Below are 72,089 nucleotides of genomic sequence, written 5' to 3'. Positions count from 1 at the left end.
GGATGATGCGCATGGTCTGCATGGACTGATAACGATTATGGTTATGCCTGTGTGTTTTTTAAATTGTATTTAGGAAAGCGTAAAGTAATCTGTGTACCACCGGTATGCGTGTTATGGAAACGGCTAGGGCAAGCTATAAACAAGAAGAAAGACTGGAAGCGAGAACAAACACACAGGCCTTGTTGTCAATATCTGACCAGTTATGGGTTAAATGTGTATGTGCTAAATATGGGCAATTCCATGGTAACAGTGACAGTGACATTGAGACTCTGTCAAACAAAACCATTTTTGTCAAACAAAACCAATGATTGCAAAGTTAAACAAACCATACCATATGCACAAGGACTAATTTGAACAATTTCCATGAAAATGTTTACAAAAGCACATTTACTTGAAGAATGGTGCAGATGCAAAGTTTGTTAATGGCACAAACAGCACAAACCATCATTATGTTACCAAATTTAGCATCTGCACTATTCTTCACTGTGGAATTGCCCATCCCTCCATATGTCTTTGGACAGTGATGCTCACCTTTTTTATTTGGCTCTATACTCCAGCATTCTGAATATGAGATCAAATGTTTCATATGAGGACAGTATAGAATGTCACCTTTTGTTTTAAGGTATTTGCATACATATCTGTTTTACCATTTAGAAAGGAAAGCACTTTATGTATCAAGTCCCCCCCATGTCAAGAAGTATTTGAACAACTTCACTTATTGTGTATAAAAGTAGTCAGAAGTTTAGTATTTGGTCCCATATTCCTTGCACGCCATGACTACATCAAGGTCATTGGATGCATTTGCAGTTTGTTTCTGTTGTTTTCGGTTAATGCTTTGTCCGATAGTACTGTAACTGAATGGTGATGTCACGGACGTGATGAGAGACGGACCAAGGCGCAGCGTGATTGGAGTTCCACATCTTTTATTACTGTGAAACTTAAACAAACCAAGAAACAAACAACAAGACGTACCGTAGTGCTACATGCACTTACTCAAAACAATATTCCACAAAACACAGGTGGGGAAAAAAGGCTACCTAAATATGACCCCCAATTAGAGGCAACGATTACCAGCTGCCTCTAACTGGGAACCATACAACTCACCAACATAGAAATACAATGACTAGAACACCCCCCTAGTCGCACTCTGACCTAAACACCATAGAGAACCAAGGGCTCTCTATGGTCAGGGCGTGACAGGTGATGACTGGAGTCATTTTCTTTCTAAGTGAGTAGATGTTTCTGAACACTTTGAAATGAATCCTGATAATGTCATGATTAAGGAAAATCATGAATGAATCAGGAATAATGATGGATGAGATGCCATTCAGAGGCTACAAAAAAACATGGTAACTTCTCACCATTACAGGGGAGGTTAGTATTTTTTAGGGGTTGTGACCTTTGTGCCTCTGTAACCTTCTCACTCATCGTTATTCACAATTCATTCATGATTATCCATACTCATGGTAGAATCCACATCAGGAATATTTGTCAATACACTTATGACTTCTTCAAATGGGTGAACTAGATACATAAAGTGCTTTCCTTTCTAAACATTAAAACTGATTTGTATGACAATCCCCTTAAATAAATGCTGACATTCTGTACTGTCGCCTAAAATGAGACATTCTATTGAAAATCTAAAACGCTAAAGTTTAGAGCCAAATTAAAAAATGCAGCGTCACTGTCCAAATACATATGGAGGGGAGTGTATCTGCCAAAAGGTTGAATGCCTATATCTGACCACATACAATTGTCATCATTACATAAATTGATGGAAAACATGCAGAGTTAATGCATAAACATACTTTGGTCCTCAATTTTTTGGGTTTCTAAAACCTGACAGGTGCTAAATTCAAATTCACTGATAGATACAAGTAGGTGTATTTGGAACCCATATAGGGCGCAAAGACGTGTCATCCTCAGATTTCAATTAGCTGGTTGTCTAAAGGTCTATTTTTGAGCATAGAGAAAATATATGCATTGTCACGTCCTGGCCAGTATAAGGGTGAATTGTCATTGTAGTTTGGTCAGGACGTGGCAGAGGGTATTCGTTTTATGTGGTTCGGGGTGGTGTGTTTGTTGAAGGGGCATTTGATTTAAGTATTCCGGGGGTTTTTGGGCACTGTTTGATTTTCATGTATTCTATGTTTAGTCTAGTGTGTCTATTTCTATGTTTGGTTAATTGGGGTTGGGACTCTCAGTTGAAGGCAGGTGTTGTCTATTTGCCTTTGATTGAGAGTCCCATATATTAGGGTGTGTTTGTCATTTGTGGGAGATTGTTCTGTGTTTAGCCTTGTGCCTTGCCAGACTGTTTTGTTGATCGTTAGTTCTTTTGGTGTTCAATTTGAATTCATTAAACGTCAAGATGAGCATACACATACCTGCTGCGTTTTGGTCTCATCACTACGACAACCGTGACATGCATAGCCTATATTAATGTCAATTGAGCTAATTTAGGTGACCTACCCATTAATAACCCTATATTATCATATCACACACATCTTGCAAGTTGCTTAGCAACACATGGACGCCTGTTTTGTGCTGCTACCATGCTGTGCTGCTGCCATGTGTTGCTACCATGTTGTGTTGCTACAGTAGCATGCTGTGTTGTCATGTGTTACTGCCATGCTATGTTGTTGTCTTGGGTCTCTCTTTTTGTAGTGTTGTGGTGTCTCTCTTGTCGCGATGTGTGTTTTGTCCTATAATCATTTATCTTTAATCTCAAAAAGAGTCCTTTTGCCTTTTTGGTAGGCCGTCACTGTAAATAAGAATATGCTTAGTTAAATATAAAATAATAATAATAAAAGAACAGGTGCTGGCACCGGTATGGAACCTGTCTGAATTTGATGTGTTGACATTCACGGTGGCTTTAGTCACAGGAGGACTTTAAAATGGCTAAACCTGAACAATATAACACGATTGCCATCCTTCCAAATTGTTCCTACAGCCACAGCTTGAAATTGGCAGTGTATTCCAAAGCTGGCATTTGCCATGCTGTGCCAATCGGAGTTTGAAATTATATCTCGAATGGGAAATGAAAATGCAGCAGCCATTTCAATCAAGAACCATGAGATTGCTAGTGCCACATAAAGGCATCTTTACAATGTAATTACATTACAATGACTGCATATCACATGTTCCATACAATTTGGATGAATGCAAATCATACTAACAGGCCTATTGTGTCTGCTATCATTGACTCAAATTGGTTCCGCAAACACAATGGGATATGTCCCAAATGGCACCGTATATTCTGTAGTGCACTTCTTTTGACCAGGACCCATAGTAAACTGCACCTTGACTCGATGTGTCAATCATTGACATACACATGGATACACGTGAATATGATCTAGGCTACATTCATCCCCCTTTATTATAACACTATAATAAAACCCAACCATGCAGTCTACCATATGTGACTAGTTTCAGGAAACTAGGCCTATGTCACTACTTCACAGGAGAGCAATTTGAACGTAAACTTGATTAAAAAAAAAACATTTGTTTTTTTGGCAGAAATGCCTTCTGGAATATGTCAACTTTTATGTGCCGTAATAACAACCTTGTATGCCATCTGTAAATACTAATACAATTGTTAAATTAGGAGCCTAGTTTGTTTAGCCACAGAAAAAGACAGCAACATTCCCGCTAGCCTTGATTGTCTGAGATAATGAGTGGGCTGGACATGCTGTGAGATGAGTTCGGATTGGTCTGTCAGGTAGCACGCTTCTGTCTATTTGAGGTGGTCAGTATGTGTAGGTAATCCTGTCTAATGTGGTAGAACTGCATAAGTGCTGCTCTCCCCTTTCTGGAAGACCGAGTTTTGAAATCAGTTGAATTAGAGTATGATAGCTAAGGAGATGGAAAAAACACCTCCGGATTACATCTTAAAGCTAATTAAGGGCAACCATGACATCCGTGATAGGGAGAAGCGTAAGATAGTCTAGCTAGCTACATTTTCAGATATTACACATTTCTAATTTTGAGAGAAATTCGTTTTCATTTCGAGTTCAAGTGCTAATGTTAGCTAGCTGGTTCGCTAACGTTACGTCTATGATCTGTGTAGTAATATTATTCGTATTTCAGAGCCATTTACTTTGCTAGTTATAGCCTAATGTTAACATTGAACCTGGTTGGTTAGCTACCTGCATATTCCTACATGAGTTGGGATTATGGTTAATTGTTTAGCTAGCAAGCTAGCTATGTGTCTTAAAAAAAGACTCCGCTATGCAAGTAACCATTTCAGTAGGATGTCACTGCTTCAACTGATGATAGATGTAGCTGATACATTTTCTCTGACTATCTCCTACTCTTGTCTGAGTGTGCCAGAGCGCAGAATAAGTGACGAATTTACGAACGCTCAACACCCATTGAATATGGCCGGTGTCAGTAAACGTTGGTAAAAAAAACCCACAAATTGTTGCCAGCAGCACAGTTGCAGTCACCAACGCTCTGGATAACATAAAAACAGCCTAACCAGCTCTGCTTGGGTGAGTAAAATGGTCAGTGAGCTGTTCTCTCATTTGTGTCTGGAAGTAGCTAGCAAGCTAGCCAATGTTAGCCAGTTAGCTTGGGTGCTTGAACGATGCTGAATGGGTGTTGACAAAGAATAGCTCTCCAGTAGGTACCAAAACATTCAAAGGCCATTTTCTCAAAAGTGAGGATACAAGTTGATCAACTTTCAAAGTATAATTACATTCCCATTGTTCTTCAACTGTACTGTAGGATTTACCAGTCTCTACTTTTATCCAATGTAAAAAACACAATTTCAAATTTTGCTACATAAGACTGAATTGAGCCGGTCAGTCACATATATAGCCTACCCTTGAAATATATATATATATATTTTATATGACCCTGCTTAGCTTCATAGGTAAACCAGCAGTGGGGTGAATGGTGCAATGTTGCTGGAATGAATGTGCCAAAACTTGCAAATGGAAAAAAGGCAGCGAAAGCAAAGGTCAGGGTAACATAACCAAAGACACGGAAAATTGCAGGAAAGAGGGAGTGTTTTTTTATGTATATTTTTTATGTATGTTTTTTATGTTAAAAAATACAATCTACCTGCAGTGAAGCCGCTCAACATTTCCATTCCATTCAGTCATCTAGCAGACTCCCATCCAGAGCGACCCACAGGAGCAACCAGCAACCAAGGGCACGTTGACAGAGCTCCCAACATGTCAAATCGGAGACCCGAACCAGTGACCTATTGGCCACTGACACAAAGCTCCCAACTGCCAGGCCACCAACCATCCAAGATCCAAGGTTGGATGGGGAGTGTTGCTGCACAGCTACTTTGAGGTCTCTTCAGAGATGTTCGATTGGGTTCAAGCCCGTGCTCTGGCTGGGCCACTCAAGGACATTCAGAGACTTGTCCCGAAGCCACTCCTGTGTTGTCTTGGCTGTGTGCTTTGAGTCGTTGTCCTGTTGGATGGTGAACCTTTGCCCCAATCTGAGGTCCAGAACGCTCTGGAGCAGGTTTTCATCAAGGATCTCTCTGTACGTTGCTCCATTCATCTGTCCCTCGATTCTGACTAGTCTCCCAGTCCCTGCTGCTGAAAAACTTCCCCGCAGAATGATACAGCACCATGCTTCCCCATAGGGATGGTGCTAGGTTTCCTCCAGACGTGCCGCTTGGCATTCAGGCCAAAGAGTTGAAACTTGGTTTTATCAGACCAGAGAATCTTGTTTCTCATGGTCTGAGAGTCTTTAGGTGCCTGTTTTTCGCTTTGTCATTATGAAGTATTGTTTATAGATTGATGAGGATTTTTTTTATTTAATCAATTTTAGAAATATGCTGTAATGTAACAAAATGTGGAAAAAGTCAAGGTGTCTGAATACTTTCCAAAGGCACTGTATTTACATGTGTGCATGTGTGTGTATGTCTGTGTCTGTGCACATGTATGAGTTTGAATGCGAGTGAGTGTGTGTATGTACGTGTGTACAAGAAGCTGCGAGGCCTCAGCCTCAGGCATACAGGCATTGGATTTAACAGCGTTGTCCCTCAGTGTCATTCAAACATACTTTTTTATTTTTACTTCATTTTTTACTTTTATCTTTGACCGGAGGCATTTTACTTAATCAACTTATCATTAAAAAAAATTCTCACCTTTCAAAATTATTTCCTTGTAATATTTAGTTTTGCTATCAGTACTTTTGGGTTTATGTTTGCTTTCAATATCACTATTTTTGTTTGCAAAATTAAGAATTTTGTTCCCGACATAAGTTGTGCTTGATATTAATGGCACAAAAGTAACTCACTCACTAGGGGATTGCACCATATAATATCACTAGCACTCAATTACACTATTACTCCCCACCACAATTTCAGTAAAAAGCTGAGCGATGAGGCTGGAGAAATGCAACCACTCTCAAATCCATAGACTATGCTATGGATGCAAGGACTGAACATCCATGATATAAAAATGATAGTTTTAACCATGTTTTTAGGTAGTGGTTGTTTACATTTATTTTGTTTACAAACATTGGAGTAAAACAAGCCTCTATTTTGGGGTATGACAGTTGATCTAAGGTCATGAGGTGTTACATTCCCCAGTTTCTGTGTTGTTTTGGGTTTGGATGTGTTTGGATGTGTATGTGTTTCAGGACGGCTTCCTGGATTCCAAGCAGCTGATTGGTCGGCCCCATTGCAGATTGGAGCTCTGACCCCGCCCTCTCGTCAGGAGATACAGCTGTCTGCAATTACATGTGCTGTAAAGTATTTTGTAGCCGGTCCTGCAAAAGTATGTGTATGTCAAAAGGACTGTGTTTTTGATTATTGAAATTGTTCACTTTACGTTAGTAATTATTCAGTTTTTGTTCCCAGGGGGGAAGGCACCTTGGGAGTGTTTAGGCAAAAGGCCTTGCGGGCATACATAACCTGTAGTATTTACTGTCTATGCACACTAGGTAAGACCTGGTGGACAATCCCCTGTATTTTGGTTAGCGCGCCAGGTGGGGTTAAGAATAGGTAAGTAGTGAGTAGGCAGGTAAGGTAGGAGAGGGGACTCTTTAACTTTTACTTTCTTTGCTTTGGTTCCGTCCAGCCCCTTTTCCCCACATCTCTGCCTCTGTGATCCTTACCCGCACCTACAATCACATACCTCTTTCACTCCAAGGGGAGTTGAGTGTAGCAGGGTGTTGCGTTCCCTCCTCCAAGAGGTGTATGTAATGAGGCATTTATATGTTATATTCTTCAAGAGTCAATGGGTTCATATTATTAATTTATATGGCCAAAAATGTATGTATCAACTAAGGTTTGCCCCTTTAACAAGCAGTGACTTTCATTCAAGCATTTCGCTTCACCCGCAGCATCTGCTAAATATGTGTATGTAACCAATAAAATGTGATTTGATACAGCAGAACTATGTTGTCATTTGAAATGTTTTATTCTGTCCACTGTTCTGTGAATGTCCCACAAGATCATTACCTTGTCCCGCATTTAGGCTTCTTAAATGTGTTCACCTTAATTCCACTGGTGGAAACATTGTTACTGCAACATGTTAACACCATGTTTTCACAGGAGAAAAACATGATTTCCTCCCAACATTTGAATTCGTTTTACATGTGAAACAGGAAATGTGATTTTTACATGTGAACGTTTTCCACACGTGAAAATTCAATTCCACATTGCAACGTGTAAAACTGCATTTCCGATTTTCATAGAAGTTTTTAACATGTGAAACTGCAATTCACATGTGAGATGAAAACATGTTATTCTCCTCACGTGAAAAGGTGGTGTTAACATGTGAACTCTAAATTGAATACATGTGAAAGTATGGATTCACGTGTGAAATTTTTATCATCTCAAAGTGTGAAAATGTGTTTCTTTCTCACCTAATGAATTGCCTGTCATACAATAGAAAAAGTGGGGCAGAATCTCTCCTCTGCCGACAACTTTTTGCTGAATCGTCCATTTCCCTTGGTGATCCGCCTGGCGATTGGCACTTTCCATAATGAACCTGAGACTCCGGAATGTGTGATGCGCTGTTCTAAATATTAATACATCAGATGGGGTAGTGTGTGAGTGTGTGTGTGTGTGTGTTTTTAACAACATGATTGGTCCACCATGGGGAACCCATTTCTTTGTTATTATCAATAATGACAGAGCATTGACGTGATCCTATCATACAAGAGCAACTTTAGTCTTACACATCCTTTAAAATCCAAAGCCTGGTGAATCAATAACTATTATCGGTTTATTATGATATTCATGAAAAACGTATCTAAAAAAAGCTCTGTTCGGCTGCTATTTGCAATCATTTGGCACGTCCATGGTCGTCTGAAGTATTTGATGAGGCTTCATTTGCACACTGCTGTAAGAGATTTGGTCACAGTTGTTCTCTCTCTCTCTCTCTCTCTCTCTCTCTCTCTCTCTCTCAGAATCTTCGTTTACCACGTGTCAGCTCCTAGCTGCGCTCGGAGGGGTGGAAGAGCGGCAAGTTACATTCAAGTGCAGTCTGTTGAATTTGAAGACAGTTACAGGGCCCTGGAATAAGCAGATAATTACAAAAAAAGCCTTGCACAGAAAAGAAGATATGCCTCGCACAGAAATGTGATTACGCTGCGAGTTCAAGCCAACATATTAGGTCAGTCATTGGTGAATTAGTTAAAAGGGATATCGGGCCAAGACACAGCGAAGTAGCAGAGACAAATGTAGCAGAGACAAACTGTTCAACTTCCACAACCTTAGGAGGCAAGGAAAACAATGGAGACAAAGGTTTATTTTGGTTTATTATTTTCTCTCTCAAAATTATACATTTCAAATTAACCATCCGGCTGTGCTTAACTTTAGTAGATAGTTGCTAAGGTAACACTTTTGTCTCCGTAAGAATGGAATTCAAGATAATTGGGTTTGGTCATTAATGTTGTCATGCTCTAGTCTTGCTTATTTGCAACTGTCCTGTGAAAGGAGTAGCATTACCTATTACCTCGTTCAGATTTTCAGATGGGAAATATACGGTCTTCACCGTACCCGTCCCTCTCTGTGTGTCGTATTCCCCGCCTCTCCATCCCTCTCTTTAGAAATCAGGAGGCGAGGGAGAGAGGAGGAACAGTTAATAGCAACTCATTGTCTCCCAGCTCAGCATGGCGGCTCTCGGTGAATGGCAGGCAGTGGCCGGGGCTGGGACAAGCTGTTGGTGGTGGGGGCCATTTCTTATTTGTCAGGGGGGAGAAGCCAGGGCTTTGTGGGATTATGAGGCACTCAGAGTGGAGTAACTGGGGCTCCAGTCTCCACCCTCCGCCTAGCTCATCTGTCCCCACCCAGTCCCAGAGCCCCTCTCCCAGCCTTAGCCATCTGCTGCCCCTGCTTCATCTGGAGCAAAGCTGTTCTGCACTGGGAATAGAGCTGTTTCCATCTGTGGATAGATATAACTATATGCTGTATTTGTGCATCATTTTAGCTACACACAGATCCAAGCAAGAGGCATTACTTGATGATGAGCTACTAACATCATTATTTTGTATACAACATTTAAAATAAGTCATTTGTCAAATAGTGCTAAGACAAACAAGACCACATTTAAATCCACCAAACTCTTGTAGCTCCACCACCATCCTTGTTAGAGAAGAATGTCTCACTGGCACCCCTATGGTGGAACAAGCTCCCTCACGACGCCAGGACAGCGGAGTCAATCACCACCTTCCTGAGACACCTGAAACCCCACCTCTTTAAGGAATACCTAGGATAGGATAAAGTAATCCTTCTAACCCCCCCCCTAAAAGATTTAGATGCACTATTGTAAAGTGGTTGTTCCACTGGATATCATAAGGTGAATGCACCAATTTGTAAGTCGCTCTGGATAAGAGCATCTGCTAAATGACTTAAATGTAAATGTAAATGGTCCCCAAAAGGAAAAAGGCTATTTTAGGTTTAGGGGTTAGGTTTAGGGTTAGGGTTAGAATTAGGATTATGGGTAGAATTAGGGTTAAGGATTAGGAGTTAGGGTTAGGTTTAGTTTTAGGGATAGGGGTTTGGTGTCAAGGTTAGGGTGAAGGACTAAGTTAAGGGTTAGGGTTACGGTTTAGGGAAAATATGATTTTGATTTTTTCGTCCCCACTTGGATAGTAAAACCAATGTGTGTGTGTGACCAGGCTTGTCCACAGCAGGCGAGACTCTCATAAAACTCCCATCTGCTGGGGCCACATGTTCCAACGCCCAGTGTCTGGCTGGAGCCCTGATCCCCCACCCTGAGATTTAGGCAGACACTGTCATCAACACTGGAGAGGGTGTATAGCACACTACCTTTATAGCACACTACTTTTGACCAGTGCCCATAGGCCCATGGTCAAAAGTAGTTCACTAAATAGGGAATAGGGTTCCATTTGGAATGCAGTCCTGGACTCATTTCTGGACTCATTCTTAATTTAGGTGTAATGATGTCATCGCTTTCACCAAACACCAGTTTTACGAGCGAAGCAGGGGAAATAACAGTGTCACATCATCTTGACTCGCACATCTAGGCCGCTCAGAAAAAAGAACCGTAAACACCAGCAGTAGATTAGAAGTAAATAACAAAACTGAAGTGGAGAAGCAGCTGACCCTTGGCTTGAACCTTGAACCCAAGAAGCCAATTTCTGCTCCAGGTTGACAATTCCTCTAGGTACAGATCTAGGATCAGCTTCCCCTCCCCCAATCCTTTACCATTGTGGGGAAAATGCTAAACTGACCCCGGATCAGCGTCTAGGGTCAACTACATCCAGGTCCCCAATCTCTCTTGAAGAGGAAATGTCCCTGTTTCGAGACATTTCTGTCGATCTCACTCCGGTTCTGAGAAGCAGCATTACATAACTGCAGGGCTGTTGAACTGTTAATGTACCCCTCTATGTTACATAAGCACCCAGTCACATCTGGTGATGTATCCAGCAATTGTCACGTTCGCTATCTTCGAACTCCCTGTCATAAATAAGCCAAGGCGCAGCGTGCCGGTAATTCCACATCCTTTATTTTGAAGTGAAACGGAACAAAACAATAAACAGGATAAACAGAAACGTGACGTTCTGGGGCTGCTCCAAGGCAGCTACACAAAAACAAGATCCCACAATTCAAGGAGGGAAAAGGGCTGCCTAAGTATGGTTCCCAATCAGAGACAACGAAGGACAGCTGCCTCTGATTGGAAACCACACTCAGCCAAAACAAAGAAATAGAAAAACTAGATTGCCCACCCCACATCACACCCTGACCTAACCAAACTAGAGGAAAATAAACGTCTCTAAGGTCAGGGCGTGACAGCAATGTTAAAAAAGGATGGGAGAACTCAGGACTCTTTTAAAAAACAATTGAAATAGGTCCTATTCATTAGAGCAAAACATTTAGCAACAGACAACTAATATGAAAGTTTCTTATTGCGCAACTTCATATACTGTAGTACCTCCCCGTTTCGGTTGCCTGGCTACCCATCCACATCGCTCCTGCCTAAAGCCACGCCCACTAATGAGTCTGGATTTGATCTCCTCCACGACGACATTTCGAATGTGAACATATTCAAACTGTTTTGATTGGTCCCAGAAACCGATGGGTTGGGCCAGAGACGGAACACACGTGGGTAAAGCGACGCTTCGGAAATAGTCATTGGCTTTGATACTCTGATTGGTTAGAGACAATCCAAACGCTGCTGATGGCTTGTTTTGTACAACGCTCCGCATTTTGATGTCAGCATAAAGGATATCTATGATGGCTGTCTCAGACTGAACGTATGGAGCGATAGATAGAGCAGCGGAATCCAATCCAGTATGAGTCGTCAGGCAACCATTTCGGGCACGATTCCATTTCGTGTCTAGTGAACACGACACTACTCTCCTCTCTCCATTCAATAGCCTCCTTTCTCTGTTTGATTGTAGAAGTAAGCCTGCTGGATGGGTGATTGGGTTTGGAGCAATGGGTTTGGAGGTGTAGGCCTAGCAATTTTTTGGCCACTAACGGATAGGCATATGGGAACTGAGCTAATGCTAGGGGAAGATTCAAGTTTCTCATTAGCTCTGGTCTATTTCATCCAGGAAAAAGGCAGAGCGAAGCAGGATTGGAATTAGCAGGGCTAATTCAATTCTGGCTCCTCTTGCTGTGGTGTACGCGGCTCCGCGGAGGAACAATATCCAGCTGTAAAATTCTTCGCTGGAGGATAAACAAAGTTAATGGAGGAGGAAGAGGAGAGAGGGAAGCACAATCAACCGTTCCGGATAAGATGGATGTTGGTGTTAGAAAGAAATGCTAACAGAATTAACTCAGCCCAAACTTTTGTTGTTTATTTGATTGATTTCAAATACAAAAGTGTGTCGTTATCAACTGGTCTATTATTGTCCAATCAGGAGAATGATTTCATTTCTTTTCATAAAAACCCATTTAATTTGTGTCTGTATAGAAAACAAACAAGAATAAGTATTGATGGCTTTTTTTCACCACTGCTTGTGTAGGGTACACTTTATGCTTTTTCATTGCTTCTACACCTTCCACCTTGGTTTCTGTTTACAGACGGATAGATTGCTTTGTCCGATGCTTCAGCTCGGATACGAGACTTTCCCAATCAGCCGCGTGGTGTGAAACAGGGAAGGCCCCTCTCTCTGCTATTCTGTTGTAACTCATAGTTCTCTCCCTCAGACAGAGCAAGGTGCAATGTGATCAACTGTAAAATGAGCCATTAACAGTGTCAGAGCAGCAAAGCGTCAGTCACCACTCAGCGATAACAGGAGGCAACATCCATCTCAGATCCCAAAATAAACGGAGGAGAGTCAATGATACATACGTAAGACAACATTCAAAAACATTCCTCTCCATACAGTACATATGTCCACTATGGATCACAACATTTTCAGACACTGTTTTAATCCATTCCGCTGATCATGAAACAGCATAGATGGCCGTCGCCTAAGACAGCAAAGTCATCGAGCTCTTCTTACAGCATTTAACGAGTCATCGACTAACCCTAACCATCACAAGTGTAGCCAGTCTCCTGACCCACGTGGCGGCAAATTCACAAAGGCAGTAGGAGGTCGCTAATTCGATTAACGAGGCTATCCCAGACGACTGCATGCTACTAATGATTTTAAGTTTAATCACCTCAGTCACAAAGCTTAATCAGACAATTAGTAATTTAAGCAAAACACTTAAACAAGGGGCTAAATACTTAAACTAAAAATGGCATATATATTATTTATATTATTATATATACATACATACAGTATACTATATCATTATTTATAAACTGTCTGGTTCGAGCCCTGATTGCTGATTGGCTGACAGCTGTGGTATATCAGACCGTATACCACGGGTATGACAAAATATTTATTTAAATTTGTATAATTACATTGGTAACCAGTTTATCCTCAGGGGTTGGTGGTATATGGCCAATATACCACGTCTAAGGGCTGTATCCAGGCACTCATGCATAAGAACAGCACCTTAGCAGTGGTATATTGGCCATATACCACACCCCCTCTGGCCCTATAGCTTAAATAATCACCACCATGTTTTTAACTGAAGTGCCTAAATCAAGCACCACATTGCAGTCAGTAGGATCAAGCACCACATTGCAGTCAGTAGGAGCGAGCACTCTCTACGTTGTGCTCTTTCTCTGAAACAGACTCGATGAATGGAAGGACAGATTGACATCAGAGCTGCTAATGACAGTTTAGACCATGCGTTGCAGGCTGGGACTTCACAGGTTGAGACTCTGGGGAGACGGTGAATCAAATCTACTTTATTTGTTTATTTGCTACCTTTTTTGGACTGGTTGTATCTACTATACATTGAATGTATTGTATGTCTCTAGACGGACGGCTGTGATAAGACGCTGGTTGTAACACTCCTAGTTACGCTGTAACACTCTAATGTAATTCCTGTCATGCATAGAGGTTATGGGAATCTTATTAAACCCATCTATGTGGGTGACCTACTGTAGGTCAATGACAAGCAAGGCCAATAGCTCTGGCCTGCATTAGGCTTGGCAAGTGTTTCTCTAATTCTCAAAATGAACACTTTCCCTACAGTGTGACTATGTTTTGAAGTATTGTGTATACTGGAATTACACATTGCAGCAGTGCACTCGGGGCCAGGTTAAAGGTTTGAGTTTTTGCTGTATATAGTAACAAGAATAAGTGCACAGCAGCAATGTTACCAAACAAACACTGGTTAAATTATCTTTTAAGTCAAACATGACCTAACGCATCCACTACAATTGTGGTATGGATTTATCTCTAGCCAATGGCTGCATGTATGGATTCAATCTGTTAATCCACAAATGAATCCAGAAGAACAGATAGCATGTCCGGCTGCGTCGGATATGACCATAGGTAGGCACAGAGGAACATAGGCCATGGAAAGTACAGAACGCTATTTGCTCTGGGTTCAAACTGTGTTCATTTACAACATATTAATTGCTCCGCTAATGTCAACCTGAATGCTTTGTTATTTTAGTAGTTGATTTGCCTCTAAGAATCCTGCATCCATTGCCCTTGCCTTGCCAGCCTGTGGAACACACATACTGTATTAACCCCTGCTATTATCATCACATCAACACTTTACCATGACCTCATTATCGCAGACTTCTCCTAGCCCAGCAGCTCATCCAATGGACCTGTAGTAATGGTGCTATTAATGTAGTAATCACCATCTCATTTCATTCACAACCCCGAACACCCATATTGTTCCTCCCCCTACCCGTCGGTGCTCAGACAGTCTGGGATATGATTGGAAACGATTCGCCCTATAAATGAGGTTTTGTAGGACGACTCTTCCTTTCTTCTGCCTGATGTAATAAGACATGCCACATAAAGGTCTGCGGTGCCGCCTAGAGAGGTGTCAGGTGAGAAAAGATAAAATAATTATATTTTTGTTCAAAATAAAATTCTGATATGATGTGCTAACCTGGCTAAGGCTAACACAAGTGTCAGGCACGTTAACTCATCACGTGTGCATGGCTGTCCAAACCACGTCTGTTCCACGAGCAGGCTGAGGCTGCATCCAAAATGGCACCCTTAATTACTACATAAGGAACAGGGTGCCATTTGGGACGTTTACGTTGTTGGTCCATCCATCATCCGTCCTGGTAATAGGAGTGATCCCTGGTGTTAAATATAACCCCATCCCACTCCCTCGAATTCTAACTCGGGGTCTCGCTATGTACAGTGCAGTACCTGAATCATGAATTAAAGATAGTTCATTATTTAATACATGAAGCAGGAAATTAATCATTTAGATCAGCGTCAGTTTGATATATGGCCGTGTGGCATGCAGTGTGGACCATGAACTGTGAAGTCCCATCCCTCCTCCCAAATGGCACCCTTTTCCCTACATAGTGATAGCTTTGGTCAAAAGTAGTGCACTCTATAGGGAATAGAGTGCCATTTTGGATGCATCCACATACAGTGGTGCAGTCTGCCAAGACCCCACATTAGAAAGCTTGTACCACATGCCCCCGCTCATGATAAAATAGCCATGGCAAATGGATTCCCTAATAAGGCCAAGCATATAAGAAAAGAGGACTAATCTGTCGTAAATGTGTTACTTCTGGAAAGTGTCCATTGACTTGGCTTGGTTGCTTTTGTTCTCAGAAAATGCACCGAGGTGCATTTTGAAATGCATTGTTCATCATCGCTCACTCAGGGAGGCCACTACATATTTCCTAATCATGTTTTTCCCTCTCTGCCTTTACTGGAAGTTTGTTTGTTTGCCTCGCAAGATGTCAGGACCGTGTGTGTTCCCGTAGATAAGCTTGGCTAGCAGGCGGCGTACATCACCCAGGGACGGGAGAGGAATACAATGGACCAGCTCAGTGTATGTCTGTGTCCCAAATGGCACCCTATTCCCTATATAGTGCACGATGGCACTGGTCAAAAGTAATGCACTTTATAGGGAATAGGGTGCCATTTGAGACACAACCTGTGAATGGGAAACAGTGTTGTCTGTCTGTCTTTAGCCCTCCCCCTCTCCGCTGCTCCATCAAACCCCAGCTCAAAAGAGAAAATAGTTATGTCGTTTGTCAGTTTTTTAAAGCAGATTGTCTGCTGCGTCTGAAGATTGAGTATTCAGATGACTTCTGATGAAATGATAGAGGGAGGGGAAAAAGGGAATACAGAAGGAGGGAAAAATCTGAGCTTCAAGGCACACGAGGTAGGGAGCATTTCCCTCATAAGATAAGAGATGAGAGCAAGGCTTTGTCAAGATATCCACACCGGCATACTGCGTATTGAAAAGTTAAAATTTGACATGTTTTTTTTTCACCACCTAACCCTTCCAAATAGACTATAAAGAAGGTAAAACGAAGTGGTAAGCTGGTGTGAACATTGGAACGTAGCCTAGATAATGCATGTATCCATCCAGAAGTAAAGCAACCACTCTGCATCTCCAGAGTGCCCTGTCTCCAGAGGCTAGGGGAGTCTAGTTGCGGCATTGCCCTGCCCTACACTTGGAACACTTGGGACATGGAAATGGGTGGATGGCACACCACTGACCACAGAGAAAGGAAGGATAACTACTTACTTTGACTACTTATCTATACAGGTTATTCTCATTGATGGCAGAAGTCAACAAAGTTGATTTTAAGCTGAAAAATGTTTGGTTATTATTGAGGATTATGATGTTTTAGCCATAATGTCTGACTATTTTTAAACCCTGGTAATGCAGAATGACTTGTAATGTGAGGATAATCATCACTGGATTTGTGAGAAAATGGTTTACCAACATGGTAAAATGGTTTACCATGATAATCAAGTTTTAGGGAAGACCCAGATGCATACGGTGTCGAAGTAACAAAAGTTTATTACTAGAGCAGGAGCAGGCTATTACTAATATACTAATACTCTTAGTAAAAGTATGTATCTACAACTCGCAATCTGTGGATTATATTCGATTAGATAGATTGAAATTGTGTGTTAAATATCACAGCATAGTTGAAAGATATATGGTGCGTAGAAATCCGAAGAGGGTGGCCAGCGGAGATAGGTGGGATGGGCTGAGGGCTGCTGAGGGTTGGGATGTGGAATTGGAGACAAGTGGGAGTGGAGTTGCTGGGCGGGGGCATAGAATGACGGTCAAAGATAAAAGTATAAATAAGTACAAATAAAACTTTCTCGGATGGTTAAGGGGCAGCTCTTGGGGAACTGTGTGTGTGGGGGAGGGGTGATATTGGAGGGCTGCTGGCCTGGCGGTTGGGAGCTTGGGCCGGTGGCTGATGGATCGCTAGTTCGACGTGCCCTTGAGCAGGGTGTGACCCTGGTTGCTTCTGTGTGTCGCTCTGGATGGGAGTCTGTTAGATGACTAATGTGATGTAGTTGTTGAGCGGCTTCACTGCAAGTATATTGTATGTTTTAAACATTCAATAATAAAAAATAATACAAAATTTAAAAAGAACAAAACGACAGGTCAAGGGCAGGCAGAGGTCAGTAATCCAGATCAGAATCAAAAGGTACAGAACGGCAGGCAGTCTCAGGGTCAGGGCAGGCACTATGGTCAACATCTGGAAAACTAGAAAACAAGAGCTATAGAAAAAGACATGAGCAAGGCAAAAATGCTGGTAGGCTTGACAAGACGAACTGGCAACAGACAAACAGAGAACACAGGTATAAATACACTGGGGATAATGGGCTAGATGGGCGATACCTGGAAGGGGGTGGAGATAAGTACAAAGACAGGTGAAACAGATCAGGGAGTGACAATGATAACATACTGTAACACATACAGCAGACCCCAGTGCACACAACTTCCTCCTTCATTCTCTCTCTCTATCTGTCTCAAAGACACACATACACACACACACATGCACGTACACACACGCATCCAAGTATGCAAACTTATTATATTTTTTGTATTTGTATATTAAAACCTCTTAAGCTGACAGTCCCCAAAATTGGGCACTGGAATTACTTTAAAAGATATGTATATGTTTACACGGCTTATTTTATTGATTTCCCACCATTTTATAATTCAGAAGACAGCAATCCCGACCTTCCTAAGACCATGTAAAGGTCCTCTGTGGAATAAACTGGTATTTGCGTCCCTCTGGTGGTCGGCTGCATCATTACATTAATTTATATCACTTCACTGCAACGTTATGGCAAAGGCGTGGTCCTTAGAAAAACATTTATTCAACTGATTCAGGGCACAGATATGGCAAGGAAATCACTGAATGTGTCTCAAGCAGGCAGATCTAAATACATAACTTCATGGCTCAACGATAAAGAATGTGAACTACCCCCTTCCTTAAACCTAAAATAAGTAAAGTAATTTTGTGAGGAAGTCAAACATTTGTTTTACGTCAGAAGTAGACACATTTTTCCCTTTACCTATCCCTTCTCCCCTTGTCTATAGGACGGACGTATGCTGTTTAAAAGTCCCAAATGTTGATTTAGACGTTCACAAATTTAACAGATTTTGACTATCACTAATGTCATGATATGTTTGGTAAAGTAATAAAGAAGGTGAAATATGACATATTACAAAATATGAAAAGGCTTATCATATCATAACATTTGTATATGTTTTAGTGTACTTTTATTGTGTATTAGATCATATGGGTTGATTTTTTTGTTTGTTTTATCAGACATAAATCATTCCAGGTGAGCGCCAAAGGTCATAGCTTTATGGGGGGGGGGGCTAAATGTCTGTCAGCTCAACTACCTTCCTGCTTATTTCCTGATAGTGTAGCTTCCTGTGGATCAGTAGTTATGTTTCACACATCATCAGACACAACATGAAGTCAGTACAGTAGACTCAACAGAACAGATTTTACAACAGAAATAGCTCATTTAGTTTTTTTGTTTTAGCATATGAATAAAATCCTTACTTATTAGCTTCATGTGTATTAGCAGTTATGTTTCACACTTCAACAGATACAACATGAAGCCATTACAGTAGACTCTTGATAAGTTCACACTCACTACTCGGGAACCAAATGCAAATATGCAAAGTTGAAGAAAATGCCCTAGCACACAACTACCCATGCCGTTTTTTTGTCATCTTCCTCTATTGACACTTCCCTGGGAGTGACATCTTCAGCAGATAGTCACACAGACAAACACAGAGACAAACACACAGGTAACACACACACACACACACACACACACACACACACACACACACACACACACACACACACACACACACACACACACACACACACACACACACACACACACACACACACACACACACAGAGACAGACACACAAAGAAACAGACACACAGAGAGACAGACACAAGGCAGAGGCAATTAGAATACAACAAATCCACAAAGATATGCTTTATTGACAACAAAATCAACATTTTGCAATGGCCATCTCAGTCTCCGGACTTGAACCCCATTGAAAACCTGTGGTTTGAATTGAAGAGGGCAGACCATACGTGCATATGAAGGACATCAAGCATCTGTAAAGATTCTGTATGGAGGAATGGTCTAATATCCCTCCCAACTTATTAAAACCTTTTAGAAAAAGGCTCAGTGCTGTTATCCTCACAAGGGGAGTTTTGCAGTGTTAAAAACAGGGGTGCCAATAATTTTGACCCCTATCTTTATTGGATTTTTGTTCATTACATATTAAACCAAATATATTTCTATGAGCAATTGTATTAGTATAAAATATCATAATAAAAAATATGTGGAGCTCTGTATTTTAATTATTTTATACAGTCTTTTTTGCTCATCTTTATCAAGGATGCCAATAATTTTGGACCTGACTATTTATCTTTTTCAACAATATGAATTTCTCTACAAATCAAAATGTATTTGTTACATGTGCCAAATACAACAGGTGTAGATCTTACTGTGAAATGCGTACTTACAAGCCCTTAACCAACAATGCAGTTTAAGAAATAGAGTTAAGAAAATATTTACAGGTTAGTCGAGGTAATTTGTACATGTAGGTAGGGGTAAAGTGACTATGCGTTGTTAATAAACAGCGAGTAGCAGCAGTGTAAAAACAAAGTGGGGGGGTCAATGTAAATAGTATGGGTGGCCATTTGATTAATTGTTCAGCAGTCTTATAGCTTGGGGGTAGAAGCTGTTAAGGAGCCTTTTGGACCGAGACTTGGCGCTCCGATACCGCTTGCCGTGCGGTAGCAGAGAGAACAGTCTATGACATGGGTGACTGGAGTCTTTGACAATTTTTTGGGCCTTCCTCTGACACCGCCTAGTATATAGGTCCTGGATGGCAGGAAGCTTGGCCTGAGGCAGGAAGTTTGGCCCTTGTAGACATTTTTGAGGATCTGGGGATCCAATGCCAAATCTTTTCAGTCTCCTGAGGGGGAAAAGGTGTTGTCGTGCCCTCTTCATGACTGTCTTGATGTGTTTGGACCATGATCGTTTGTTGGTGATGTGGACACCAAGGAACTTGAAACTCTCAACCTGGCCTCAACACAAGAGTCTAGATTGGTCTGACTGAATCTGTTACTGAGGGAACTTTCTAATGTGTGGATGGCACACCGCTGACCACAGAGAAAGAGAGAGTAACTACTTCAACAATAAGGCTTCAATTTTTATTTCATTCAACTTTTATCTATACAGGTTCTTCTCATTTATGTTTTTAAGATGAAAAATGTCTGGATATTATTGAGGATTATAAACTGGGTGGTTCAAGCCCTGAATGCTGATTGACTGTCAGCCGTGGTACATCAGACCGTATACCACGGGTATGACAAAACATTTATTTTTACTGCTCTAATTACGTTGGTAACCAGTTTATAATAGCAATAAGGCACCTTGGGGGTTTGTAAAATATAGCCAATATACCACTGCTAAGGGCTGTGTCCAGGCAATCCGCATTGCGTCGCGTGAAAAGAACAGCCCGTAGCCGTGGTATATTGGCCATATACCATACCACCTCGAGCATTATTGCTTAATTATGACATATTAACCATAATGTCTTACTGTTTCTAAACCTCTAAGTACGGGTATTGGCCTAACCCTGATAATGCTGACCCTTCTGAGAATGAGGATAAGTGCTGAGGTGAATGCAGAAACATTGCATCCTCTGAGGCTGGGAATGACTTGTCATGTGAGGACAATGGTCATTGGGTTTGTGAGAAAATGGTTCACCAACACCATGACAACACATACAGCAGACCACAGTGCACACAACTTCTTCCATTACAGCAGACTCTTGATACGTTCACACTCACTACTCAGGAACCAAATGCAAATATGCAATGGTGAAGAAATTGCCATAGCCACAACTACTCATGTCAATTTTTTGTCATCTTCCTCTGTTGACACTTCCATAGGAGTGCCATCTACAGCAGATAGTCACACAGACAGAGTTGCTGTAGGGGGTGCTGAGATGTTGGCCGGTGTAGGGGTAGCCAGGTGGAAGGCATGGCCAGCTGTGGAAAAATTCTTATTGAAATGAAATGAAGTGATGACAGTGTTTCCTATCCTCAGTGCAGTGGGCAGCTGGGGGGAGGTGCTCTTATTCTCCATGGACTTTACAGTGTACAATTAGTACTACAGGAAGCAAATTTCTGTTTGAAAAAGCTAGCCTTAGCTTTCCTAACTGACTGAGTATGTATATCGGTTCCTGACTTCCCTGAAAAGTTGCATTTCGCGGGGGCTATTCGATGCTAATGCAGAACACCACAGGATGTTTTTGTGCTGGTCAAGGGCAGTCAAGTCTGGGGTGAACCAAGGGCTATGTCTGTTCTTTGTTCTAAATTGTTTGAATGGGCATGCTTATTTAAGATGGAGAGGAAAGCACTTTTGAAGAGCAACCAGGCATCCTCTACCCAGGCCAGGTCAATTAGAAAGGCCTGCTCACTGAAGTGTTTTAGGGAGCGTTTGACAGTAATGAGGGGTGGTCGTTTGACCACGGACACATTACACACGCAGGCAATGAGGCAGTGATCGCTGAGATCCTGGTTGAAGATAGCAGAGGTGTATGTAGAGGGCAAGTTGGTCAGGATAATATCTAAGAGGGTGCCCATGGTTGCGGATTTAGGGTTGTACCTGGTAGGTTCCTTGATAATTTGTGTGAGATTGAGGGCATCTAGGTTAGATTGTAGGATGGCCGGGGTGTTTAGCATGTCCCAGGTTAGGTCACCTAACGGTACGAACTCTGAAGATAGATGAGAGGGGCGATCATTTCACATATGGGGTCCAGGGCACAGCTGGGGGCTGAAGGGGTCTTTAAGAAGCGGCAACGGTGAGAGACTTGTTTCTAAAATGGTGGATTTTTAAAAGCAGAAGCTCGAATTGTTTGGGCACAGACCTGGATAGTATGACAGAACTCTGCAGGCTAACTCCGCCCCCTTTGGCAGTTCTGTCTTATCGCAAAATGATATAGTTAGGGATGTAGAAGCACGGTGGCTAGGAAAAACTCCCTAGAACCTAGGAAGAAACCTAGAGAGGAACCAGGCTCTGAGGGGTGGCCAGTCCTCTTCTGGCTGTGCCGGGTGGAGATTATACATGGCCACTAAGACCAGATTGTTCTTCAAGACGGTTATAGATGACCAACAGGGTCAAATAATAATCGCAATGCAACAAGTGAGCACCTCAGGAGTAAATGTCAGTTGGCTTTTCATAGTCGAGCATTCAGAGTACTAGACAGCAGGTGCGGTAGAGAGGGAGAGGGATAGAGATAGTTGAAAACAGCAGGTCCGGGACAAGGTAGCACGTCTGATGAACAGATCAGTGTTCCATCAACACAGGCAAAACAGCAGAAATTGGATCAGTAGCATGACCAGGTGGACTGGGGACAGAGACAGCCAGGAGTCATCAGGCCAGGTAGTCCTGAGGCATGGTCCTAGGGCTCAGGTCCTCCGGGAGGGGAGAGAGCGAGAGAGAGATGGGAGAATTAGAGGGAGCATACTTAAGATCACACAGGACACCAGAGAAGACAGGAGAATTACACCAGATAAGACAGGAGAATAACACTCAGCCCTAAACTGAAAAAAGGTGGCCAAACTGACACATTTCGTTTGCAGAATGCATTAAGACTCTCAAAACATAAAATACATGACACACAATCAACTACCTCCATCAAAACATACTGTACAACTTGTTATGTAATGATTTTTTCCTACATCTATCAATATACCCTAACAAGGTTAACCCTCTTTTATAAGTCTGTGCCATCTGTTGATACTACAACTCAAACCAAATAATTATAGTACGCACCATAATGACAACTAAACATATTATCACAACATGGGCTGCATTCTTTTTTCCTAAAATTATTTTACCAAAGATGACCAACGCAGAAAGAATGTCACTCAAGCGCATGAATATCCAGAAACAAAAGGCTTTATTTGACCTTTTTCCATTTTAACTGAGAGCTGAACTATCTTCTATGGGCCCCTCTACCTCTCATTTGCCCTCTGCCTCTTACTTGGTCCATTCTTACAAACAGCAAGTCAGAGGTGACCTCTTTTACGCATGAATAAGGACTGATTGAACAATTGTCCAAAGAAGATTTGCACGCTTGCAAAAGTAGTTTACAATCATGGGAGTCATTTGTATCAGCTGTGACCAAATGCTTGAATTTTGTTTGACATGATTTACTCAACTGACTTCTGCGTTTTTTGTAGAGAGTTGTGTTTACTGTTTTGCAAAAATGTGCTTAGCATTTGCATACTTTGTGAAAGCAATGAGTAATGACTTACTGTTTTGCAAAACAGTATATTGTTGTGCTCATTAAGTTATGATGGCACTCAAGTGGACCCCAGGTTCATTAAAAGTGTCTTAGCAATCGATAAAAACTGTAATACATTCCTACCCATTTCCTGATAATGTGGCTTCCTGTGTACCAGTGGTTATGTTTCACAACGTGAAGTCAGCCCAGTAGACTCAACAACAGAATAGTTTTACAATAGAAGTTCATTATTTTGCACATTTCATTTTTTGTATTAGCATATTAATAAAATCTCTACTTCTTATCTTCCTGTGCACCAGTAGTTATGTTTCACACATCGTCAGACACAACATGAAGTCAGTACAGTAGACTAATAAGTGTAAACTCACTACTCAGGAGACCAATACAAATATGCAAAGGAGAAGCTGTAGCCACAACTACCCGTGTCATTTCTTTATACCTCACTAGGGGTTACACCTTCACACAGATAAAGACAGACACACAGACGACACAGAGACAGACACAGAGACAGACACAAGGCAGAGGCAATGGTATCACTATAACCTGAGACTTAATGTGAAGTACAATTACAGCACAGAGTACAAGAAGCATCAGGCATTGCTGAAGATGTCTGAGGCCATCTATGCCATGCCAGACATGACCAAGAAGGTCAAGTTTGACAGAAGTGAAGCTGAGGAGAGGATTGTGGACATCTACGTCAGTGCAGACACCCTGAGGGACCATGAGACCAGCACCAAGACAGAAGATGTAGAACATACTTCAACTAATGGACCGGGAGACCAGCACACAGGTAAACACACACACACACACACACACACACACACACACACACACACACACACACACACACACACACAATATACACACAAATACTATACACACACACACATCTTTTTACGTGTACATAGAGCCCGATAGCACAGGGAAGAGACCCTTCCTAGCTGTTGCGGTGTGTCTGGGGCTGCTGTGTGTTCTCCTACTGGCTGGGATCATAGGCCAGTCTGTCCACTGTAAGTATAGCTAAATTGTAATTACTATAATTCACTGGCAGTCCCATGGGTGTAATCTGATTTGGTGAGTAACTTTTCTAGGCCGACAACAGACCAGATACAACCTGTCTAAAGAGAGAGACCAGCTACAGAGGGAGAAAGATGACCTTATGGAAAAGTTCTCTAATCTGAGTGAGTTTACCTAATACACGATCATATCATTAATTGTACATGTTCAATATGCACAGGGCCGTAGCTACATGAGGACATTGAGGTGCTGACCTCAGTAACTGTTTCTAATGAGAAAAATGAATGAAATAGATTCTTGATCTGACTGAGTTCTAATCGCGCCTCTTCGCAAACGAGTGGAATCAAGAACAGTGGTTTGTTTGTTAAGTTTGCCAACGTCAACCCGGATTTGCATCCTGGATTTGCCTTTTAAGCAGCACTTTCACCACTATCTCAAACGGCTAACTGCTCCCTCTCACGCCACAGGCCGAGGGCCTGAGACGTGAAACGAACTACCCCAGCTCTCAGGTAGACACTAGCGACGCTGCTGACTGTGTTTGCCAGATGCCAGACAAAAGTACATTTTAAAACCCACCAGCATCGCCTGCCGTGTCTACAGACATCCCCATACGAATACAAGTTGAATCTCGGAGAATGAGTACAAAACTATTAAATAGTCGCTAATAGATACGTCAGTCAGTCATGTTTTTCTAATTACCCCCCACAAACACAGTAACAGACAGAGTCACAATCACACAGGTATCCATAAAATCAATGCAGTAGTCTTACAGTCAATACGTCACAAACTCATTGCTATAACACCATGTGAAAGAATAGCAGAATTTCCATTAATTTGAAATAAATAAGCAATACATTAGTAATAATCCGTCATCATGTCTGTAGGATTATGAAACAGAGACTTCTATTGCAGTAATGTTGAAGGGCTCTGGGGGGTATTACTGAGCCAGCTAGAAGGATGAAGTAAGACGGTAACGTTAAAAGGAGCCTACCTCAGCAGGAGCAACAAAATAGACTACTAAGCTCTCATAATAACTTTGCTTTACAAAGATTAGGCTACTAAGACAGACAGTGATGTGGCGCTCCGTGGTGAGGCTGAGGCAGGCTGCAATGCATGCAGGAGGAAGTAGAGGAACCAGAGAGAGAGGAAGCAAGGCAGGGAGAGGTTAATACAGTGGTTCCCAAACTTAGGGTTGGGGCCCCATGTGGGGTCCCCTGACTAAATCTGTATCAAAGAAGACAGGAATTAAAAGAAAAAAAGACGTGTTTAAATATGAACATATTCACATGGCCTGTCTTCCCTATGGGCCTACATTTAAATGCTCTCAAAATGCAAACAATGCAGGTCTAAAATAGTCCTACATTTCCTTTACATCACTGGTTGTTCCTCTTATCTCGATCACCAATGGAGTTTATAGTTCACCTATTACCAATCGTTTTTAACCACAACATCACTGATATTAATACAGAATCCTTAGTGATATTCAAATCATTAATGTAATGTGACAATATGATCATCTGTGTGCTCCATTGCTGTCTGTTTGTGCGGAGATTGATTAGGAATGCCTAGGAATACAAATGTGAACGCAATGTCAGTTGAGAAAAGCCATATCTATGTAAAGAGATGATGAATTACACAATTCATCAATACAACTGACTGAACAGTCACTGATGCTACTTGTCATTGTAACTCATTTCTCATATTTCTTCCCTTTCTGGCGTATAACATTACTATTGTGTAGCTAGTAGGCTTTGTGTTTGTAGATCAACTGAGGTGAATGAACCTACAGCAGCCAAGGTAATAATGGCTGGGGTCATTTTTGCTTGTTTTTGCTCTTCTCCAAATAGCACCATAATGTTTTTTTTATTATATAGAAATGCAGTACTTTTTGGAAAGTTTCTATACAATTAATCCCGCTGTCTTACGACCTCACTAAAACTCAAACCCTGGTTACGGCCCTGAACGCGGACAAAAATGTTGTTTGTATACCTTCATTAATTAGTGCGGAATAATGATATGGTAATGAATGTTTAAACTAACCTGTTCTGAAGGCCGGAAAAGGTTTGAATCCTGTTGGTACTTCGTCTCTACTGAGAAAAAAACCTGGAGTGAGAGCAGAAAGGACTGTCTGGAGAGAGGAGCAGACCTGGTGATCATAAACAGCAAGAAGGAAATGGTGAGAGAGTGGGGGAGATAGATAAATACATAGAGAGAGAGAGAGAGACATAATAAACATATTTTGATCAGTATTAATTTATCTTTCTCAACAACAGAGGTTTCTCTATGGCCTCAAAAAGAGAGTCTGGATCGGTCTGACTGACAGAGAGACTGAGGGGTCCTGGAAATGGGTAGACGGCACACCACTGAAGACAGGGTGAGAGATTTGACCATCCAGTTGTGATATGGAGACTTTGAAAACAAATGATATTGCTTCAGATCATCTTCATAAAGACAAATGTTTCCCGTCGTAGATGTCATTCAATGAGCTCTATAGATGAATCATAGAAACCAAGCATAATTTTCTTAAAGAAAAGGGAAAAAAAAGTTATTTTTTTAACACTACGTATGTTTTTTACTTTTTGTTGGTGGCCCACATCTGACAGCTTGTGGCTTTAAATCAGAAAAACACAGGCACAATTTATTTCATTTAGGATGATGTTTTACTGACAGTGGTTCTCTGTGTTGACAACATAGGTTCTGGGGGAGCAAACAGCCTAGTAGTGGTGGTGGTCATTCAACCCATCAGGAGAAGGACTGTGTTGAACTAGATGATGGACAACATCAGCCTGAGAAGACATGGAATGATTCAAATTGTGATAATAAACTGGAGTGGATTTGTGAGTTGTGTAACAAAAACCTTCTGTAACAACTACCCCCCCTCTCTCTTCATCTCTATGACTCTCTCTCTCTGACTCTCCCTCTCTCATTCTGTCTCCATCCCTTCTCATTTATGTTTGTTTCATTCTGAACATATGAATCAAATTCCCATTTACTTCCTGGGATACATTAGTAGCTTCCTGTCTTCAGTAGTTAAATGATGGACACCTCATCAGACACAGACAATGATTGAGACACAACAACACTAAAAGTAAGCAGCTGCATTAGAACAGGTAGAAGGGAACAGTATGAGGTTGTTAAGTCAGTACAGTCGACTCCAGATGAGTGCACGTCAGTTAAGTGCGAGACCTGGGTTCAAATACAACTTGAAATCTTTCAAACGCTTTGAGCTTTTGCTTTAGCCTGTCTTCAGTGCCAGGTGGGTACTGGGGCTTTTCTGTTGCAACAGAAGTATTTTAAATGATTTCATATAGAGAGGCATTCTGGCAGTACTCATTAGACACTGGAACCAGAGGGGCGAAATCATGATTTTTCACTGTCCTCGTTTCTATAATGTTGTTGCCTTGATTTTTTGGGTTTCATCTCCAGATTCACAGACACCCAAATGTAAATTTGGCCTATTGATTAACGAGACACACTATTTATCTTATTATTTTGTGCTATAATTTGCAGTTTATCTTGGAAAATATTATCATTATAATTATTTTACATTGTTGTGTCTCAACGGGCCGTTAGCGATAAAATAGGATCTATGTGCAATGGTCAGGTCACTCTGAGGAAGATGTCAGCTTGATGTTGAAATGTCAGTCACCTGTTCGCATCCTGTACAATGTATTAAAGTGAGCAATAAGAAATCAATCTCTGCATTTTTTTGTTGACTGCTCCAACTCCTTTTTACCTCGAATTTGTCCATTTGGAAGTTTTCCTTGGCAAGGCATTCTCATATTTTCATACAGTATTTCATCCCAGGTCTGGTAAGTCTACACTATCGACTCAGGAATCAGATGAATATGTTTAAAGGAAAAGAACATGTCCCAACCTCAACCACCATGTTACTTTTAGTTTATCTTCCTCTTTTTACATTTCACTTTCTTCTGGGGACAACATATCAAAAACACTTAGTCTCAGAAATGGACACAAAGCAGACACAGGGGTGGTGATAGGTTCAGAACCTGAGTAGACATTGCTGTATAGTCAGAAAACACAATACATTGTTGGAGATGTCTGAGGCCATGCATGACAAGCCAGATGTGACCAAGAAGGTCAAGTTTGACAGAAGTGAAGCTGAGGAGAGGATTGTGGACATCTACGTCAGTGCAGACACCCTGAGGGACCATGAGACCAGCACCAAGACAAAGAGGTAGAAGACATTTCTCCAAAGAACGGACCGGGAGGTCAACCTAATACACACACAATCTTTCTCTCTCTCTCACACACACACACACAAAGGTGCACACACACACTCAAGTGCAACCACACACTAACATGTGCAAATACACACACACACAATGCAAAGAAAAACTATAAACACATATTTTATAAAACAGTGAAGAGACCCTTCATAGGTCTTGATGTGTTGTCCTACTGACTGTCAACTGTTGGTAAATGTTATAATTCCTACAATTTACCGGCAGTTCTGTGGTTTTCTGTTTTAGTTGTTATTGCAGATAACGGGACTCTCAGAGCTTCTTAGCTTATAAATCCAACTCATCTGCAGATATAGTCTTCTTAGTTTATAAGACCAACTCATTTGCAGAAAGAGTCTTCTTAGTTTATAAGACCAACTCATTTGCAGAAAGAGTCTTCTTAGTTTATAAGACCAACTCATCTGCAGAAAGAGGCAAAATTCAGACCAGTTACAAAACCCTGACTGAAGACAGAGACCAGTTTTAGAAAGAGAGAGACCAGCTACAACATTGAATGAAGAGAGAGACCAGCTACAGATCAGTCACTATTTACAACACCCTGACTGAGGAGAAGGAAACGCTACAGTGGGAGAGAAGTGGACCTTAGACCATCTTTATTGATATTTTCTGTGGTATTGTTAACAAACACGCCCCCATAAAGAAAATGAGATTTAAAAACAGGTTCAGCCCCTGGTTCGACCGTGATCTTGCAGAGTTACTTCACCTCAAGAATTGCATTTCACGAAAGACTCGGCACACACATACTCAAGCTGACTGGCTCTCGTTCAAGCAAATGAGAAATAAGTGCACTCAGGATATCCGGAAGGCCAAAGTTAGTTACTTTAAGGAGCAGTTCTCTCTCTGTGGGTCTAACCCCAAGACGTTCTGGGAAACAGTTAAAGACCTGGAGAATAGACCCTCCTCCTCACTGCTGCCCATGTCCCTTAACCTGTTGTGGTATAGAGGGCAGTATTTTCACGGCCGGATAAAAACATACCTGATTTAATCTGGTTACTACTCCTGCCCAGAAACTAGACTATGCATATAATTAGTAGATTAGGAGTGCCCTGTCTGACAATTTGTTGTCCTTCTGTTGCATCTCTATCAAAATTACAGCATCTGTGCTGTAACGTGACACGTTCGAAAGGCTTCCATTGGCTCTCTAAAGGCGCCAGAAAGTGGAATGGGGTGTCTGCTGTCTCTGGGCAAAGTATAGGAGCATAGTTTGTAAGTGGTCTGCCTGGGGACAGTGAGACTGGAGATGCGCGTTAACGAGACTTCTCCATTTTTTCTTTCAGTCTTTGAATGAATACAACGTTGCCCGGTTGGAATATTATCGCTATTTTACGAGAAAAGTAGCATAAAAATTTATTTTAAACAGCGTTTGACATGCTTCTAAGTACGGTAATGGAATATTTTGACATTTTTTGTCACGAAATGCGCTCGCGCGTTACCCTTCGGATAGTGACCTGAACGCACGAACAAAACGGCGGTATTTGGATATAACTATGTATTATTTGGAACCAAAACAACATTTGTTGTTGAAGTAGAAGTCCTGGGAGCGCATTCTGACAAAGAACAGCAAAGGTAATCCAATTTTTCTAATAGTAATTCAGAGTTTTGGTGACCCCGAAGTTGGCGGATGTCAAAATAGCTAGCCGTGATGGCCGAGCTATGTACTCAGAATATTGCAAAATGTGCTTTCGCCGAAAAGCTATTTTAAAATCGGACATAGCGATTGCATAAAGGAGTTCTGTATCTATAATTCTTAAAATAATTGTTATGTATTTTGTCAACGTTTATCATGAGTAATTTAGTAAATTCACCGGAAGTTTTCGGTGGGTATGCTAGTTCTGAACATCACATGCTAATGTAAAAAGCTGTTTTTTGATATAAATATGAACTTGATTGAACAAAACATCCATGTATTGTATAACATAATGTCCTAGGAGTGTCATCTGATGAAGATCATCAAAGGTTAGTGCTGCATTTAGCTGTGTTTTGGGTATTTGTGATGCATGCTAGTTGCTTGGAAATGGCTGTGTGTTTTTTTTGCGTCTATGTACTCTACTAACATAATCTAATGTTTTGCTTTTGCTGTAAAGCCTTTTGGAAATCGGACAACATGGTTCGATTCAGGAGAAGTGTATCTATAAAATGGTGTAAAATAGTCCTATGTTTGAGAACTTTGAATTATGACATTTTGTTGTTTTAAATTTGGCGCTCTGATTTGTCACTGGCTGTTGAATAGTGTGGGACGATTTCGTCCCACCTCCCCTAGAGAGGTTAACCTGTTGGGGATAGGGGGCAGTATTTGCTCGGCCGGATAAAAAAACGTACCCGATTTAATCTGGTTACCACTCCTACCCAGTAACTAGAATATGCATATAATTAGTATATTTGGATAGAAAACAGTCTAAAGTTTCTAAAACCGTTTGAATGGTGTCTGTGAGTATAACAGAACTCATATGGCAGTCAAAACCCTGAGACAAATCCTAACAGGAAGTGGAAATCTGATGTGTTGTATTGCCTTCAAACCTATCCCATTGAAAAACACAGGGGCTGAGGAATATTTTGGCACTTCCTATTGCTTCCACTACATGTCACCAGCCTTTACAAAGTGTTTTGAGTCTTCTGGAGGGAGATCTGACCGAACAAGAGCCATGGAACGATGATGTCCCATTAGACACCTGGCGCGCGAGTTCATGTTGGGTACCCTTCGTTCCAATACGTTATAAAAGAGTATGCATTCGTCCGCCTTGAATATTATTCATGTTCTGGTTAAAAAAGGCCCTAATGATTTATGCTATACAACATTTGACATGTTTGAACGAACGTAAATATATTTTTTCCCCTCGTTCATGACGAGAAGTCCGGCTGGCTTAGATCATGTGCTAACAAGACGGAGATTTTTGGACATAAATGATGAGCTTTTTTGAACAAAACTACATTCGTTGTGGACCTGTGATACCTGGAAGTGACATCTGATGAAGAGAATCAAAGGTAATGGATTATTTACATAGTATTTTCGATTTTAGATCTCCCCAACATGACGTCTAGTCTGTATCGCAACGCGTATTTTTCTGGGCGCAGTGCTCAGATTATTGCAAAGTGTGATTTCCCAGTAAGGTTATTTTTAAATCTGGCAAGTTGATTGCGTTCAAGAGATGTACATCTATAATTCTTTAAATGACAATATAATATTTTACCGATGTTTTCTAATTTTAATTATTTAATTTGTGACGCTGACTTGACTGCCGGTTATTGGAGGGAAACGATTTCCTCAACATCAATGCCATAGTAAAACGCTGTTTTTGGATATAAATATGAACTTGATAGAACTAAAAATGCATGCATTGTCTAACATAATGTCCTAGGAGTGTCATCTGATGGAGATTGTAAAAGGTTAGTGCATCATTTTAGCTGGTTTTATGGTTTTGGTGACCCTGTCTTTGAATTGACAAAACATTACACACAACTCTTGTAAATGTACTGTCCTAACATACTATAAATTTATGCTTTCGCCGTAAAACCTTTTTGAAATCGTAAAACGTGGTTAGATTAAGGAGATGTTTATCTTTCAAAGGGTGTAAAATAGTTGTATGTTTGAAAAATTTGAATTTTGACATTTATTTGGATTCAAATTTGCCGCTCTTGAAATGCACCTGCTGTTGATGGAGTGCACCATGGGTGGCACGCTAGCGTCCCACCTAGCCCATAGAGGTTAAAGGGGAGATCAAGCTGATCCTAACTGTCTTCAATGATTTCACCATTGCCCTTGATTCTAAGCAATATTGTGCTGCTATTTTTATTGACTTGGCCAAAGCTTTTGGTACGGTAGAACATCACATTCTTGTGGACCAGCTAAGGAGTATCGGGCGTCTCTGTGTGGTCTTTGGCCTGGTTTGCTAACTATCCCTCTCAAAGACTGCAGTGTTTAAAGTCCGAAAATGTGCTGTCTCAGCCACTACCTGTCACCAAGGGAGTACCCCAAGGCTCAATCCTAGGCCCCTCGTTCTTCTCAATTTACATCAACAACATAGTTCAGGCAGTAGGAAGCTCTCTCATTCATTTATATGCAGACGATACATTCTTATACTCAACTGGCCCCTCCCCGGATTTTGTGCAACAAAGCTTTCTTAGTGTCCAACAAGCTTTTTCTACCCTTAACCTTGTTCTGAACACCTCCAAAACAAAGGTCATGTGGCTTGGTAAGAAGAATGCCGCTCTTCCCACAGGTGTTATAACTACCTCTGAGGGTTTAGAGCTTGATACAAGTACTTGGGAGTATGGCTAGATGGTGCACTGTCCTTCTCTCAGCACATATCAAAGCTGCAGTCTAAAGTTAAATCTAGACTTGATTTCCTCCATTGTAATCACTCCTCTTTCACCCCAGCTGCCAAACTAACCCTGATTCAGATGACCCTCCTACCCATGCCAGATTACGGAGATATAATTTATAGATCGGCAGGTAAGGGTGCTCTCGAGCGGCTAGACGTTCTTTACCATTCAGCCATCAGATTTGCCACCAATGCTCTTTATAGGACACATCACTACACTCTATACTCCTCTATAAACTGGTCATCCCTGTATACCCATCGCAAGACCCACTGGTTGATGCTTATTTATAAAATCAACTTAGGCCTCACTCCCCCCTATCTGAGATATCTACTGCAGCCCTCATCCTCCACATACAACACCTTTTCTGTCAGTCACATTCTGTTAAAGGTCCCCAAAGCACACACATCCCTGGGTCGCCCCTCTTTTCACTTCGCTACAGCTAGCAACTGGAACGAGCTGCAACAAACACTCAAACTGGACAGTTTTATCTCCACCTCTTCATTCAAAGACTCAACCATGGACACTCTTACTGACAGTTGTGACTGCTTTGTGTGATGTTTTGTTGTCTCTACCTTTTTGACCTTTGTGCTGTTGACTGTGCCCAATAATGTTTGTACCATGCTTTGTGCTGCTACCATGTCGTGTTGCTACCATGTTGTTGTTATGTTGTGTTGCTACCATGCTATGTTATCATGTGTTGCTGCCTTGCTATGTTGTTGTCTTAGGTCTCTCTTTATGTAGTGTTGTGTTGTCTCTATTGTTGTGATGTGTGTTTTGTCCAATATTTATATTTTATTTATTTTAGATCCAGACCCCCATTTCCGCAAGCGGCATTTTGCCTTTTGGTAGGCGGTCATTGTAAATAAGAATTTGTTCTTAACTGACTTGCTTACCTAAATAAATATTAAACAAAAAAAATACAAATAAATAAAGAAGTGATCTTACATAAAAGTTCTCGAATCTGTTTACCTAATACATGGTCATGAGATCAGATATGAGAACATAACAACTGCCAATTCTGAAGTAAGAGCTGGTGACGGATGGGAGCAAAATGATCCCTACTGAAATCTCCATTATGCTTTTGTTAAGTGGGAATAAAATATGTGAAAAATACATGTGAACCTTGTGTCTGAAAACCACATCTCTTGTTTCTCACGGGAGCTGTAGAGGAAGAAGACATGTCGAGAGACATGTCGAGAGACATGTCGAGAGAGAGAGAGAACAAAAACATTGTGATGCTAAGATTTAGAGGAAAGCATACTGTACTCTTTAAAATACATGTCAGAATTGTGTTTATTAGAAACACGTACATATCCAGCATAGGGCTATGTTTAGTAAAAGGTTTGTAGATTTTTTCATGTCCAGTTATTAGCATACACTTATCACTTTAATAACAATAATTACAATGGCACAGACTGATAAATAAAGGTACAATGTAATTTAACAAGATCTACCAGCTTTCTGATTGAATGTGATTAGATAGTTAAAACAGAGTCTCCTCCAGGTTGACACGTCAGATGGGCAGAACTGTAGTGAGAGGACACACATATACTGTACAAGACGCATGTAGACACACGCAGACACACGCACACACAACACACAAGTGAAGTTGCCTTTAAATCCTCTGATGAAGACATTTACCACAAACCCTTCAGAATAACACACAGACAGCGTTGATACAAAAAAAAAATGCCCCTAAATGGTCATCAGTGGCATAACAAGTTTGAGCCATAACGTGCCCTCCGTTTGAAGGCTGCGGAAACAACCAACATTCCTCGCAAAGTGATAGGCTGAAAGGCTGCAATTGTCACTATTTGTTGTCCTGCAGCTGTCATGTTCTATCACTCTGTTAGATGATCCTGTCAGGTCTATGTTCCTGCTTGAAGGTGGTTGGATACTCAAAACATTATATTAACTGCAGTGGACCAGAGACAGAGCTCAGAGAGGTAACAGGTCAAATCACACATCAGAGCTACTACTCAACTACTTGTCAGTACATTTAGAATCATACAGTAGATATTATCATTACAAGTCAGTTAGAAAGGTAATCATACAGTTAGTTAAGATGGATGACTACGTCAACAAAGAGGTTGTTGAAATTGAAAAGGTTATTGAAGAAAACAAGAATGGAGCAATGAGGAGAGTGACGACTGAGACACATCACTCAGGTAAGAACACAGAAACTCTGTCACACAAACACACACACGCATTGGGCCCCCCTCACCCCACAGATAGTAAATGAACATGTCATAAGGCTTGATTATTATTATTTTTTACTACAGGAAATTAGCTTTAAAACTCAGCCTCATGGCAAAATGTGTAGAATCGCAGGAAATGTGCTCTAAAACAGCAACATTTTCTCTCTTCCCAATGGCAAAAGAAAGACACCCCTCCCAGGTTGGGTGTGGGGGGCCTTGCTCAGACATGCTCTACACCACTGACCCACGCACACTCACACAACGACAAAGACCTACAAACACATGACGCAAAAACAAAAAAGTCCCAGTGGAAAAGTTTTTTTTACAATTATTTTACCACACATTTAATTATGCAAATGAATGTATGTTGTCAGTGTATTCAGAGTTTCCAACATGTCAAACTGATACAGTCAAATCCTGTGGACCCCAGGGAAGAGTAGCTGCTGCAATCGCAACAGCTAAAAGGGATCCTAATAAAATACAAAAAGACAGCTGTGAGAAACGATCCTCTTGTAGCTTATTATGTTGAAACTGCACTCTGCTGTTTGCGTCCGTGTGTTTTCACACCAGTGTGTATCTCCCCAGGACCTGACGGTTCAGAGAGAAGACTCTACAGGATGGTTGCTGTAAGCTTTGGGATGCTGTGTGTTCTACAAGTCACTCTCAATATCTCCCTGCGACTAGTCTGTGAGTGTATTGTTACTTAATCATTACATTATATCAGACTTTGACAACTGATGAATTTTGTTATTTGTTTAACTAAGTTCCTCCAATGTTAGACATGTTTAAATGACTGGCAAACTACATCCAATATATTCTGTCCTCTTTTAGCAGACAGTCTGACTGAAGAGAGAGACCAGCTACCAACCAGTTACAACAACCTGACTGAAGAGAGAGACCAGCTACAGAGGGAGAAAGATGATTTCATGGAAAAGTTCTCTAATCTGAGTGAGTTTACCTAATACACGATCATAACATTAATTGTACATGTTCAATATGCACAAGGCCGTAGCTACATGAGGACATTGAGGTGCTGACCTCAGTAACTGTTTCTAATGAGAAAAATGAATAAAATAGATTCTTGGTCTGACTCAGTTCTAATAGAGCCTCTTTGCAAACGAGTGGAATCAAGAAAAGTGGTTTGTTTGTTGTTTGCCAACGTCAACCCGGATTTGCATCCTGGATTTGCCTTTTAAGCAGCACTTTCACCACTATCTCAAACGGCTAACTCCTCCCTCTCATGGCACAGGCCGAGGGTGCCTGAGACGTGAAACGAACTACCCCAACTCGTAGTCTGCTCAAGTTGACACTAGCGATGCTGCTGACTGTGTTTGCGGGGGTTAGAAGGATTACTTTATCCTATCCTAGGTATTCCTTAAAGAGATGGGGTTTCAGGTGTCTCCGGAAGGTGGTGATTGACTCTGTGATTGACTCAATACATTAGTAATAATCCATCATCATGTCTGTAGGATTATGAAGCAGAGACTTCTATTGCAGTAATGTTGAAGGGCTCTGGGTAGTATTACTGACCCAGCTAGAAGGATGAAGTAAGACGGTAACGTTAAAAGGAGCCTACCTCAGCAGGAGCAACAAATAGGCTACTAAGCTCTCATAATAACTTTACAAAGATTAGGCTACTAAGACAGACAGTGATGTGGCGCTCCGTGGTGAGGCTGAGGCAGGCTGCAATGCATGCAGGAGGAAGCAGAGGAAACAGAGAGAGAGAGGAAGCAAGGCGGGGAGAGGTTAATACAGTGGTTCCCAATGGCTGGGGTCATTTTTGCATGTTTATGCTGTTCTCCAAATAGCACCATAATGTTTTTTTATTATATAGAAATGCAGTACTTTTTGGAAAGTTTCTATACAATTAATCCCGCTGTCTTACGACCTCACTAAAACTCAAACCCTGGTTACGGCCCTGAACGCGGACAAAAATGTTGTTTGTATACCTTCATTAATTAGTGCGGAATAATGATATGGTAATGAATGTTTAAACTAACCTGTTCTGAAGGCCGGAAAAGGTTTGAATCCTGTTGGTACTTCGTCTCTACTGAGAAAAAAACCTGGAGTGAGAGCAGAAAGGACTGTCTGGAGAGAGGAGCAGACCTGGTGATCATAAACAGCAAGAAGAAAATGGTGAGAGAGTGGGGGAGATAGATAAATACATAGAGAGAGAGAGAGACATAATAAACATATTTTGATCAGTATTAATTTATCTTTCTCAACAACAGAGGTTTCTCTATGGCCTCAAAAAGAGAGTCTGGATCGGTCTGACTGACAGAGAGACTGAGGGGTCCTGGAAATGGGTAGACGGCACACCACTGAAGACAGGGTGAGAGATTTGACCATCCAGTTGTGATATGGAGACTTTGAAAACAAATGATATTGCTTCAGATCATCTTCATAAAGACAAATGTTTCCCGTCGTAGATGTCATTCAATGAGCTCTATAGATGAATCATAGAAACCAAGCATAATTTTCTTAAAGAAAAGGGAAAAAAAAGTTATTTTTTTAACACTACGTATGTTTTTTACTTTTTGTTGGTGGCCCACATCTGACAGCTTGTGGCTTTAAATCAGAAAAACACAGGCACAATTTATTTCATTTAGGATGATGTTTTACTGACAGTGGTTCTCTGTGTTGACAACATAGGTTCTGGGGGAGCAACCAGCCTAGTAGTGGTGGTGGTCATTCAACCCATCAGGAGAAGGACTGTGTTGAACTAGATGATGGACAACATCAGCCTGAGAAGACATGGAATGATTCAAATTGTGATAATAAACTGGAGTGGATTTGTGAGTTGTGTAACAAAAACCTTCTGTAACAACTACCCCCCCCTCTCTCTTCATCTCTATGACTCTCTCTCTCTGACTCTCCCTCTCTCATTCTGTCTCCATCCCTTCTCATTTATGTTTGTTTCATTCTGAACATATGAATCAAATTCCCATTTACTTCCTGGGATACATTAGTAGCTTCCTGTCTTCAGTAGTTAAATGATGGACACCTCATCAGACACAGACAATGATTGAGACACAACAACACTAAAAGTAAGCAGCTGCATTAGAACAGGTAGAAGGGAACAGTATGAGGTTGTTAAGTCAGTACAGTCGACTCCAGATGAGTGCACGTCAGTTAAGTGCGAGACCTGGGTTCAAATACAACTTGAAATCTTTCAAACGCTTTGAGCTTTTGCTTTAGCCTGTCTTCAGTGCCAGGTGGGTACTGGGGCTTTTCTGTTGCAACAGAAGTATTTTAAATGATTTCATATAGAGAGGCATTCTGGCAGTACTCATTAGACACTGGAACCAGAGGGGCGAAATCATGATTTTTCACTGTCCTCGTTTCTATAATGTTGTTGCCTTGATTTTTTGGGTTTCATCTCCAGATTCACAGACACCCAAATGTAAATTTGGCCTATTGATTAACGAGACACACTATTTATCTTATTATTTTGTGCTATAATTTGCAGTTTATCTTGGAAAATATTATCATTATAATTATTTTACATTGTTGTGTCTCAACGGGCCGTTAGCGATAAAATAGGATCTATGTGCAATGGTCAGGTCACTCTGAGGAAGATGTCAGCTTGATGTTGAAATGTCAGTCACCTGTTCGCATCCTGTACAATGTATTAAAGTGAGCAATAAGAAACCAATCTCTGTCTTTATTTGTTGACTGCTCCAACTCCTTTTTACCTCGAATTTGTCCATTTGGAAGTTTTCCTTGGCAAGGCATTCTCATATTTTCATACAGTATTTCATCCCAGGTCTGGTAAGTCTACACTATCGACTCAGGAATCAGATGAATATGTTTAAAGGAAAAGAACATGTCCCAACCTCAACCACCATGTTACTTTTAGTTTATCTTCCTCTTTTTACATTTCACTTTCTTCTGGGGACAACATATCAAAAACACTTAGTCTCAGAAATGGACACAAAGCAGACACAGGGGTGGTGATAGGTTCAGAACCTGAGTAGACATTGCTGTATAGTCAGAAAACACAATACATTGTTGGAGATGTCTGAGGCCATGCATGACAAGCCAGATGTGACCAAGAAGGTCAAGTTTGACAGAAGTGAAGCTGAGGAGAGGATTGTGGACATCTACGTCAGTGCAGACACCCTGAGGGACCATGAGACCAGCACCAAGACAAAGAGGTAGAAGACATTTCTCCAAAGAACGGACCGGGAGGTCAACCTAATACACACACAATCTTTCTCTCTCTCTCACACACACACACACAAAGGTGCACACACACACTCAAGTGCAACCACACACTAACATGTGCAAATACACACACACACAATGCAAAGAAAAACTATAAACACATATTTTATAAAACAGTGAAGAGACCCTTCATAGGTCTTGATGTGTTGTCCTACTGACTGTCAACTGTTGGTAAATGTTATAATTCCTACAATTTACCGGCAGTTCTGTGGTTTTCTGTTTTAGTTGTTATTGCAGATAACGGGACTCTCAGAGCTTCTTAGCTTATAAATCCAACTCATCTGCAGATATAGTCTTCTTAGTTTATAAGACCAACTCATTTGCAGAAAGAGTCTTCTTAGTTTATAAGACCAACTCATTTGCAGAAAGAGTCTTCTTAGTTTATAAGACCAACTCATCTGCAGAAAGAGGCAAAATTCAGACCAGTTACAAAACCCTGACTGAAGACAGAGACCAGTTTTAGAAAGAGAGAGACCAGCTACAACATTGAATGAAGAGAGAGACCAGCTACAGATCAGTCACTATTTACAACACCCTGACTGAGGAGAAGGAAACGCTACAGTGGGAGAGAAGTGGACCTTAGACCATCTTTATTGATATTTTCTGTGGTATTGTTAACAAACACGCCCCCATAAAGAAAATGAGATTTAAAAACAGGTTCAGCCCCTGGTTCGACCGTGATCTTGCAGAGTTACTTCACCTCAAGAATTGCATTTCACGAAAGACTCGGCACACACATACTCAAGCTGACTGGCTCTCGTTCAAGCAAATGAGAAATAAGTGCACTCAGGATATCCGGAAGGCCAAAGTTAGTTACTTTAAGGAGCAGTTCTCTCTCTGTGGGTCTAACCCCAAGACGTTCTGGGAAACAGTTAAAGACCTGGAGAATAGACCCTCCTCCTCACTGCTGCCCATGTCCCTTAACCTGTTGTGGTATAGAGGGCAGTATTTTCACGGCCGGATAAAAAACATACCTGATTTAATCTGGTTACTACTCCTGCCCAGAAACTAGACTATGCATATAATTAGTAGATTAGGAGTGCCCTGTCTGACAATTTGTTGTCCTTCTGTTGCATCTCTATCAAAATTACAGCATCTGTGCTGTAACGTGACACGTTCGAAAGGCTTCCATTGGCTCTCTAAAGGCGCCAGAAAGTGGAATGGGGTGTCTGCTGTCTCTGGGCAAAGTATAGGAGCATAGTTTGTAAGTGGTCTGCCTGGGGACAGTGAGACTGGAGATGCGCGTTAACGAGACTTCTCCATTTTTTCTTTCAGTCTTTGAATGAATACAACGTTGCCCGGTTGGAATATTATCGCTATTTTACGAGAAAAGTAGCATAAAAATTTATTTTAAACAGCGTTTGACATGCTTCTAAGTACGGTAATGGAATATTTTGACATTTTTTGTCACGAAATGCGCTCGCGCGTTACCCTTCGGATAGTGACCTGAACGCACGAACAAAACGGCGGTATTTGGATATAACTATGTATTATTTGGAACCAAAACAACATTTGTTGTTGAAGTAGAAGTCCTGGGAGCGCATTCTGACAAAGAACAGCAAAGGTAATCCAATTTTTCTAATAGTAATTCAGAGTTTTGGTGACCCCGAAGTTGGCGGATGTCAAAATAGCTAGCCGTGATGGCCGAGCTATGTACTCAGAATATTGCAAAATGTGCTTTCGCCGAAAAGCTATTTTAAAATCGGACATAGCGATTGCATAAAGGAGTTCTGTATCTATAATTCTTAAAATAATTGTTATGTATTTTGTCAACGTTTATCATGAGTAATTTAGTAAATTCACCGGAAGTTTTCGGTGGGTATGCTAGTTCTGAACATCACATGCTAATGTAAAAAGCTGTTTTTTGATATAAATATGAACTTGATTGAACAAAACATCCATGTATTGTATAACATAATGTCCTAGGAGTGTCATCTGATGAAGATCATCAAAGGTTAGTGCTGCATTTAGCTGTGTTTTGGGTATTTGTGATGCATGCTAGTTGCTTGGAAATGGCTGTGTGTTTTTTTTGCGTCTATGTACTCTCCTAACATAATCTAATGTTTTGTTTTTGCTGTAAAGCCTTTTGGAAATCGGACAACATGGTTCGATTCAGGAGAAGTGTATCTATAAAATGGTGTAAAATAGTCCTATGTTTGAGAACTTTGAATTATGACATTTTGTTGTTTTAAATTTGGCGCTCTGATTTGTCACTGGCTGTTGAGTAGTGTGGGACGAATTCGTCCCGCCTAGCCTAGAGAGGTTAACCTGTTGGGGATAGGGGGCAGTATTTGCTCGGCCGGATAAAAAAACGTACCCGATTTAATCTGGTTACTACTCCTGCCCAGTAACTAGAATATGCATATAATTAGTATATTTGGATAGAAAACAGTCTAAAGTTTCTAAAACCGTTTGAATGGTGTCTGTGAGTATAACAGAACTCATATGGCAGTCAAAACCCTGAGACAAATCCTAACAGGAAGTGGAAATCTGATGTGTGGAATCACTTTCAAGCTTTGCCATTGAAACACACAGGGACTTATTAATCATTTAGCACTTCCTAAGGCTTCCACTAGATGTCAACAGTCTTTACAAAGTGGTTTGAGTCTTCTATGGTAGAAACTGACCCAAAGAGAGGCTTGGGAAGTTGGTCACAAGGGAAGGGCCATTACTACTATGATGCGGGCGCCCATGGGAACCCTTTTGTTCCGAAACGTTTAGTAAGACAATGCAATCGTCCGCCTTGAATATTATTGAAGCTCTGGTTGAAAAAGGCCCTAAGAGTTTGTTATACAACGTTTGACATGTTTGAACGAACGTAAATATATATTTTTTGCACATTCGTGACGACAAGTCCCACACGCTTCAGTACATTATGAGTAGCCTTCGGGAACGCGCTAACAAGAAGGAACTATTGGGACATAAATTATTAACTTTTTCGAAAAAAACTACATTTGTTGTGGACCTGGGATTCCTGGAAGTGCCTTCTGATGAAGATAATCAAAGGTAAGGGAATATTTACAATAGTATATTTGATTTTAGATGGTTCCAAGATGGCGCTAACATGTATCGCCTAGCCTATTTTTCTGAGCATACCACGTCGTTTATTGCAAAGTGTGATTTCCCAGTAAAGTTATTTTTAAATCTGGCAATGCGGTTGCATTCACAAGATGTTAATCTATAATTCTTTGAATGACAATATTACATTTTAACAATGTTTTCAAATAGTATTTTTGTAAATTGTAGCGCTGATCACCGGAAGCATTTGAGGGAAAATATTTTCTGAACGTCACGCGCCGATGTAAAATGCTGTTTTTATATATAAATATGAACTTTATCGAACAGAAAATGCATGTATTGTGTAACATGATGTCCTAGGAGTGTCATCTGATGAAGATTGTCAAAGGTTAGTGTTGCATTTAGCTGTGTTTTGGGTATTTGTGATGCATGCTAGTTGCTTTGAAAATGGCAGTGTGATTTTTTTAGGCATGGTACTCTCCTAACATAATCTAATGTTTTGCTTTTGCTGTAAAGCCTTTTTGAAATCGGACAACGTGGTTCGATTCAGGAGAGGTGCATCTATAAAATGTTGTAAAATAGTCATATGTTTGAGAAATTGAAGTTATAGCATATAGAGGTATTTGTATTTCGCACGACGCGATTCTACTGGCTGTTGACTAGGGTGGGACGCAAGCGTCCCACGTTCCCAGACAGGTTAATGTTGATGATGCGGTTGTTACTGACAGGAAGCACAAGGCTGAGCTCTTTAATCATCACTTCATTAAGTCAGGATTCCTATTTGACTCAGCCATGCCTCCTTGTCCGTCCAACATTTCCTCATCTCCCACCCGTTCTAATGCGACAATCCCCGATGCTTCTCCCTATTCTTCCCCTGCCCCGCTACAAAGTTTCTCCCTGCAGGATGTCACTGAGTCCGAGGTGCTAAAGGCGCTCCTCAAACTTGACCCCAAAAAAACATCTAAGTCAGATGGTTTAGACCCTTTCTTCTTTAAGGTTGCTGCCCCTATAGTCGCCAAGCCTATATTCAACCTTTTTAACCTGTCTCTCCTTTCTGGGGAGGTTCCCATTGCTTGGAAGGCAGCCACGGTACGTCCTTTATTTAACCTGTTAGGGCTAGGGGGCAGTATTGACACGGCTGGATAAAAAAACATACCCGATTTAATCTGGTTACCACTCCTACCCAGTAACTAGAATATGCATATACTTATTACATATGGATAGAAAACACCCTAAATTTTCTAAAACTGTTTGAATGGTGTCTGTGAGTATAACAGAACTCATTTGGCAGGCAAAACCCTGAGACATTTTCTGACAGGAAGTGGATACCTGATGTGTTGTATTGCCTTCAAACCTATCCCATTGAAAAACACAGGGGCTGAGGAATATTTTGGCACTTCCTATTGCTTCCACTACATGTCACCAGCCTTTACAAAGTGTTTTGAGTCTTCTGGAGGGAGATCTGACCGAACAAGAGCCATGGAACGATGATGTCCCATTAGACACCTGGCGCGCGAGTTCATGTTGGGTACCCTCGTTCCAATACGTTATAAAAGAGTATGCATTCGTCCACCTTGAATATTATTCATGTTCTGGTTAAAAAAGGCCCTAATGATTTATGCTATACAACATTTGACATGTTTGAACGAACGTAAATATATTTTTTCCCCTCGTTCATGACGAGAAGTCCGGCTGGCTTAGATCATGTGCTAACAAGACGGAGATTTTTGGACATAAATGATGAGCTTTTTTGAACAAAACTACATTCGTTATGGACCTGTGATACCTGGAAGTGACATCTGATGAAGAGAATCAAAGGTAATGGATTATTTACATAGTATTTTCGATTTTAGATCTCCCCAACATGACGTCTAGTCTGTATCGCAACGCGTATTTTTCTGGGCGCAGTGCTCAGATTATTGCAAAGTGTGATTTCCCAGTAAGGTTATTTTTAAATCTGGCAAGTTGATTGCGTTCAAGAGATGTACATCTATAATTCTTTAAATGACAATATAATATTTTACCGATGTTTTCTAATTTTAATTATTTAATTTGTGACGCTGACTTGACTGCCGGTTATTGGAGGGAAACGATTTCCTCAACATCAATGCCATAGTAAAACGCTGTTTTTGGATATAAATATGAACTTGATAGAACTAAAAATGCATGCATTGTCTAACATAATGTCCTAGGAGTGTCATCTGATGGAGATTGTAAAAGGTTAGTGCATCATTTTAGCTGGTTTTATGGTTTTGGTGACCCTGTCTTTGAATTGACAAAACATTACACACAACTCTTGTAAATGTACTGTCCTAACATACTATAAATTTATGCTTTCGCCGTAAAACCTTTTTGAAATCGTAAAACGTGGTTAGATTAAGGAGATGTTTATCTTTCAAAGGGTGTAAAATAGTTGTATGTTTGAAAAATTTGAATTTTGACATTTATTTGGATTCAAATTTGCCGCTCTTGAAATGCACCTGCTGTTGATGGAGTGCACCATGGGTGGCACGCTAGCGTCCCACCTAGCCCATAGAGGTTAAAGGGGAGATCAAGCTGATCCTAACTGTCTTCAATGATTTCACCATTGCCCTTGATTCTAAGCAATATTGTGCTGCTATTTTTATTGACTTGGCCAAAGCTTTTGGTACGGTAGAACATCACATTCTTGTGGACCAGCTAAGGAGTATCGGCGTCTCTGTGTGGTCTTTGGCCTGGTTTGCTAACTATCCCTCTCAAAGACTGCAGTGTTTAAAGTCCGAAAATGTGCTGTCTCAGCCACTACCTGTCACCAAGGGAGTACCCCAAGGCTCAATCCTAGGCCCCTCGTTCTTCTCAATTTACATCAACAACATAGTTCAGGCAGTAGGAAGCTCTCTCATTCATTTATATGCAGACGATACATTCTTATACTCAACTGGCCCCTCCCCGGATTTTGTGCAACAAAGCTTTCTTAGTGTCCAACAAGCTTTTTCTACCCTTAACCTTGTTCTGAACACCTCCAAAACAAAGGTCATGTGGCTTGGTAAGAAGAATGCCGCTCTTCCCACAGGTGTTATAACTACCTCTGAGGGTTTAGAGCTTGATACAAGTACTTGGGAGTATGGCTAGATGGTGCACTGTCCTTCTCTCAGCACATATCAAAGCTGCAGTCTAAAGTTAAATCTAGACTTGATTTCCTCCATTGTAATCACTCCTCTTTCACCCCAGCTGCCAAACTAACCCTGATTCAGATGACCCTCCTACCCATGCCAGATTACGGAGATATAATTTATAGATCGGCAGGTAAGGGTGCTCTCGAGCGGCTAGACGTTCTTTACCATTCAGCCATCAGATTTGCCACCAATGCTCTTTATAGGACACATCACTACACTCTATACTCCTCTATAAACTGGTCATCCCTGTATACCCATCGCAAGACCCACTGGTTGATGCTTATTTATAAAATCAACTTAGGCCTCACTCCCCCCTATCTGAGATATCTACTGCAGCCCTCATCCTCCACATACAACACCTTTTCTGTCAGTCACATTCTGTTAAAGGTCCCCAAAGCACACACATCCCTGGGTCGCCCCTCTTTTCACTTCGCTACAGCTAGCAACTGGAACGAGCTGCAACAAACACTCAAACTGGACAGTTTTATCTCCACCTCTTCATTCAAAGACTCAACCATGGACACTCTTACTGACAGTTGTGACTGCTTTGTGTGATGTTTTGTTGTCTCTACCTTTTTGACCTTTGTGCTGTTGACTGTGCCCAATAATGTTTGTACCATGTTTTGTGCTGCTACCATGTCGTGTTGCTACCATGTTGTTGTTATGTTGTGTTGCTACCATGCTATGTTATCATGTGTTGCTGCCTTGCTATGTTGTTGTCTTAGGTCTCTCTTTATGTAGTGTTGTGTTGTCTCTATTGTTGTGATGTGTGTTTTGTCCAATATTTATATTTTATTTATTTTAGATCCAGACCCCCATTTCCGCAAGCGGCATTTTGCCTTTTGGTAGGCGGTCATTGTAAATAAGAATTTGTTCTTAACTGACTTGCTTACCTAAATAAATATTAAACAAAAAAATACAAATAAATAAAGAAGTGATCTTACATAAAAGTTCTCGAATCTGTTTACCTAATACATGGTCATGAGATCAGATATGAGAACATAACAACTGCCAATTCTGAAGTAAGAGCTGGTGACGGATGGGAGCAAAATGATCCCTACTGAAATCTCCATTATGCTTTTGTTAAGTGGGAATAAAATATGTGAAAAATACATGTGAACCTTGTGTCTGAAAACCACATCTCTTGTTTCTCACGGGAGCTGTAGAGGAAGAAGACATGTCGAGAGACATGTCGAGAGACATGTCGAGAGAGAGAGAGAACAAAAACATTGTGATGCTAAGATTTAGAGGAAAGCATACTGTACTCTTTAAAATACATGTCAGAATTGTGTTTATTAGAAACACGTACATATCCAGCATAGGGCTATGTTTAGTAAAAGGTTTGTAGATTTTTTCATGTCCAGTTATTAGCATACACTTATCACTTTAATAACAATAATTACAATGGCACAGACTGATAAATAAAGGTACAATGTAATTTAACAAGATCTACCAGCTTTCTGATTGAATGTGATTAGATAGTTAAAACAGAGTCTCCTCCAGGTTGACACGTCAGATGGGCAGAACTGTAGTGAGAGGACACACATATGAGGACACTGTACAAGACGCATGTAGACACACGCAGACACACGCACACACAACACACAAGTGAAGTTCCCTTTAAATCCTCTGATGAAGACATTTACCACAAACCCTTCAGAATAACACACAGACAGCGTTGATACAAAAAAAAAATGCCCCTAAATGGTCATCAGTGGCATAACAAGTTTGAGCCATAACGTGCCCTCCGTTTGAAGGCTGCGGAAACAACCAACATTCCTCGCAAAGTGATAGGCTGAAAGGCTGCAATTGTCACTATTTGTTGTCCTGCAGCTGTCATGTTCTATCACTCTGTTAGATGATCCTGTCAGGTCTATGTTCCTGCTTGAAGGTGGTTGGATACTCAAAACATTATATTAACTGCAGTGGACCAGAGACAGAGCTCAGAGAGGTAACAGGTCAAATCACACATCAGAGCTACTACTCAACTACTTGTCAGTACATTTAGAATCATACAGTAGATATTATCATTACAAGTCAGTTAGAAAGGTAATCATACAGTTAGTTAAGATGGATGACTACGTCAACAAAGAGGTTGTTGAAATTGAAAAGGTTATTGAAGAAAACAAGAATGGAGCAATGAGGAGAGTGACGACTGAGACACATCACTCAGGTAAGAACACAGAAACTCTGTCACACAAACACACACACGCATTGGGCCCCCCTCACCCCACAGATAGTAAATGAACATGTCATAAGGCTTGATTATTATTATTTTTTACTACAGGAAATTAGCTTTAAAACTCAGCCTCATGGCAAAATGTGTAGAATCGCAGGAAATGTGCTCTAAAACAGCAACATTTTCTCTCTTCCCAATGGCAAAAGAAAGACACCCCTCCCAGGTTGGGTGTGGGGGGCCTTGCTCAGACATGCTCTACACCACTGACCCACGCACACTCACACAACGACAAAGACCTACAAACACATGACGCAAAAACAAAAAAGTCCCAGTGGAAAAGTTTTTTTTACAATTATTTTACCACACATTTAATTATGCAAATGAATGTATGTTGTCAGTGTATTCAGAGTTTCCAACATGTCAAACTGATACAGTCAAATCCTGTGGACCCCAGGGAAGAGTAGCTGCTGCAATCGCAACAGCTAAAAGGGATCCTAATAAAATACAAAAAAGACAGCTGTGAGAAACGATCCTCTTGTAGCTTATTATGTTGAAACTGCACTCTGCTGTTTGCGTCCGTGTGTTTTCACACCAGTGTGTATCTCCCCAGGACCTGACGGTTCAGAGAGAAGACTCTACAGGATGGTTGCTGTAAGCTTTGGGATGCTGTGTGTTCTACAAGTCACTCTCAATATCTCCCTGCGACTAGTCTGTGAGTGTATTGTTACTTAATCATTACATTATATCAGACTTTGACAACTGATGAATTTTGTTATTTGTTTAACTAAGTTCCTCCAATGTTAGACATGTTTAAATGACTGGCAAACTACATCCAATATATTCTGTCCTCTTTTAGCAGACAGTCTGACTGAAGAGAGAGACCAGCTACCAACCAGTTACAACAACCTGACTGAAGAGAGAGACCAGCTACAGAGGGAGAAAGATGATTTCATGGAAAAGTTCTCTAATCTGAGTGAGTTTACCTAATACACGATCATAACATTAATTGTACATGTTCAATATGCACAAGGCCGTAGCTACATGAGGACATTGAGGTGCTGACCTCAGTAACTGTTTCTAATGAGAAAAATGAATAAAATAGATTCTTGGTCTGACTCAGTTCTAATAGAGCCTCTTTGCAAACGAGTGGAATCAAGAAAAGTGGTTTGTTTGTTGTTTGCCAACGTCAACCCGGATTTGCATCCTGGATTTGCCTTTTAAGCAGCACTTTCACCACTATCTCAAACGGCTAACTCCTCCCTCTCATGGCACAGGCCGAGGGTGCCTGAGACGTGAAACGAACTACCCCAACTCGTAGTCTGCTCAAGTTGACACTAGCGATGCTGCTGACTGTGTTTGCGAGATGCCAGACAAAAGTACATTTTAAAACCCACCAGCATCTCCTGCTGTGTCTACAGCCATCCCCAAACAAATACAATGAGTCTCGGAGAATGAGTACAAAACTATTAAATAGTCGCTAGTAGATACTTCAGTCAGTCATGTTTTTCTAATTACCCCCCACAAACACAGTAACAGACAGAGTCACAATCACACAGGTATCCATAAAATCAATGCATTAGTCTTACAGTCAATACGTCACAAACTCATTGCTATAACACCATGTGAAAGAATAGCAGAATTTCCATTAATTTGAAGTAAATAAGCAATACATTTACATTACATTTAAGTCATTTAGCAGACGCTCTTATCCAGAGCGACTTACAAATTGGTGGATTCACCTTATGATATCCAGTGGAACTACCACTTACAATAGTGCATCTAAATCTTTTAAGGGGGGGGGTTAGAAGGATTACTTTATCCTATCCTAGGTATTCCTTAAAGAGATGGGGTTTCAGGTGTCTCCGGAAGGTGGTGATTGACTCCGTGATTGACTCAATACATTAGTAATAATCCATCATCATGTCTGTAGGATTATGAAGCAGAGACTTCTATTGCAGTAATGTTGAAGGGCTCTGGGTAGTATTACTGACCCAGCTAGAAGGATGAAGTAAGACGGTAACGTTAAAAGGAGCCTACCTCAGCAGGAGCAACAAATAGGCTACTAAGCTCTCATAATAACTTTACAAAGATTAGGCTACTAAGACAGACAGTGATGTGGCGCTCCGTGGTGAGGCTGAGGCAGGCTGCAATGCATGCAGGAGGAAGCAGAGGAAACAGAGAGAGAGAGGAAGCAAGGCGGGGAGAGGTTAATACAGTGGTTCCCAATGGCTGGGGTCATTTTTGCATGTTTATGCTGTTCTCCAAATAGCACCATAATGTTTTTTTTATTATATAGAAATGCAGTACTTTTTGGAAAGTTTCTATACAATTAATCCCGCTGTCTTACGACCTCACTAAAACTCAAACCCTGGTTACGGCCCTGAACGCGGACAAAAATGTTGTTTGTATACCTTCATTAATTAGTGCGGAATAATGATATGGTAATGAATGTTTAAACTAACCTGTTCTGAAGGCCGGAAAAGGTTTGAATCCTGTTGGTACTTCGTCTCTACTGAGAAAAAAACCTGGAGTGAGAGCAGAAAGGACTGTCTGGAGAGAGGAGCAGACCTGGTGATCATAAACAGCAAGAAGGAAATGGTGAGAGAGTGGGGGAGATAGATAAATACATAGAGAGAGAGAGAGACATAATAAACATATTTTGATCAGTATTAATTTATCTTTCTCAACAACAGAGGTTTCTCTATGGCCTCAAAAAGAGAGTCTGGATCGGTCTGACTGACAGAGAGACTGAGGGGTCCTGGAAATGGGTAGACGGCACACCACTGAACACAAGGTGAGAGATTTGACCATCCAGTTGTGATATGGAGACTTTGAAAACAAATGATATTGCTTCAGATCATCTTCATAAAGACAAATGTTTCCCGTCGTAGATGTCATTCAATGAGCTCTATAGATGAATCATAGAAACCAAGCATAATTTTCTTAAAGAAAAGGGAAAAAAAGTTATTTTTTTAACACTACGTATGTTTTTTACTTTTTGTTGGTGGCCCACATCTGACAGCTTGTGGCTTTAAATCAGAAAAACACAGGCACAATTTATTTCATTTAGGATGATGTTTTACTGACAGTGGTTCTCTGTGTTGACAACATAGGTTCTGGGGGAGCAACCAGCCTAGTAGTGGTGGTGGTCATTCAACCCATCAGGAGAAGGACTGTGTTGAACTAGATGATGGACAACATCAGCCTGAGAAGACATGGAATGATTCAAATTGTGATAATAAACTGGAGTGGATTTGTGAGTTGTGTAACAATAACCTTCTGTAACAACTACCCCCCCCCCTCTTCATCTCTATGACTCTCTCTCTCTGACTCTCCCTCTCTCATTCTGTCTCCATCCCTTCTCATTTATGTTTGTTTCATTCTGAACATATGAATCAAATTCCCATTTACTTCCTGGGATACATTAGTAGCTTCCTGTCTTCAGTAGTTAAATGATGGACACCTCATCAGACACAGACAATGATTGAGACACAACAACACTAAAAGTAAACAGCTGCATTAGAACAGGTAGAAGGGAACAGTATGAGGTTGTTAAGTCAGTACAGACGACTCCTGATGAGTGCGAGACCTGGGTTCAAATACAACTTGAAATCTTTCAAACACTTTGAGCGTTTGCTTTAGCCTGTCTTCAGTGCCAGGTGGGTACTGGGGCTTTTCTGTTGCAACAGAAGTATTTTAAATGATTTCATTTAGAGAGTCATTCTGGCAGTACTCATCAGACACTGAATCCAGAGGGGCGAATTCATGATTTTTCACTCCTTGTTTCAATAATGTTGTTGCCTTGATTTTTTGGGTTTCGTCTCCAGATTCACAGACACCCAAATGTAAATTTGGCCTATTGATTAACGAGACACACTATTTATCTTATTATTTTTCTGCTATAATTTGCAGTTTACCTTGGAAAATATTATCATTATAATTATTTTACATTGTTGTGTCTCAACGGGCCGTTAGCTATAAAATAGGATCTATGTGCAATGGTCAGGTCACTCTGAGGAAGATGTCAGCTTGATGTTGAAATGTCAGTCACCTGTTCGCATCCTGTACAATGTATTAAAGTGAGCAATAAGAAATCAATCTCTGCATTTTTTTGTTGACTGCTCCAACTCCTTTTTACCTCAAATTTGTCCATTTGGAAGTTTTCCTTGGCAAGGCATTCTCATATTTTCATACAGTATTTCATCCCAGGTCTGGTAAGTCCTCACTATCGACTCAGGAATCAGATGAATATGTTTAAAGGAAAATAACATGTCCCAACCTCAACCACCATGTTACTTTTAGTTTATCTTACTCTTTTTACATTTCCCTTTCTTCTGGGGACAACATATCAAAAACACTTAGTCTCAGAAATGGACACAAAGCAGACACAGGGGTGGTGATAGGTTCAGAACCTGAGTAGACATTGCTGTATAGTCAGAAAACACAATACATTGTTGGAGATGTCTGAGGCCATTCATAACAAGCCAGATGTGACCAAGAAGGTCAAGTTTGACAGAAGTAAAGCTGAGGAGAGGATTGTGGACATCTACGTCAGTGCAGACACCCAGAGGGACCATGAGACCAGCACCAAGACAAAGAGGTAGAAGACATTTCTCTAAAGAACGGACCGGGAGGTCAACCTAATACACACACAATCTTTCTCTCACACACACACACGCACACGCACACACACGAACACGAACACGCGCACACACACACACACACACACACACACACACACACACACACAATGCAAAGAAAAACTATAAACACATATTTTATAACACAGGGAGAGACCCTTCATAGGTCTTGATGTGTTGTCCTACTGACTGGGATCATAGGCCTGTCTGTCAACTGTTGGTAAATGTTATAATTCCTACAATTTACCGGTAGTTCTGTGGTTTTCTGTTTTAGTTGTTATTGCAGATAACAGGTCTCTCAGAGGTTCTTAGTTTATAAGACCAACTCACCTGCAGAAAGAGGCCAAATACAGACCAGTTACAAAACCCTGACTGAAGACAGAGACCAGTTTTAGAAAGAGAGAGACCAGCTACAACACTCTGAATCAAGAGAGAGACCAGCTACAGAGCAAATCAAATCAAAGCTAAATTATTTATATAGCCCTTCTTACATCAGCTGATATCTCAAAGTGCTGTACAGAAACCCAGCCTAAAACCCCAAACAGCAAGCAATGCAGGTGTAGAAGCACGTTGGCTAGGAAAAACTCCCTAGAAAGGCCAAAACCTAGGAAGAAACCTAGAGAGGAACCAGGCTATGAGGGGTGGCCTGTCCTCTTCTGGCTGTGCCGAGTGGAGATTATAACAGAACATGGCCAAGATGTTCAAATGTTCATAAATGACCAGCATGGTCAAATAATAATAATCACAGTTGTTGAGGGTGCAACAAGTCAGTACCTCAAAAGTAAATGTGAGTTGGCTTTTCATAGCCGATCATTGAGAGTATCTCTACCGCTCCTGCTGTCTCTAGAGAGTTGAAAACAGCAGGTCTGGGACAGGTAGCACGTCCGGTGAACAGGTCAGGGTTCCATAGCCGCAGGCAGAACAGATCAGTCACTAGTTACAACACCCTGACTGAGGAGAAGTAAAAGCTACTGTCACGCCCTGACCTGAGAGAGAGGGTTTGTTTCTCTATGTGCTTAGGCCAGGGTGTGGGGTGGGCATTCTATGTTTTGTATTTCTTTGTGTTGGGCCGAGTATGGTTCCTAACCAGAGGCAGCTGTCTATCGTTGTCTCTGATTAGGAACCATACTTAGGCAGCCTGTTTTTCCTTTGGGTTTTGTGGGTAGTTGCTTTCTGTTTAGTTGTAAGTACCTGACAGAACTGTCGGCTGTCATTTTTGTTTAATTTTCTAAAGTGTTCATTTTTGCATTAAATGACAAGATGAACATATTCCACGCTGCTCCTTGGTCTACTCATTTTGACGCCTGTGACAGAACTACCCACCACAAGAAGACCAAGCAGCGTGGGCAGGATGACTGGAACTGGGAGGATATCCTGGATGGGGCAAGACCCTGGACAAGGCCTGGGGAGTATAGCCGTCCGCAATGGGAGATCGAGGCAGCGAAAGCGGAACGGCGATACTGGGAGGAACAGGCAAGAAAGCAACAACGGAGGCCCGAGAGGCAGTGGCAAAAACATTTTTTGGGGGGGCACACGGGTAGATTGGCTAAGGCGGGTCTAAGACCTGAGCCAACTCCCCGTGCTTACCATTGGGAGCGAGTGACCGAGCAAGCACCGTGTTATGCAGTAATACGCACTGTGTCGCCAGTGAGTAGTCACAGCCCGTTCGAACCATTTAGCTATCAGATTTGCCACCAATGCTCCTTATAGGACACATCACTGCACTCTATACTCCTCTGTAAACTGTTCATCCCTGTATACCCATCGCAAGACCCACTGGTTGATGCTTATTTATAAAACCCTCTTTGGCCTCACTCCCCCTATCTGAGATATCTACTGCAGCCCTCATCCTCCACATACAACACCCGTTCTGCCAGTCACACGCACACACAGACACAACACACAAGTGAAGTTGCCTTTAAAACCTCTGATGAAGACATTTCCCACAAACCCTTCAGAATAACACACAGACAGCGTTGATACAAAAAAAATGCCCCTAAATGGTCATCAGTGGCATAACGAGTTTGAGCCATAACGTGCCCTCCGTTTGAAGGCTGCGGAAACAACCAACATTCCTCGCAAAGTGATAGGCTGAAAGGCTGCAATTATCACTATTTGTTGTCCTGCAGCTGTCATGTTCTATCACTCTGTTAGATGATCCTGTCAGGTCTATGTTCCTGCTTGAAGGTGGTTGGATACTCTAAACATTATATCAACTGCAGTGGACCAGAGACAGAGCTCAGAGAGGTACCAGGTGAAGTCACACATCAGAGCTACTACTCAACTACTTGTCAGTACAGTTAGAATCATACAGTAGATATTACCATTACAAGTCAGTTAGAAAGGTAATCATACAGTTAGTTAAGATGGATGACTACATCAACAAAGAGGTTGTTGAAATTGACAAGGTTATTGAAGAAAACAAGAATGGAGCAATGAGGAGAGTGACGACTGAGACACATCACTCAGGTAAGAACACAGAAACTCTGTCACACACACACACACACACACACACACACACACACACACACACACACACACACACACACACACACACACACACACACACGCGCATTGGGACCCCCCCCCCCCCATCACCCCACAGATAGTAAATGAACATGTCATAAGCCTTGATAATTATGTTTTTTTATTACAGGAAATTAGTGTTAAAACTGTTACATTTCTCTCAGCCTCGTGGCAAAATGTGTAGAATAGCAGGAAATGTCCTCTAAAACAGAAACATTTTCTCTCTTCCCCATAGCAAAAGAAAGACACCCCTCCCAGCTTGGGTGTGGGGGGCCTTGCTCAGACCTGCTCTACACCACTGACCCACGCACACTCACACACACACACACACACACACACACAACGACAAAGACCTACAAACACATGATGCAAAAACAAAAAAGTCTCAGTGGAAAAGTTTTTTTTACAAGTATTTTACCCCACATTTAATTATGCAAATTGATGTATATTTTCTGTGTATTCAGAGGTTCCAACATGTCATACTGATACAGTCAATTCCTGTGGGCCCCAGGGAAGAGTAGCTGCTGCAATCGCAACAGCTAAAGGGGATCCTAATAAAATACAAAAAATATCAACAGACAGCTGTGAGAAACGATACTCTTGTAACTTATTTTAAATGAAACTGCACTCTGCTGTGTGCGTCCGTGTGTTTTCACACCGGTGTGTATCTCCCCAGGACCTGACGGTTCAGAGAGAAGACTCTACAGGATGGTTGCTGTAAGCTTTGGGATGCTGTGTGTTCTACAAGTCGCTCTCAACATCTCCCTGCGACTAGAATGTGAGTGGATTGTTGTTAAATCATCACGTTATATCAGACTTTGACATCAAGCTAAGTGCTTCCTATGTTAGACATGTTTAAATGACTGGCAATCCACATCCAATATATTCTGACCTCTTTTAGCAGACTGTCTGAGTAAAGGGAGAGACCAGCAACAGAAGGAGAAAGATTTTATGGAAAAGTTCTCTAATCCATGTGAGTTTACCTAATACACGATCATAACATTAATTGTACATGTTCAATATGGACAGGGCCGTAGCTACATGAGGACATTGAGGTACTGACCTCAGTAACTGTTTCTAATGAGAAAAATGAATAAAATAGATTCTTGGTCAAACTCAGTTCTAATTGCACCTCTTTGCAAACGAGTGAAATCAAGAACAGTGGTTTGTTTGTTTAGTTTGCCAACATCAAAACAGATTTGCATCCTGGGTTTGCCTTTTAAGCAGCACTTTCACCACTATTACATTTACATTTTAGTCATTTAGCAGACACTCTTATCCAGAGCGACTTACAGTAGTGAATGCATACATTTCAATTCATTTCATACATTTTTTTTTTCTTTCTCATACTTGCCCCCCGTGGGAATCAAACCCACAACCCTGGCGTTGCAAACACCATGCTCTACCAACTGAGCCACAAGGAGGCCAATAAAATTTCTCAAACTGCTAACTCCTCCCTCTCACAGCACAGGCCAAGGGCCTGAGACGTGAAACAAACTTCCCCAGCTCGTAGTCCGCTCAAGTAGACACTAGTGATGCTGCTGACTGTACATTTTAAAACCCACCAGCATCGCCTGCCGTGTCTACAGACATCCCCATACGAATACAAGTTGAATCTCGGAGAATGAGTACAAAACTATTAAATAGTCGCTATTAGATACTTCAGTCAGTCATGTTTTTCTAATTACCCCCCCATAAACACATTAACAGACAGAGTCACAATCACACAGGTATCCATAAAATCAATGCAGTAGTCTTACAGTCAATACGTCACAAACTCATTGCTATAACACCATGTGAAAGAATAGCAGAATTTCCATTAATTTGAAATAAATAAGCAATACATTAGTAATAATCCGTCATCATGTCTGTAGGATTATGAATCAGAGACTTATATTGCAGTAATGTTGAAGGGCTCTGGGTAGTATTACTGACCCAGCTAGAAGGATGAAGTAAGACGGTAACGTTAAAAGGAGCCTACCTCAGCAGGAGCAACAAAATAGACTACTAAGCTCTCATAATAACTTTGCTTTACAAAGATTAGGCTACTAAGACAGACAGTGATGTGGCGCTCCGTGGTGAGGCTGAGGCAGGCTGCAATGCATGCAGGAGGAAGTAGAGGAACCAGAGAGAGAGAGGAAGCAAGGCGGGGAGCGGTTAATACAGTGGTTCCCAAACTTAGGGTTGGGGCCCCATGTTGGGTCGCCTGACTAAATCTGTATCAAAGAAGTTAGAAAATATGTGTTTAAATATGAACATATTCCCATGGCCTGTCTTCCCTATAGGCCTACATTTAAATGCACTCAAAATGCAAACAATGCAGGTCTAAAATAGTCCTACATTTCCTTTATATCACTGGTTGTTCGTCTTATCTCGATCACCACTGGAGTTTATAGTTCACCTATTACCCATCATTTTTAACCACAACATCATTGATATTAATACAGAATCCTTAGTGATATTCAAATCATTAACGTAATGTGACAATATGATCGTCTGTGTGCTCCATTGATGTCTGTTTGTGCGGAGCTTGATTAGTAATGCCTAGGAATACAAATGTGAACGCAATGTCAGTTGAGAAAATCCATATCTATGTAAAGAGATGATGAATTACGCAGTTCAACTGTCACGTCCTGACCAGCAGAGGGAGTAATTGTATCAGTTTTGGTCAGAACGTGGCAGAGGATTTGTGTTTTTGTATGTATTTCTACGTTCTGTCTAGTTTAGTTTTTCTATGTTTAGGTTTGGGTGTTGGACTCTCAATTGGAGGCAGGTGTTTCTAGTTGGCTCTGATTGAGAGTCCTATAATTAGGTGTGTGTTTGGTTTGGGTTTTGTGGGTAGTTGTATTTCGCACTGCTAGTATTCATTTAGCCTGTGACACTGTCATTCGTCGTTGTTTTTGTGTATGCGTTATCCTAATTAATTAAAAGATGAGCATCCACATTCCGCCTGCGTATTGGTCCTCCCTTCAGCACGACGGCTGTATTTGTGACATCAACAATACAACTGACTGAACAGTCACTGATGCTACTTGTCAGTGTAACTAATTTCTCACATTTTCCCCCCTTTCTGGGGGGGAAAATTGTATAGCTACTAGGCTTGTGTTTGTAGATCAACTGAGGTGAATGAACCTACAGCAGCCAAAGTAATGAAGGCTGTGGACATTTTTGCTTGTTTATGTTGTTCTCCAAATAGCACCATAATGTTTTTTTATTATATGGAAATGCAGTACTTTTTGGAAAGTTTCTATACAATTAATCTCGCTGTCTTACGACCTCACTAAAACTCAAACCCTGGTTACGGCCCTGAACGCGGACAAAAATTTTGTTTGTGTAGTGCAGAATAATGAGATGGCATTGAATGTTTAAACTAACCTCTTCTGAAGGCTGGAACAAGTTTGAATCCTGTTGGTACTTCCTCTCTACTGAGAGAAAAACCTGGAGTGAGAGCAGAAAGGACTGTCTGGAGAGAGGAGCAGACCTGGTGATCATAAACAGCGGAAAGGAACAGGTGAGAGAGTGGGGGGAGATAGATAAATACATAGAGAGAGAGAGAGACATGATAAAAGTATTTTGATCAGTATTAATTTATCTTTCTCAACAACAGAGGTTTCTCTTTGCCCTCAAAAAGAGAGTCTGGATCGGTCTGACTGACAGAGAGACTGAGGGGTCCTGGAAATGGGTAGACGGCACACCACTGAACACAAGGTGAGAGATTTGACCATCCAGTTGTGATATGGAGACTTTGAAAACAAATGATATTGCTTCAGATCATCTTCATAAATACAAATGTTTCCCTTAGTAGATGTCATTCAATGAGCTCTATAGAAGAATCATAGAAACCAAGCATTATTTTCTTAAAGAAAAGGAAATAGAAAGTACTTTTTTTTACACTACGTAAGTTTTTTTTACTTTTTGTTGGTGGCCCACATCTGACAGCGTGTGGCTTCAAAGCTGAAAAACACAGACATTATTTATTTGATTTAGAATGATGTTTAACTGACAGTGTGATTATCTGGTTCTCTATGTTGTTAACATAGGTACTGGGGGCGCAACCAGCCTAGTAGTGGTGGTGGTCAATCAACCTATCAGGAGAAGGACTGTGTTGAACTAGATGATGGACAACATCAGCCTGAAAAGACATGGAATTATTCAAATTGTGATAATAAACTGGAGTGGATTTGTGAGCTGTGTAATAAATAACCTACTGTAACAACTACCCCCCCCCCCCCCTCCCCTCTCTCTTCATCTCTATGACTCTCTCTCTCTCTGACTCTCCCTCTCTCATTCTGTCTCCATCCCTACTCATTTATGTTTGTTTCATTCTGAACATATGAATCAAATTCCCATTTACTTCCTGGGATACATTAGTAGCTTCTTGTCTTCAGTAGTTAAATGATGGACACCTCATCAGACACAGACAATGATTGAGACACAACAACACTAAAAGTAAACAGCTGCATTAGAACAGGTAGAAGGGAACAGTATGAGGTTGTTAAGTCAGTACAGTCGACTCCTGATGAGTGCACGTCAGATAAGTGCGAGACCTGGCTTCAAATACAACTTGAAATCTTTCAAACACTTTGAGCGTTTGCTTTAGCCTGTCTTCAGTGCCAGGTGGGTACTGGGGCTTTTCTGTTGCAACAGAAGTATTTTAAATGATTTCATATAGAGAGGCATTCTGGCAGTACTCATTAGACACTGGATCCAGAGTGGCGAATTCATGATTTTTCACTGTGCTCGTTTCTATCAAATCAAATCAAAGTGTATTTGTCACATGCTGAATGAAATGCTTACTTACAGTTTTTAACCAATAGTGCAAAAAAGGTGTTAGGTGAACAATTCGTAAGTAAAGAAATGAAAAAACTGTAAAAAGACAGGCTATATACAGTAGCGAGGCTATAAAAGTAGCGAGGCTACATACAGACACCGGTTAGTCAGGCTGATTGAGGTAGTATGTACATGTAGATATGGTTAAAGTGACTATGCATATATGATGAACAGAGAGTAGCAGCAGCGTAAAAGAGGGGTTGGTGGGTGGTGGGTGGTGGGACACAATGCAGATAGCCCGGTTAGCCAATGTGCGGGAACACTGATTGGTCGGCCCAATTGAGGTAGTATGTATATGAATGTGTAGTTAAAGTGACTATGCATATATGATAAACAGAGAGAAGCAGCTGCGTAAAACGAGGGTTTGGGGGGGTTGGGGGGGGGGGCACACAATGCAAATAGTCCGGGTAGCCATTTGATTACCTGTTCAGGAGTCTTATGGCTTGGGGTAAAAACTGTTGAGAAGTATTTTTGTCCTTGACTTGGCACTCCGGTACCGCTTGCCATGCGATAGTAGAGAGAACAGTCTATGACTGGGGTGGCTGGGGTCTTTGACAATTTTTAGGGCCTTCCTCTGAAACCGCCTGGTGTAGAGGTCCTGGATGGCAGGCAGCTTAGCCCCAGTGATGTACTGGGCCGTACGCAATACCCTCTGTAGTGCCTTGCGATCAGAGGCTGAACAATTGCTGTACCAGGCAATGATGCAACCAGTCAGGATGCTCTTGATGTTGCAGCTGTAGAACCTTTTGAGGATCTCAGGACCCATGCCAAATCTTTTTAGTTTCCTGAGGGGGAATAGGCTTTGTCGTGCCCTCTTCATGACTGTCTTGGTGTGTTTGGACCATTCTAGTTTGTTGTTGATGTGGACACCGAGAAACTTGAAGCTCTCAACCTGCTCCACTACAGCCCCGTCGATGAGAATGGGGGCGTGCTCGGTCCTCCTTTTCCTGTAGTCCACAATCATCTCCTTAGTCTTGGCTACGTTGAGGGATGGTTGTTATTCTGGCACCACACGGCCAGGTATGTGATCTCTTCCCTATAGGCTACCTCGTCGTTGTCTGTGATCAGGCCTACCACTGTTGTGTCGTCTGCAAACTTAATGATGGTGTTGGAGTTGTGCCTGGCCGTGCAGTCGTGGGTGAACAGGGAGTACAGGAGGGGACTGAGCTTACACCCCTGTGGAGCTCCAGTGCTGAGGATCAGCGTGACAGATGTGTTGCTACCTGCCCTCACCACCTTGGGGCGGCCCGTCAGGAAGTCCAGGATCCACTTGCAGAGGGAGGTGTTTAGTCCCAGGATCCTTAGCTTAGTGATAAGCTTTGAGGGTTTTATGGTGTTGAAAACTGAGCTGCAGTCAATGAATAGCATTCTCACATAAGTGTTCCTTTTGTCCAGGTGGGAAAGGGCAGTGTGGAGTGCAATAGAGATTGCATCATCTGTGGATCCAAATTGCAGTGGGTCTAGGGTTTCTGGAATAATGGTGTTGATGTGAGCCATTACCAACCTTTCAAAGCACTTCATGGCTATGGATGTGAGTGCTACGGGTCTGTAGTCATTTAGGCAGGTTGCCTTTGTGTTCTTGGGCACAAGGACTATGGTGGTCTGCTTGAAACATGTTGGTATTACAGACTCAGTCAGGGACATGTTGAAAATGTCAGTGAAGACACCTGCCAGTTGGTCAGCACATGCCCGGAGCACACGTCCTGGTAATCCGTCTGGCCCCGCAGCCTTGTGTATGTTGACCTGTTTAAAGGCCTTACTCACGTCAGCTACGGAGAGCGTGATCACACAGTCGTCCGGAACAGCTGATGCTCTCATGCATGCCTCAGTGTTGCTTGCCTCGAAGCGAGCATAGAAGTGATTTAGCTCGTCTTGTAGGCTCGAGTCACTGTGCAGCTCGCAGCTGTGCTTCCCTTTGTAGTCTGTAATAGTTTGCAAGCCCTGCCACATAAGACGAGCACCGGAGCCGGTGCAGTATGATTCAATCTTAGTCCTGTATTGGCGCTTTGCCTGTTTGATGGTTTATCCCAGGGCATAGCAGTATTTCTTGTAAGCTTCCGAGTTAGAGTCCAGCACCTTGAAAGCGGCAGCTCTACCCTTTAGCTCAGTGCGAATGTTGCCTGTAATCCATGGCTTCTGGTTGGGGTATGTACGTACAGTCACTGTGGTGACGATGTCATCGATGCACTTATTGATAAAGCCAGTGACTGATGTGGTGTACTCCTCAATGCCATCGGAAGAATCTCAGAACATGTTCCAGTCTGTGATAGCAAAAGAGTCCTGTAGTTTAGCATCTGCTACATCTGACCAATTTTTAATAGACTGAGCCACTGGTGCTTCCTGTTTAATTTTTGCTTGTAAGCAGAAATTAGGAGGATAGAGTTGTGGTCGGATTTACCAAATGGAGGGCAAGGGAGAGCTTCGTACGCGTCTCTGTGTGTGGAGTACAGGTGATCTAGATTTTTTTTCCCCTCTATAATGTTGTTGCCTTCATTTTTTGGGTCTCGGTGTCTCCAGATTCACAGACACCCAAATATCCCCTATGTGTATTTTGACATGGCCTATTGATTAATGAGACACACTGTTTATCTTATAATTTTGTGTTATAACTTGCAATTTAACTTGGAACATATTATCATTATAATTGTTGTACGTTGTTGTGTCTCAACGGGCCGTTAGCTATAAATAGGATCTATGTGCAATGGTCAGGTCACTCTGAGGAAGATGTCAGCTTGATGTTGAAATGTCAGTCACCTGTTCGCATCATGTACAATGTATTAAAGTGAGCAATACGAAATCAATCTCAGCATTTTTTTGTTGACTGTACCAACTCCTTTTACCTCAAATTAGTCCTTTTGGAAGTTTTCCTTGGCAAGGCATTCTCATAATTTCATACAGTATTTCATCCCTGTTCTGGTATCGACTCAGGAATCAGATGAATATGTTCAAAGGAAAAGAACATGTCCCAACCTCAACCACCATGTTACTTTTAGTTTTTCTTCCTCTTTTTACATTTCCCTTTCTTCTGGGGACAACATATCAAAAACACTTAGTCTCAGAAATGGACACAAAGCAGACACAGACACAGGGGTGGTGATAGGTTCAGAACCTGAGTAGAAATTGCTGTATAGTCAGAAAACACAATACATTGTTGAAGATGTCTGAGGCCATTCATAACAAGCCAGATGTGACCAAGAAGGTCAAGTTTGACAGAAGTGAAGCTGAGGAGAGGATTGTGGACATCTACGTCAGTGCAGACACCCTGAGGGACCATGAGACCAGCACATACAAATGCCCACAGTCGCACTCAGATGCACACACACAGACACAGACACAGACACACACACACACACACACAACCTCGCTGTGTCAGCTTTTGCAGCATGAATGATACATGCCATTGTGCTAGAACACTGCCAATCTGCATAAAGTAGGCGCAATGGCCGACCCTGCACTGATACCTGTCAGCCAGGCTCCAGGAAAGAGAGAAACTCAGTGTTATCAGCAGAGTAAGAGAGGCTAAACCCGAGGGATTCAAAAGAGTCCTTGTGGGCGTTTTCCTTGTTTGTGGCTGTTTCCTGACACGTAGTAGTTGAACCAAAATGAATGGTTGTATTCCATGAGGCAACATCTTTGGGAAAACATACATCTTTGTTCAGCGCTTTCTCCCTACTGAACAGAAATGAGGATTGAGGGTGAATATCTATTGATACAGCAAGCATGACACAAGGAGCAATAGAGCCAGCATCCACTCACCCCCTAAGAGAGAGGCCAACAGACAGACACAGGCAGAGGCATTTTCCCAGAGCTGTTAAGAATGAGAGAACACAGGGTGGGATGGAGAAAAGGGAAAGAAAAAGACAGAAAGGGAGGGAGCAAAATGAAGATGGAGGGTCATTAATGATTTATACATCTCAAGTCCTCCATTGGGAGATTCTCATCTCTAAAACACAGTTAAATAAAAGCACTCAAACTATCAATCTATCTGTCATTTAAAGAAAAGTCTCAGAGTTTTCAATGTTTTTCCTTTTGCACATTGAAGCTTCATTTGTTTATGAAACTTCTTCGTAGCAACAAAGACATTTTTTATTGAGAAAACAATAGAATCATTCCCACAGAGCCGAGGGAAACGGCCTGTCACGTGTGCTCCCACTAGGTCACCAGGCTGCTCGTTATGGCGCGCACCTGTCACCATCGTTACGCGCAAACCTGCGCGTCATCAGACTCACCTGGACTCCATCACTTCCCTGATTACCTTCAACTACTACGTGTCAGGAAACAGCCACAAACAAGGAAAACGCCCACAAGGACTCTTTTGAATCCCTCGGGTTTAGCCTCTCTTACACTGCTGATAACACTGAGTTTCTGTCTTTCCTGGAGCCTGGCTGTGTCATGTCTGTATGTTGTTCGTGTTTCTTATTTTGTATTATGGTGTGTTTATTTATTAAAACACTCACTCCCTGAACTTGCTTCCTGACTCTCAGCTCACATCGTTACACCGCCAAACCGCCATTACTACAGCTCTGGCTTTTACTCAGAGACCGTGGCTAATTTTCCACATGGCAGCACTAAAAACATGAGGAACAACTTAATTGTTTCTGTCTGTTTCATCATCACTACCTGGCTGTTTCCCAAATGCCCCCCTATTCCATATATAGTGCACTACTTTTGACCAGGGCACATAGGGCTCTGTTCTAAAGTTGTGCACTATATAGCGAATAGGGGGCCATTTGGGATGCAGATATGATTCCCAAAGTTAAACAAGCCAAACAAGCTTTGAATACATTTCTTTGGACTTGTACATTAAACGGAACACACTTATACATCAATCGAATGTCTCCCATAAACATAAAAACAAATACTGTGTATGATGTATAAGGAAAGCAGGGATACCTAGTCAGTTCTACAACGAAAAGCATTCAACTGAAATGTGTCTTCTGCATTTAACCCAACCCCTCTGAATCAGAGAGGTGCGTGGGGGCTGTCATAATCAACATCCACGGCACGCAGGGAACAGTGGGTTAACTGCCTTGTTCAGACAGTACAGTAACTAAAAATACATACAACATTTATTGGTCTATTTGCACAGACATTTTCTCTATTTTGCTGGTACAGTACCCAACTTGACATGCAGCAAAACATACAACACATTCTGGAAGCAAAAATTGAGGTAAGTAGCACACATTAGCACATATTGACACCCACAACCCTCCAGCTACCAGGCCGCCTCTCTAACCTTGAGGTTACCGCCATCAACTGACAATACTATATGTAAAAATACATACTGTACCATTAGCAAATATTAGCTTTTGCATACAATATATTATGTGGGTTGTGCACTGACAAAGAACATTCCCTGCAAATTCTCATTTACATACTTTCCCACTTTCTGAAGAAATTAAACCAATAACGAGCTATCAACACAGTTACCGTGCATATAATTAATAGTAAACACACACATGGCCTTTTCTGTCTTTCCCTGTCACGCCCTGACCTTAGAGATCCTTATTATTCTCTATGTTTGGTTAGGTCAGGGTGTGACTCGGGTGGGAAAGTCTATGTTTTCTATTTCTTTGTTTTTGGCCGAGTGTGGTTCCCAATCAGAGGCAGCTGTCTATCGTTGTCTCTGATTGGGGATCATATACAAGTTGTCATTTTCCTTTCGGGTTTAATGGGATCTTGTTTTCTGTTTAGTGTCTGTGCCTGACAGAACTGTTCACTTTCGTTTTGTTGCTGTAGTTATTTTGTTTTAGTGTTTCTTGAATAAATGAATCATGAACACTTTCCACGCTGCGCTTTCGTCTACTCTTCCTACCACCAACGAGAGCCGTTACACTCCCTCTCTCTCTCTCTCTCAGCATATAGTACGTAATAGGAGTGATTCCATTTTGATGATCCACAATTAGTGAGAAGAAATCAAATTAATCCATAATCAAATAGCTGTCATTGTTAGTTAAATCTGATGCATTGGTTATTATCTATCAGTGGACTCATTAAAAAATATGAAGTAATATGAATGATTCTATTACATTTTGATGATCCATAATCAAATAGAATATGCACATCAGTAATATAAATGTATCAATTTTATTCATCCAAAATAGTATTAAGACGTCAGTATTTAGATAGACGTTAAATAATCACCTGCGAACAAGGAATCTGGTCATGTACAACCACTGTATATTAATTAGCTTCCAGATGTTTATTCATTCATAGCCCACTACGCCTCTGGAAAAATGAACATCTCAGCAGAATGGAATGTGGTTCTTAAACAAAAGCGCACACACACACACACACACACACACACACACACACACACACACACACACACACACACACACACACACACACACACACACACACACACACACACACATACACACACACACACACACACACACACACGCCCATAAAACACTTGTTTCTAATACTCACCTGGCTCTGTGATGCTCCCTGCTGTTGTAGAGGAAGACATGATTAAAAGCTTTAATGGGAATTATATTTCGATATGGCTCAAAGTTAAGAAGCTTTCTAATCCCGTCTCATAATGTTGTCTGATTACAATTGGACCATAACCACTTTCTTTATCTTGCTCCGATCAGAGAATACAAAGTGTTATGCGAAACGTTTTAGGTTGAAGTGAGGAGAATCATTGTGAAAGAAAATAACTTTGGAGCGTACAACATTACACAGTCCTACCACACAAGACAGACTTTTCATTGAGGTTTGTCAGGGAAAAGTTTCAAAAATGTTCTTTGTAAGAAATTGTTGTTGTTCAGTTGGGCTTTGTGTGGCACAAACTACAGTTTTCAGAGGCAAACTCTTTCACACAAACACACACACCCATGCACACACGCGACACTATTGTTTGGTGCGATGGATCCTAAACAAAGGAATTCTGACAATGCACAATTGGCTGGGTCCCCTGCTGAACCCCTTCCATGAAACTGTTTCAACTCTTAGTTCGTCCCAAATGCCACCCTGTTTCCCTATGTAGTGCGCTACTTTTGACCAAGGCCCATAAGGGTCTGGTCAAAAGTAGTGCAGTATATAGGGAATAGGGTGTAGTTTGGGACTCAGACTCAGACTATGCGTTCCCGAAGGGTATTTACCTATCAATAAATTGCTGGCATCCTTAACCCACCATTTTTTTAAGTTAGCGATGTGTGCCCAAGGGAGACAGCTAACTTCAATTGATGACACTGCATCCCCTATCATCTGTCACTGAGTGTCACGCCCTGACTGTAGAGACTTTTTATTTCTCTATTTGGTTAGGTCAGGGTGTGATTTGGGTGGGCATTCTAGATTATATTTTTCTATGTTGGCCTGATATGGTTCCCAATCAGAGGCAGCTGTCTTTCATTTTCTCTGATTGGGGATCATATTTAGGCAGCCTTTTCCCACTGGGTTTTTGTGGGATCTTGTTTTTGTATAGCTACTGTGAAGCCTGCAGAACTTTACGTTCGTTTTGTATTTTTCTTTGTTTTGTTTGGTGTTCATCTATTAAAAGTAAGATGTACGCTTACCACGCTGCACCTTGGTCTCATTCTTATGACGGACGTGACACTGAGAGGATGTCTTTTGTCGTTCTACCCCCCCCCCCCTGATTCATTCAAACCCCCCCCCTCCCCTCCCATACAGACACAAACACACACACACACACACAAAATAGCATTTGTGAGCTTCTCTTGCTTCAGCCACCTTTGTCTGTTGATTTTCATTCGTCACTACTGTTTTTATGTAACGGCAGTAGTCCCATCAACAACACATTGTCCTCCTCCTTCTGTGGTGTTGAACTTATGAATAACAATGTCATCCATTCATATAAAAAAAAATGCCATATGCTATACTTAAATATTCCATTGAAAAAACGACTTGTACAACAAGAACTGTCTGTGAAGACAACCCCTTTGCTTGGTAATGGCTAGGTCAGCCATTTCAATGGTCTTTGTCCCAAAGAAAAGGGGCCCTGGTCAAAAGTAGTGCGATAAAAAGTGAACAGGGTGACAATTGGGACTTAGACCTGTTCCTATTGCCTCTGGTTGTTTATGTTGTTGCTGCAGTATATCTAAAAGAGCCCAGCCTTATAAAAGCTGAAGGACAGACTACGATGCTATGCTAGCTGACAGCTAGCCTTCTAAGATCCTGCACTCACAGCCTTGAGTCTCTCACAGACTCATGCATTATATGGGTACTGTCACTGTGTACTATACAAAGAGTGGTGAGGTTTCCTTCTACGAATCCCACAAAACCTTTAAATAAATAGATTTTCGGAGGTCTTCCCTATATATTCCCACAAAGCAAATTCTCTAGTGTTAAATCAAAACATTACATTTAACACTGGGACAGTGTCTATAAGGGCCCACACTTTTGGGTGTGCTTATTGGTGACACTGTTACACTTTGTCAATATTAGGAAATTAACACTTTCAATGTTATGCAATAACACCTCATATTATCTTTAACACAAGGAAGTGTATATCAAATCAAATCAAATCTCATTGTATTTGTCACATGTGCCGAATACAACAGGTGTAGGTAGACCTTACAGTGAAAAGCTTACTTACAAGCCCTTAACCAATAGTGCAGTCTTAAGAAAAATAAGTGTTAAGTAATTAATAGATAAGTAAAAAAATATAATTAAAGTAACAAATAATTAAAGAGTAGCAGTAAAATAACAATAGAGAGGCTATATACAGGGGGTACCGGTACAGAGTCAATGTGCGGGGGCACTGGTTAGACGAGGTAATTGAGGTAATATTTACATGTAGGTAGAGTTAAAGTGACTATGCATAGATAATAAACAGAGAGTAGCAGCAGCGTAAAAGAGAGAGGGGGGGGGGGGGGCTGGTCAAAAGCAGTGCACTACATAGGGAATAGGATGCCATTTGGGAGTTGCATAAAACAAATGAATGATAAACAGTGTTTTTCCATGATCAAACCAACGGGGACGCATTGTATAAAGCGTTTTGATTTATCTTAAGTTGATCAGCATAAATGTGAGGGGGATGAATGACATTACTCATAAAGACAGATTTGCTAGGCTCTCTATTCTTTTCTCCAACCAACAAAACGGACTTAAACAAACGAGGATGGATCTCTATAGGAAGATAGAAAACGTCTGGGGAAGAGGTTGCAATGCTAAAAACTGCTATAAATGCACTCCCAGGATGCAGTGACACTATTCACTATGGGCCCTGGTCAAAAGTAGTGCATTATAGGGAATAGGGTGCCATTTTGGAGTCTAAGATAAATACACTGTCCCATAGTTCAGTTGCCTCTCCTTGAGGCAACCCCCAAAAGGTGTTGCAGCTACAATCCTAGAAGTTTTATTGTCTACTTTAGAAAGAAATCCTAGAAGCTTTATTGTCTACTTTGGAAAGAAAATGATGGGAAATGTTTGCCGGTGCACATAATAATAATAGCGGAAGGTCGGTCATTGGATTGGTAGGATATTTACCCATGACAATACATGCTAATATCATTCTACAACTTCATAAGATTGTTTTACATAGTGTAAAACACAGATATGGAGCAAAGGTCACTGTTACTCATGCTGGACAAAACTTTTTGACCTCAGATAATACCTAGATAACAATGGACAGAATAAACATGTGTATTTTCTCCCACGTGAGCCGCGGCTGCCCACAGTGTACTGTGAATATGATAAGTCGTCTTCGTATTTGACTTCACTGACATTGGTACTGGCTGACTGTGGGTTAGACTCAGGGGCATAGCTGGACACACACATACACATGCTGGACATGACAAGACAATCTCTGAGGGAGATGGAGTGTGTGGCTCGCTGCCTACTATGGGCCGAATCAGTGGGAGGAAACGACCTGTCTGACCCTGATTGACCACACACACACGGTCCACACACACACTCATCTCCGATGGTGATACAGCGCATACATGTATATATGCATGACAAATTTATGAAACCAGCAGGCTGAGAGGCAGCTGGCATTCCATTACAGTTAGTTCTCTCTCTTTCTCTCTCTCTGCATTTCTCTGTCTCTGTCTCTAACCCATCTCCCCTCCACAAACCTCCTATTCTCTTTCCCCTTCTCTCTAATTTCCTCCCTCCCTCCTCTCCTTTGCTCTCTCCCTACCCAGCATGTTTCCACTAAAGGTTGTCAGGGATGAGAGGAGGCAGTCTTTGGTGTGAGTGTGTCTGTCTCCGTGTGTGCTCCTGTGTGTGTGTGTGTGTGTGTGTGTGTGTGTGTGTGTGTGTGTGTGTGTGTGTGTGTGTGTGTGTGTGTGTGTGTGTGTGTGTGTGTGTGCGCACGTGCGTACATGCGTGCGCGCGTGTGCGCCTGTGTGCGTGTGTGTGCGCGCGTGTGTGTGTGCGTGGAGATCCGTACAGAATGTTTTCATCTCGCTCCAGCACACACAGTGTGAATGTGATATCTTCATCCACAGTGCAGGCACTAATAGGTGTTAGGATTCTGGTTTTCCCCATGGTGATGATGGCGGATGTTGGCCCTGCTTTACTGCACTGATCCATCAAGAGGTCGTTAAAAAGGGGCAACCTTGGATTGGTACATCCATTCAGGAAGAACAGAATTTATAAATGACGTTGTTTTTGGAATCCCAGATTGCTTATTTAATTCATCTGACGGTGTGGTTCAACATTCGGTCGATGACAGGTTGTGATAATAAGCTAAGTCCTGCGTTGTACTTACGTATCATCGGTTGTGATGCAAATAGCCCAGTGTGTCAGGACCCTTTGTACAGAACAGACACTTGTCCTCACTCATTTAAAAGCATTGGATAGGTGTAAACAATAATGTCCATCAACAGTCCGCACTTGGGATAAAAGGACTGATGATAGGGATACTGGGCATATATACTGAATAAAAATATAAACGCAATATGTAAAGCGTTGGTCCCGTGTTTCATGAGCTGAAATTAAAGAACCCAGACATTTTTCAGACGCGCAAAAAGCCTATTTCTCTTAAATGTTGTGCTCAAATTTGTTTACGTCAATGTTAGTAAGCATTTCTCCTTTGCCAAGATAATCCATCCACCTGACAGGTGTGGCATACCAAGAAGCTGCTTAAACAGCATGATCATTACACAGGTACATCTTGTGCTGGGGACAATTAAAGGCCACTCTAAAATGTGCAGTTTTGTCAGACAACACAATGCCACAGATGTCTAAAATTTTTAGGGAGCGTGCAAATTGGCATGCTGACTGCAGGAATGTCCATCAGAGCTGTTGTCAGTGAATTGAACGTTGTTTTAGAGAATTTGGCAGTACGTCCAAACAGCCTCACAAACGCAGACCACATGTTACCACGCCAGCCCAGGACCTCAACATCCGGCTTCTTTACCTGCAGGATCGTCTGAGACCAGCCACCTGGACAGCTGATGAAACTGACGAGTCTGTAATAAAGCCTTTTTGTGGGGAGAGACTCATTCTGATTGGCTGGGCCTGGCTCCCCAGTCATGTGAAATCCATAAATTAGGGCCTAATTTATTTTTTTAAATTGACTGATTTCTTTATATCAACTGTAACTCAATGAAAATAATAGAAATTGTTGCATGTTGCGTTTATATATTTGTTCAGTATAGTTTTAGGTGGCCCCACTTCCTCTTTTCATCACTATTTTGGATCTCCAAGTAGGCCTGATAATACAGTGAGTGACACCACTTCCTCCCTTAGATGCCATTTTGGATCTCCCAGTGGGTCTGAGTTGTGTGGTCCAGTGCCAGTAAAACACTAGCATCCATTAACTCCCAGTGAAGGCTGCGGTCTATTACCGCTGGCACGAAAGCACCGTAAATCAGCCGCGCGACACTCTATTAAGGCCTACTGAAACAGAGGACAGTGGAAACAACGCGGCCTGGTTATGATTTAGTGGGATGATGGGGAGGACAGGGAGAGGTAAGAGAGTGTGTGTGTGTGTGTGTGTGTGTGTGTGTGTCCCACTCCACTAGAAAAGGAACTTAAGTTGAGTCAGTGTAGCAGGAGAATGTGGCTGGAGAATGAATATGGAGTAAGACAAAGTGTGTTTCACAAAAGTCACCATATTTCATATGTAAGGTACTGGTCAAAAGCGGTGCACTACATAGGTAATAGGATTCAATTTGGAACACACTCAAAGAAACTGAAGGTGCAGTCTGGGAAGGTTGCCTG

At 41.5% G+C, this 72,089-nt stretch overlaps 4 protein-coding genes across 8 annotated transcripts; all 4 read left to right on the top strand.

Moving 5' to 3' along the window:
- Positions 1-24,014: 24,014 nt before the first annotated feature.
- On the top strand, positions 24,015-28,283 carry LOC106602711 (C-type lectin domain family 4 member E). Of its 2 annotated transcripts, XM_014195511.2 has the most exons (6): positions 24,016-24,360; positions 24,479-24,580; positions 24,662-24,751; positions 26,639-26,763; positions 26,861-26,961; positions 27,282-28,283. In XM_014195511.2, the coding sequence occupies exons 1-6, from the start codon at positions 24,177-24,179 to the stop codon at positions 27,451-27,453; spliced, it is 774 nt and encodes a 257-aa protein (XP_014050986.2). In that variant the 5' UTR covers positions 24,016-24,176; the 3' UTR covers positions 27,454-28,283. The 2 variants fall into 2 exon arrangements, with proteins under 2 accessions (XP_045572727.1, XP_014050986.2); XM_045716771.1 differs by lacking the exon at positions 24,479-24,580 and having other exon boundaries at positions 24,015-24,360.
- Positions 28,284-34,968: 6,685 nt separating this feature from the next.
- LOC123742436 (C-type lectin domain family 4 member E-like) lies at positions 34,969-39,021 on the top strand. 2 transcript variants are annotated; one of them, XM_045716770.1, is made up of 6 exons: positions 34,969-35,340; positions 35,956-36,057; positions 36,205-36,318; positions 37,382-37,506; positions 37,602-37,702; positions 38,023-39,021. In XM_045716770.1, the coding sequence occupies exons 1-6, from the start codon at positions 35,238-35,240 to the stop codon at positions 38,192-38,194; spliced, it is 717 nt and encodes a 238-aa protein (XP_045572726.1). In that variant the 5' UTR covers positions 34,969-35,237; the 3' UTR covers positions 38,195-39,021. The 2 variants fall into 2 exon arrangements, with proteins under 2 accessions (XP_045572726.1, XP_045572725.1); XM_045716769.1 differs by having other exon boundaries at positions 36,202-36,318.
- An 8,550-nt stretch (positions 39,022-47,571) lies between these two features.
- Positions 47,572-52,047, top strand: LOC106602759 (C-type lectin domain family 4 member E). 2 transcript variants are annotated; one of them, XM_014195600.2, is made up of 6 exons: positions 47,572-47,943; positions 48,560-48,661; positions 48,809-48,922; positions 50,423-50,547; positions 50,643-50,743; positions 51,063-52,047. In XM_014195600.2, exons 1-6 carry the CDS (start codon positions 47,841-47,843, stop codon positions 51,232-51,234), a joined length of 717 nt encoding a protein of 238 aa, XP_014051075.2. In that variant the 5' UTR covers positions 47,572-47,840; the 3' UTR covers positions 51,235-52,047. The 2 variants fall into 2 exon arrangements, with proteins under 2 accessions (XP_014051075.2, XP_014051074.2); XM_014195599.2 differs by having other exon boundaries at positions 48,806-48,922.
- Positions 52,048-54,640: 2,593 nt separating this feature from the next.
- LOC106602760 (CD209 antigen-like protein E) lies at positions 54,641-59,347 on the top strand. Of its 2 annotated transcripts, none has more exons than XM_045717644.1 (6): positions 54,641-55,058; positions 55,792-55,893; positions 56,020-56,088; positions 58,502-58,626; positions 58,723-58,823; positions 59,156-59,347. In XM_045717644.1, the coding sequence occupies exons 1-6, from the start codon at positions 54,956-54,958 to the stop codon at positions 59,316-59,318; spliced, it is 663 nt and encodes a 220-aa protein (XP_045573600.1). In that variant the 5' UTR covers positions 54,641-54,955; the 3' UTR covers positions 59,319-59,347. The 2 variants fall into 2 exon arrangements, with proteins under 2 accessions (XP_045573600.1, XP_014051076.2); XM_014195601.2 differs by having other exon boundaries at positions 56,017-56,088.
- The last annotated feature ends 12,742 nt before the right edge of the window (positions 59,348-72,089 follow it).

Source organism: Salmo salar, chromosome ssa04 (assembly GCF_905237065.1).
Source record: "Salmo salar chromosome ssa04, Ssal_v3.1, whole genome shotgun sequence".
Taxonomy (NCBI): Eukaryota; Metazoa; Chordata; class Actinopteri; order Salmoniformes; family Salmonidae; genus Salmo; species Salmo salar.
The sequence above is the reverse complement of the archived record's forward strand: the minus strand, read 5'-3'. Positions and strand labels throughout refer to the sequence as shown.

Coding starts and splice junctions, on each gene's coding strand:
- LOC106602760 (XM_014195601.2), top strand. CDS start 54,956: ATGGATGACTACATCAACAAAGAGGTTGTTGAAATTGACAAGGTTATT. Junction 56,089..58,501: donor GGAAAAGTTCTCTAATCCAT/GTGAGTTTACCT, acceptor CCTCTTCTGAAG/GCTGGAACAAGTTTGAATCC. Junction 58,627..58,722: donor TAAACAGCGGAAAGGAACAG/GTGAGAGAGTGG, acceptor TCTCAACAACAG/AGGTTTCTCTTTGCCCTCAA.
- LOC106602711 (XM_014195511.2), top strand. CDS start 24,177: ATGTCTGAGGCCATCTATGCCATGCCAGACATGACCAAGAAGGTCAAG. Junction 24,361..24,478: donor ACCGGGAGACCAGCACACAG/GTAAACACACAC, acceptor ACGTGTACATAG/AGCCCGATAGCACAGGGAAG. Junction 24,752..26,638: donor GGAAAAGTTCTCTAATCTGA/GTGAGTTTACCT, acceptor CCTGTTCTGAAG/GCCGGAAAAGGTTTGAATCC.
- LOC106602759 (XM_014195599.2), top strand. CDS start 47,841: ATGGATGACTACGTCAACAAAGAGGTTGTTGAAATTGAAAAGGTTATT. Junction 48,662..48,805: donor TATCTCCCTGCGACTAGTCT/GTGAGTGTATTG, acceptor GTCCTCTTTTAG/CAGACAGTCTGACTGAAGAG. Junction 48,923..50,422: donor GGAAAAGTTCTCTAATCTGA/GTGAGTTTACCT, acceptor CCTGTTCTGAAG/GCCGGAAAAGGTTTGAATCC.
- LOC123742436 (XM_045716769.1), top strand. CDS start 35,238: ATGGATGACTACGTCAACAAAGAGGTTGTTGAAATTGAAAAGGTTATT. Junction 36,058..36,201: donor TATCTCCCTGCGACTAGTCT/GTGAGTGTATTG, acceptor GTCCTCTTTTAG/CAGACAGTCTGACTGAAGAG. Junction 36,319..37,381: donor GGAAAAGTTCTCTAATCTGA/GTGAGTTTACCT, acceptor CCTGTTCTGAAG/GCCGGAAAAGGTTTGAATCC.